This window comes from Siphateles boraxobius, unplaced genomic scaffold (assembly GCF_051911475.1).
Source record: "Siphateles boraxobius isolate OS27281-9 unplaced genomic scaffold, OSU_SipBor_1 55, whole genome shotgun sequence".
NCBI lineage: Eukaryota > Metazoa > Chordata > Actinopteri > Cypriniformes > Leuciscidae > Siphateles > Siphateles boraxobius.
This window is the reverse complement of record NW_027509181.1, coordinates 1,891,351-1,963,439: the sequence shown is the minus strand read 5'-3', so window position 1 is coordinate 1,963,439 and position 72,089 is coordinate 1,891,351. Positions and strand designations below refer to the sequence as shown.

Sequence of the window (72,089 nt, the reverse complement as noted above, 5' to 3'; positions counted from 1 at the left end):
AGATACCGTAGTATTATTAATAATTGTATATTTTATTTATTTTAAAGTAACAATAACATCATAGACATGACTGATGAAACGAAAAAGTTCATTTCAATGTGAGCGGATTTTCTCTATTATCCCAAATGACGTCACACAGACTTAACGGCATTTAACGGTATTTAATTATAGCGACTAACGTTATAGTGGACAGTGGGGGAAAAACCGGAAAACAACTCGGTTACTAACGTAACCTCGGTTCCCTGAGAGGAGGGAACGAGTATTGCGTAAGTAGCTTACGCTATGTGAAAACTCCTTTTCTCGAGAATACTGAAGTCTTTATGTAAAACGCATTGCAGCTGCACAGCTGACAGCAATGAACGAAGGAAGCTCGGTGATTGGCTGTGCTGCGGCAACTTGCTCGAACCAATGACGGGGCGACTCTGAATGCGCGACCAATGAGCGCGCTTCGCGCCCGCGCTCGTCAGAGCCCGTCAAGATGGGCGTGGCCAAGAGCTATTTATTGGGCGCCCCGTCATGAGAGTTCTTTAGGTTAAAACGACTGAAGCGAACTAACCAAGCACAAGCACGGCAGCTTGCGCAATACTCGTTCCCTCCTCTCAGGGAACCGAGGTTACGTTAGTAACCGAGTCGTTCCCTTTCGAGAGGTCTCTCCTATTGCGTAAGTAGCTTACGCTATGGGAACACCATTTAAAACGCAGTGCATGCTGAACTTCGCCTTATGATAGCCAGAGGCAGGTGCCTGAGCTGAAAAGCAAAGTTATCATCCAACTAGCCGGCAGAGGCGAGCTTTATATGTGGGAAAAAATACAGAGCGGCTAGAAGGCGCTCAGTGTGACACAAGCACATACATAATCTAGATACGAACTCGTAGTTCAACTAGCATCATGCTGATAGTACATTGGAATGCAATGTCGGGACCTGTAGGTTGTAGAACCTGATAAATGTGGACGGTGAGGCCCAGCCTGCCGCCGCACAAATATCCTCGATCGGTATCCCGCTCGACCATGCCCAGGAAGAAGCCACACTCCTGGTGGAGTGTGCTTTGACTCCCCAGGGGCATTGAAGTCCCTTAGCTTCATAAGCCAGTGCTATAGCCTCAACTATCCACTGAGAGATTCTCTGCTTTGAAACGGCGGAACCTTTCATACGGCCGCCAAAGCATACAAACAGTTGTTCTGTCTGTCTGAATAGGGCAGAACGCTCCAAATACACTCTGAGTGCCCTAACGGGGCAGAGTAGATTAGCGTCGTGTTCGTCTGCTGGAGACGACAGCGCAGTTAGGGAGATAACCTGTGCTCTGAAGGGAGTGGTGAGCACTTTAGGAATATACCCGTGTTTCGGTCTAAGGACGACCCTGCAGTCGTTAGGTCCGAATTCTAGGCAGGCAGCGCTTGTCGAAAGCGCGTGCAGGTCGCCCACTCTCTTGACCGAGGCGAGTGCCAGCAAGAGCGCAGTCTTAAGCGAGAGCTGTTTAAGGTGCACGGTTCGGAGTGGTTCGAACGGGGGCCCCTTAAGAGCGTCTAGGACAGTAGCTAGGTCCCAGATCGGCACTGAGGGGGGGCGTGAAGGGTTCATCCTCCTAGCGCCCCTTAGGAAACGAATAATTAGGTCGTTTCTTCCCAATGGACGTTACATTACAGGGTCGTGTGACGCTGTGATGGCCGCCACATATAGTTTGAGCGTGGAGGGGGTGCGGCCCGCCTCCAGAAGCCCTTGTAGAAAAGCGAGTACGTTCGTAATCTTGCATGTTTCAGGGTTCAGGCCCTTGGCATTACACCAGTCACTGAACACTTTCCATTTCTGAGCATATAAGCGTCTCGTGGAGGGCGCCCGCGCCTCAGCGATGGTTTTTAGTGCTCCGCTCGTGAGGTTCCTGGGAACCCGTTGAGGGGCCATGCATGAAGGGCCCACAGATCGGGGCGGGGATGAAATATCATCCCGCTGGCCTGACTGAGGAGGTCTGGCCTCAGTGGAATCGGCCGTGGTGAAGATTGCATTTGCATCAGATCTGGAAACCATGTTTGGTTCTTCCAGAGTGGGGCTATCAGAAGCACTGCGTTTTGCTCCTCTCTGACCCGACTGATGACCTGTGGCAGCATCGCGATCGGGGGAAAGGCATATAAGGGGCGGCTCGGTCAGCTCTGGGCGAGTGCGTCCGTGCTTTCCGTGAAGAAAAGAGAGCAGTGCGCGTTCTCCTTGGAGGCGAAGAGGTCGATCTCCGCTTTGCCAAAGGTTTTCCATAACCACTGAATCGTCAGCGGGTTGAGAGCCCATTCTCCTGGGAGAATCTTGTCTCTGGATAGCATGTCTGCCCCCTGGTTCAGGGCGCCTGGCACATGCGCTGCTCTCAGCGAGCGCAAGTTGTGCTGGGACCATAAAATGAATCTCCTTGCCATTGAATGCATGGAGCTCGACCTGAGTCCACCCTGGCGATTTATGTACGACACTACCGTCATATTGTCCGTTCGGACCAGGACGTGTTCGTTTTTTTGATGTGGAAGCAGGGCTCTGAGAGCCAAAGCGACCGCTTTCATCTCCAGACAGTTTATGTGTAGGCGCTTTTCCGGGTTTGACCAAAAGCCGGAGACAGGCCTTCCCTCGTAAAGGGCCCCCCAACCTATTTTGGAGGCATCTGTCGTTATCATCTTTCTCCTTGTGTTCACACCCAGACTCACGCCTGACTGGTACCAGTGCGTCAGGGCTTTTATACAGCCGTGGTTCGCTCTGAATAAAAGGTGGCCCGAACGCCACGCGTGAGTAGGGACGCGGCTCTTGAGCCAGCGTTGGAGAGGGCGCATATGCAACAATCCTAGCTGGAGTACGGCCGATGCTGAGGCCATGAGACCGAGCATCCTCTGAAACCGCTTGAGGGGGGGCGCGCGCGCCCGCCCTGAATGATGTTGCAAGGCGCCGGATGGTGAGCGTGCGCTCTGATGAGAGACGCGCTGTCATTTGCATCGAGTCTAGAACTATTCCCAGGAAAGAAATCCTCTGGCTGGGAGATAGTATGCTTTTTGCAAAATTGATTCTTAGACCCAGGCATTCTAAATGGCTGATAATCCAAGATCTGTGTGTTATTAACTGACTCTCTGATCTAGGACCAGCCAATTATTATTGTGTGTTATTAACTGACTCTCTGTGCTAGGACCAGCCAATCGTCGAGATAATTCAGTATTCGCACTCCCCTTCGTCTCAAGGGGGAAAGTGCTGCATCCATACATTTCGTGAATGTACGGGGAGCCAGGGACAGGCCGAACGGAAGTACTGTGTACTGGTAAGACAGTCCCTCGAAAATCTCAGAAACGGCCTGTGATGAGGCGCTATTGGAATGTGAAAGTGAGCATCTTTCAGATCCACTGAGAGAAACCAATCTCCTGGGCGTACTTGCGCGAGGATATGCTTGGTTGTTAACATTCTGAACGAGCGAATCATTAGTGCTTTGTTCAGGTGTCTGAGATCTAGGATGGGGCGGAGACCGCCATCCTTTTTCGGGACGAGAAAATAGCGGCTGTAAAAACCTTCCTCGCTCATAGAGGGGGGAACAGTTTCCACAGCGCCCTTTTCTATTAGTTTGCGCACCTCGGTGCGTAGAACATGTGAACACTCCTTTCTCACTTTCGTCTCGACCACAGTCGTAAAACGTGGTGGTCTGCGAGCGAACTGGAGCGAGTATCCGTGCTTTACTATATCCAATACCCATTTCGGCATATCTGGAATGTTTTCCCATGCCGCTGCGTGTACAGATATGGGCTGAATACAGGCTAGGGGCGAGCCGCTGTGACGTAGGGACCCGGCCAGCGAATCGCCTGAGCTCGTAGCTCTCAGAGGCGCGGGCGCGCGCTGAGCAGCTGAGTGAATGGGCGCGTGTGTGATTACAACAGCGCGCGCCGTGTCTGTAAAACTCGCAGCCTGAACTGGGGTTGTGTTTGACACTGTAAGGACATTGTTTATAAGTGGGGGTGCAAAAACAGTGGTAGGCACACTCGTCACTTTTATAATGTTTCCCGCTTTTACTGGGGGTGACTTTATAACTGTGTGAACAGTGCTTGTGTGTAGTGATGCGTACATGACCGTAGGCACGTGATCTACATTCATGGGGCGCGCAGCCTGAGCTGGGAATGAATTTGGCACTGTTTTGACAGTATCTGGGAATGCACACTTTGTGGACATGTGAACCCTTAGTGACACAGGCAGAAAAGACTCTTTTTGTGTTTTCTGTGCGTCGCCGTAAAAACGGCGTTTGTTTGCAGGTGAGCGAGCTCTTTGACTGGCCCATTGACGGCTGTATGGACATATCCAGCCGCCTGTAAGGGGACTGGGTAATGTTTGAGCTTTTGCAGAGAGAGTGGTCCGGCTTTTGCGAGACACGCACTCTCTCTTCTCATTCCTGTGGCTAGGACGGCTTTCGAGGCTCAGGGTTCAGCACAATCTTGGGCCGAGGACCCCGTCGCTCAGACGGCGGCTTGCGGTTGTGAGAGCGCGAGCGGCGTCGAGTGTCAGCCTGAGGCGCGGGCTGAGAGGTGGTGGGAGCTGTTCTAGCCCGCTGCGGCTGTAGCGGTCTCTGTCTGCTCTGCGATGAGCGCTTGGGCAGGAAATGGCGCATAGTTTGTGAAGCGTTCTGGGCCTCAGTGAAGCGTTCGGCGAAACCCTTAACCGCCGGTCCAAACAGCCCGCTGGTGGAGATAGGCGCGTCGAGAAATGGCGCCTTATCCGCGTCCTTCATCTCCGTCAGAGTTAACCACAGATGGCGCTCGAGAACAGTCAAATTAGCCATGGCACGGCCAATAGACTGGGCGGTGGCCTTCGTGGCTCGCAGAGCTATATCAGTTGCGCTGCGTAGGTCCCTGAAGGCTTCGGGTTCGGGGCCAGACTCGTCCATAGAGCGGAGAAGTTTGGCTTGGAACACTTGAAGTACCGCCATTGAGTGAAGTGCTGATGCAGCTTGGCCTACGCCGCCGCCGGCGAGAGCAGAAGTAGTGCGGCAGGGCTTCGAGGGGTGGGAAGCTTTGGCTTTCCATCCGGTGGTGGAGGGCGGGCAGAGATGATTGGCCACGGCCTCCTCGAGGGGCGGTGTTCCCTCGTAGCCTCTTTCCTTCGCGCCGTCCACAGAGGAGAGCGAAGAAGAAAAAGAAGGCTTTAAGCGCGCAGAGTGGGGGGCTTTCCACGACTTGGTGAGTTCGTAGTGAACTTCCGGGAAGAAGGGAGAAGGCCTTTGCCGAGGGGCTTGCTGGCGCCCCTGCAGAAACCACTCATCCAATCGGCTCCGGGTTGGTTCTTCGGGAGAAGACCAATCGAGCCCGAGGTCTTCCACGGCCTTAGAGAGGACACGGATAATCTCGGTATCCATGGTGAAGCCCCCGCTCTTGCTAGCTAGCGTCGACGGGGCGGGGTCGAGAGTGGAGCCCGGCCAGTCGTCCGATGCAGCGTCGATGGACAAGCTGTCATCTATTCCCCCATCGTCCTCGGACGCGCCGAAAGTCACAAGGCCCACCGCTCTGCTAGAGGGGTGTAGGTCCGGCTGGGTGAACTGAACCGGCGGTGGGGAAGGCAAGAGCGGCGGTGAAGCACGCGGAGACTGGCTCGGCGTGACGTCACTGAGCTCAGGTTCAGGAAGGCTCTGTGAGCGGCGCTTTTTCTTGCGCGGCTCAAACAGAGGGGTAGCGGCGATGGGCCAAGTTGAAAGGCATGGATAAAACATTTCTGCAACATGTATCAAGTTCATTGATAAGTGTGCTTGCACGTGTTAATCGTTTTGATACTAAAATCATCCCATACTCTACAGCCTTCTCTCCCAGATCAGACTTGCATTTCATAACAGCATCTGGAACACAACAGAAATCATGAATATTATGTAAGTACCATTTATTTATGTGCTCAAAATTCACTTTATCAATATAATACTATCATTTTAAGTTAAGGTATTTCACTTACAAAAGTTATTATCGGACTTAATGATTACAAATGTTTGATTTGTTCAAAAAGCTGATTCATTCAGTAAAGACACCTTTTATATTGAAAGGACTCAAACTTGTGATCACGGAGAAGGAAGACACACTGACATGACTATAGGCAAAACCAATTAATGGTGAAAAGGACAAGATATAGCAGCAAACGGGGAAAAAATGTTTTTTTTATTATGGATAGGAAAACCTGAAGGAAAATGCTATGTCTACTGTAAATGCAGCTACACTCGCTTTCTCGATCTCTCACGATTTTTTCCTACGGAAGGAAGGATTTTAGTGATTTTACTTCATGAAAGTTGCATAGATACATATTTTTCGGCTTTAATATTTGTATTGTGTGGCAACTGTTTTATAAAAGCAATAAGGCACTCGAGGCAAGTGCTGTATCGTGAATTACTTAAATATTAAAGATTTTTCGTGATTTTTACCATACAAACACATTTTTTGTGTCAAAGTCTTTAAGGAAAGACTAAACAAAACGACAATATACAACTACACAACAGGCTTTATTTAAAAGTTTTATTAGAACAAATGGAACAACAGAACAAAGTTTTTTTACAGCATTACAAAAAAGAAATAACTGGGCAAATAGTTTAAAGCAGGACCAATAAAAGGAGGAAAATATCTGCAGAGGCGCTCTGCATTTTGGAGCCAAATAGTTCCAGCTTCATGCACACAAGAGTGAGAAAAAACATTCAACAAAGAAGATTGCTGTAAACTCCGGTCTCAGTGATGGGCAGTCAGGGATAGAACTGGGAACACTTCCATCATATCGTGATGTACTCGTTACATCATAAGAAGAATGGCATCTACGCTAATTTTAGTATCTTTGTTTATCCCGAGGTTTATCCAGCCTGCTGGATCCAGGCCGTTTCCAGATCTGACGAAGGACTTTCGCCTGGACCTGATGACAATGCAGTGCTGAAGTGCCAACTAGCCTCTCCCTATGGAGGATCCCTATACCACTCTACAGATAAAGCGTTGTGGAATTTTTCGGTTCGCGTACCTACCCAAAGTGATAAGATAAAATAAAAAATTCTGCATCAAAATTTATAGACAAGTAGTTTGTTTAGGCATGGTTTGTAAGGAATTACAAACCTGCGCACATATATTCAAACGCACATAACTATAGAATCAATTATTAATGCGCATGTGAACGCCATCAGCATCTATCACAGATTCGCGTTTAAAGTCTGTTTAGAGAGAACGGTGTCGTCTTAGCGGCCCCTAATTTAATAACAAATGATCATTTAGACGGAAGTGAATCATCAAAACTAACTTTAGCTGGAAAAAAACATTTTTCAAGAACCACTATAAAACCAAACCAATCTCTGTTACCTTAAATTATATGTTTATCTCTGTAAAGCTGCTTTGAAACAATCTACATTGTTAAAAGCGCTATATAAATGAGGATGACTTGACTTGACTTGATAGAGTCCATTTAAAATTGAGAGAGCCTTGGTGAGGAGCTTTAACAGTAAAGGGGTATATAAATTAGAAGCATATTGGAAACACTGTAATGTTGATTTCACTTGGCAATTATTTAGATATTAAAAGTAATTAAGGTGAAAAAAAACTAAAACATAATTAACTGATAAATTACAACTTTTTACACTACGGTGGTCTTAAGGGCTTTGTCGATCTTCTCACAGTGTTGTGTTCCATGAAACAGAGTCATACGAATTTCCATTTTGGTTGCACTATTCCTATAAACATTTTTTGTCACTTGTAATAAAGGGTAAATTTTATATTTACTTGTTAAAATTGTTAGGAGTAAGGACGAGGACTTTTAAGAGGCTTAATAGTTTTTTTTAGCAGAGGAGAAAATGACAAAGACGAAGAGGGCGAAGAAATGTTTTGCATACAATGGATGATAGTGATGACAGTGAGTTGATGCTATAAATTAGATCTAAATGTAACTGGAAGCCAGTGTAAAGATCTGAGGACTGGTGTGATATGTTCATATTTTCTGGTTCCTCAATCTGGCAGCTGTGTTCTGAATGAGCAATTGTTTTATGGTCTTTTTGGAAGTGTTGTATTTCTATTCCACTGTAATACCTAGATCCTTCTAAAACATTTTCATAATCCACTGTAATCAAATATTTCCTTACCTTTAGATTAAAGATGCAAGACGTCAATCCAGGGTCATCAGCGGAGCATCTAACCAGTTCAGTTCTAGGTTCGGTTGCTAGGGGCGTTTGCTACTATTACTATTTGATTACTAAAATTCATTTAGTATTAATAGAGAAAAAATACTCATAATATTGTTTAAAAAGGTTTATGAATCATCACAACATGATTTTGTTTTCTTTGGAAATTTTTGTCTTTGTTTTATTCTAAATAGTTTTAAAGGCAAAAAATTCAAACATGTAAAAGTCTTTACCTGAATTGCGGTGCGGCTCTTTTTGCGTTGTCCTTCCGGAGGTGTTCAACTATAAGATCGTCCATTAAAATATAAACTTTGTCTGTGACAAGTAATTTCTTGTACTATTTTCATCTGAGATGAAGCCAAAAAATGACTTTTGTGAAAGTGAAGGCCAAATATTTGGCCTCTGCACTTAGCCCATCCAAGTTAGTTTACACATTAGGAGTAATGAACACACACAGCAAACCTTGGACAGTGGGCAGCGCCAGGGGAAAGATCGGGGGTAAAGAGCAAGGGCACCTCAGTTGTTTCCTGTCTGTATTGAGACCTTTGAGTTACAGCATAGTTATTTTATTTTTACACAGAGATTTGTAGATCTATTAGTAAAATATGTTGACTTTCGTAATTTTTGTTGCATTGTATTACAAGAAATATTAAAGACATCTTAATATCATTTTTAAATTCTGGTTCTTAACAAAATTTTATTTTGGTATCATCATTTTCAAGGCCGTATACTGTTTAATTCTAAGCATGAATTGTTCAATTTTAATTAATGGTCTGAAAAATACATATCATATGCTAAATTTAGTTTTTTCATTACACCCAGGCAGGCTTGCTTTGGAAACTGCTCTGCCATGTCCAATGGGAGGCTCAAGAAGGGAGACATTTGGATGTCCTCAGTCTCCTGAGTCTGGTCACTTCAACACAATGTGTCATTGGTGCGTACAGTGAGGTTGTCCACCTCTGGGTAATTTTCTCGCCCAGAAACCCATGTGCCCTTCTGTGTGCATTTGTATTGATGTATTATTACTCTATAAAGTTTATACCATGATCAGCAATGCAACGATTGGCTGGCATCAAGACGGCAACATAACATCATGTAATTAAAAAAGGAAACGGCCAAGCAGGCAAAATTAAATGACATGTCTAATAGATAAATAAAATGATTGTTACACGATTCCTAATTATTAAAAATGTTCACTAATTTGTTTATTTGAACAGGCTTTACTTTTTTTCAGTTCCAAGAGTATGGCCTATTGTAATGAGCAATTCACATTTCTTTAGGGCCAGGAAAAAAAATAACATTTTTACAGTATTTAATGTGTAAGGCTCCAATAAAATAAGATAATTATTCCCTCACAAATAAATCTCTCAATGAGTAAAATCAGCTCTATTATTATGGACTACTAAGAACAAGTACATTTATACTTTTAATGATTAATTTCCCTGGTTCTGTAGGGTGCCATGATCCTTCTGCATGACACGGTCCTGTGTAGACTTCCTCATTCTGACGTCTGTGATAACAAGCTAAAGGCACATCTCTTCACCTGAAACAAGAAGCTAAATGCTAGATAAATAATATATGATGATGATGATAATGATTATTATAATAATAATTATTATTACCATTATTAATTTTATATCCTATCATTATTTTACAGCTCTTCATCTGTTTAAAGATTTCCTCATTTGGCTGGTTTGGAAGGACTGAGTGTCAGCATTACAGGAAGGCACAGATGGGTGAAAGCTGGTGAATGACACAAGTGTTTCCTCTATATGCATTAATCAGTGGCGTAGTTTAATAGGGCATATACATACTCAGTCCAACACACACACACACACACACACACACACACACACACACACACACACACACACACACACACACACACACACACACACACACACACACACACACACACACACACACACACACACACACACACACACACAAACACACAAACACACACACACACACACACACACACACACAACAGATAAACAGGATATCTGACAAGGAAGAGCAGAAGGGGTTTTAATTAATTTCTTTACCAGAGGCATATGAAATACAACACAAGTACCAGAGTTTAGTTAAACATTAAGTTTTCTGAGTGTCCATGGAAAAGTGCAAAACCAAACTAACTGGCTACTAGTTAATCCTGTTTGACTATGTAGGTCTATGTAGGACACGTGCTGAACAAATTCTTGAAACTGCAAATAATAAGTAAGGGATAATGTAGAGCAAGGCGGTTGAATCAGCCTGAAGGGGTTGAATTCGCTATAACAACTGCCTCGCTCTACACCTACCAAATTAATAAATAATTTGACACAAAATATTGATTTATAAAAAAGAATATTATTGGTTTAAAAACTATTGTAAAGCTTCTGCTAAAGAAAATAGTCTGTTCCGTCTCTACGGTTAGAATCCTGTGTGTCCATGGCAACGGTGTTTAATATGTAAACCATGTAATAAACCTATATAAAATTTACCCTTTATTACAAGTGACAAAAAATGTTTATAGGAATAGTGCAACCAAAATGGAAATTCGTATGACTCTGTTTCATGGAACACAACACTGTGAGAAGATCGACAAAGCCCTTAAGACCACCGTAGTGTAAAAAGTTGTAATTTATCAGTTAATTATGTTTTAGTTTTTTTTCACCTTAATTACTTTTAATATCTAAATAATTGCCAAGTGAAATCAACATTACAGTGTTTCCAATATGCTTCTAATTTATATACCCCTTTACTGTTAAAGCTCCTCACCAAGGCTCTCTCAATTTTAAATGGACTCTATCAAGTCAAGTCAAGTCATCCTCATTTATATAGCGCTTTTAACAATGTAGATTGTTTCAAAGCAGCTTTACAGAGATAAACATATAATTTAAGGTAACAGAGATTGGTTTGGTTTTATAGTGGTTCTTGAAAAATGTTTTTTTCCAGCTAAAGTTAGTTTTGATGATTCACTTCCGTCTAAATGATCATTTGTTATTAAATTAGGGGCCGCTAAGACGACACCGTTCTCTCTAAACAGACTTTAAACGCGAATCTGTGATAGATGCTGATGGCGTTCACATGCGCATTAATAATTGATTCTATAGTTATGTGCGTTTGAATATATGTGCGCAGGTTTGTAATTCCTTACAAACCATGCCTAAACAAACTACTTGTCTATAAATTTTGATGCAGAATTTTTTATTTTATCTTATCACTTTGGGTAGGTACGCGAACCGAAAAATTCCACAACGCTTTATCTGTAGAGTGGTATAGGGATCCTCCATAGGGAGAGGCTAGTTGGCACTTCAGCACTGCATTGTCATCAGGTCCAGGCGAAAGTCCTTCGTCAGATCTGGAAACGGCCTGGATCCAGCAGGCTGGATAAACCTCGGGATAAACAAAGATACTAAAATTAGCGTAGATGCCATTCTTCTTATGATGTAACGAGTACATCACGATATGATGGAAGTGTTCCCAGTTCTATCCCTGACTGCCCATCACTGAGACCGGAGTTTACAGCAATCTTCTTTGTTGAATGTTTTTTCTCACTCTTGTGTGCATGAAGCTGGAACTATTTGGCTCCAAAATGCAGAGCGCCTCTGCAGATATTTTCCTCCTTTTATTGGTCCTGCTTTAAACTATTTGCCCAGTTATTTCTTTTTTGTAATGCTGTAAAAAAACTTTGTTCTGTTGTTACATTTGTTCTAATAAAACTTTTAAATAAAGCCTGTTGTGTAGTTGTATATTGTCGTTTTGTTTAGTCTTTCCTTAAAGACTTTGACACAAAAAATGTGTTTGTATGGTAAAAATCACGAAAAATCTTTAATATTTAAGTAATTCACGATACAGCACTTGCCTCGAGTGCCTTATTGCTTTTATAAAACAGTTGCCACACAATACAAATATTAAAGCCGAAAAATATGTATCTATGCAACTTTCATGAAGTAAAATCACTAAAATCCTTCCTTCCGTAGGAAAAAATCGTGAGAGATCGAGAAAGCGAGTGTAGCTGCATTTACAGTAGACATAGCATTTTCCTTCAGGTTTTCCTATATCCATAATAAAAAAAACATTTTTTCCCCGTTTGCTGCTATATCTTGTCCTTTTCACCATTAATTGGTTTTGCCTATAGTCATGTCAGTGTGTCTTCCTTCTCCGTGATCACAAGTTTGAGTCCTTTCAATATAAAAGGTGTCTTTACTGAATGAATCAGCTTTTTGAACAAATCAAACATTTGTAATCATTAAGTCCGATAATAACTTTTGTAAGTGAAATACCTTAACTTAAAATGATAGTATTATATTGATAAAGTGAATTTTGAGCACATAAATAAATGGTACTTACATAATATTCATGATTTCTGTTGTGTTCCAGATGTTGTTATGAAATGCAAGTCTGATCTGGGAGAGAAGGCTGTAGAGTATGGGATGATTTTAGTATCAAAATGATTAACACGTGCAAGCACACTTATCAATGAACTTGATACATGTTGCAGAAATGTTTTATCCATGCCTTTCAACTTGTGTGTGCAAAATTCAAAATTGAATGAATGTGAAGCAATTTGTACAAATAGAGACATTTTTGTGAATACAAATGTTTTCCTTTGTATTAGTGTATCATTATTTGCACATGCAACACAGAAGATGTGCATGTGTGGATCAGGTGACGCGCGTGCATTCATTGACTCGATTCATTGAGTCGATCCTATTTGATTCATTTGGATTTTGAGACTTTCATTTCGCGGGTTTCGCCTTGCACGATCCACACACAGCTGTCTGAGAAAAGCTGCTACCACTAGATGGCAGTATTCTGCTAAAACAGACAACGGCAGCATAATCAAGCGTTCTTCCGCATTTAAGACGCTTAATGAGAGTGATATTGAAGCACCAAATTTAGTACACAATAATATGCCTACCCTATTAATAAAGCATACTTTATAGAGGCAAACATTACGTCAGATTATGAACAACACCCATAGAAAACCATTATAAAACGCTTAACGTGCAATCGCGCGTTGCATGTTCAGTAAGGTGTATTGGCTACTGAGTTTAAATATCACCGTCTTACTGCATTGACGTTAAGCTTTTTCTTTATAATATGCTCTATGGGAGGAAAACTATATAGCCTACAGACAAGAGACTACATGAACGCAACGCACGGCGTTTCAAGTTAATACAATTTTCCTTCCTGTTAAAAAAAAGGTGAAATTTCGCAGTTGCGTTCATATTATATGCTTATTTTTATCTGACTACACATTGTGTTCATAGTATACAAGCAGGAATTTGAAAATGTCTGTTTTTAAATATTAAAGACGATTTTCGCAGTAGCCTACATTTGTTTTCCCTTGACCCTTAAGCCATAGGCTATAGTCTTACTATAGCACGATGAGTTTTAACAATATGCAACCATTGTATATCGACATGAAATATTAATTGAAAATCAACTGGCGTAGCGGGCCTGTAGCTGCATATTTCTACATGAGAATGCTTTGACGCGCTAACCACAGCTCATGATGCACAAGGGAACGTCTGCCAATTCCACTAACTGCGTTAAAACCACTGATCTATAATGTCATTCTATATAGATCAGTGGTTAAAACGTATAATTTGTTTTAATTCAAATTACTTTTTAAATTTAATAACAGACATTTTCAAATTCCAAAGCTCGTAGAAGGTTTCTGTAAGACTGACTTACAAGTAAAATTTGGACAATACTTCCCTTCATGTAGCCTGTATTCTGCAGAAAAATACTGTAATTCACCAAAAGGGTTTTTTCATGTTCAAAATGGTTGTAGTATGTTCAGTGACTATACTGGCTTACTACAGGTGAAATTGCCCCAATAACTCCCTTCATGTAGCCTATTTAGTAAACAATTATTATTTTATAAAAAAATTACTGTAATTAACCAAACGGGTTTTTGGTGACTTACTACAAGTGAATAATGTAAAATTTCACCTGACTTGTCACTAGGAACGTACTACAACCTTTGGAACATGAATAGAAAAACAATTTACAGTAAATTAAACAATTGTAGGCTACTGTTCAATCGAGATATTGGCTGGACATAGTACAGTAACAGTAGGCTAAGTCAGTCTGCCCACTAGACTTCCAAGGTTATAATATAACCTTGGAAATATGTTCATTTGAATGAATGACTGGACGTTTATATTTTTTTGACTGTGAGTGGAGTTTGCAGATGGTCCCTTTATAAAACGAGGCGAATATCAAACCTAAAACTTACTTCCCTGCACCCTCGGACCGGTTGCTCTCCCATTCACATGCAAAGTTAAACGCAACTGCAGAATTTTTATTTCATGTTAAGCTTTTTCTTTTTAACAGGCTCGGGAAGGAAATGTTATTAACTTGAAACGCCGTACATTGCGTTCATGTAGTCTCTTGTCTGTAGGCTATATAGTTTTCCTCCCATAGAGCATATTATAAAGAAAAAGCTTAACGTCAATGCAGTAAGACGGTGATATTTAAACTCAGTAGCCAATACACCTTATTGAACATGCAACGCGCGATTGCACTTTAAGCGTTTTATAATGGTTTTCTATGGGTGTTGTTCATAATCTGACGTAATGTTTGCCTCTATAAAGTATGCTTTATTAATAGGGTAGACCTATATTATTGTGTACTAAATTTGGTGCTTCAATATCACTCTCATTAAGCGTCTTAAATGCGGAAGAACGCTTGATTATGCTGCCGTTGTCTGTTTTAGCAGAATACTGCCATCTAGTGGTAGCAGCTTTTCTCAGACAGCTGTGTGTGGATCGTGCAAGGCGAAACCCGCGAAATGAAAGTCTCAAAATCCAAATGAATCAAATAGGATCGACTCAGAAACGAGTCAATGAATGCACGCGCGTCACCTGATCCACACATGCACGTCTTCTGTGTTGCATGTGCAAATTATGATACACTAATACAAAGGAAAACATTTGTATTCACAAAAATGTCTCTATTTGTACAAATTGCTTCACATTCATTCAATTTTGAATTTTGCACACGCAAGTTGAAAGGCATGGATAAAACATTTCTACAACATGTATCAAGTTCATTGATAAGTGTGCTTGCACGTGTTAATCATTTTGATACTATAATCATCCCATAGTAGAGTGCTACATTGCAGAGACACTGAAACGTGCCAGCCCAACTGAAAAAACATGTTCAGGTATTGATGTTGAATATAGGAAAATAGGGGGAACAAAGGCAAAATATTACATATTAATCAGACATTGGTTCGATTTGATTGAAACTTAGAGGGCAAAACCTGCAAAAACAATACATATTTAAACACGCAAATAAATATATAAATAAATCCACAAAATATAAATGTGCGAGAAAAAAAGAAGAAAAAAAACGAATGATGGGGGAAAATGTAAAACGGAAAGTTTTCTTGAACACAAATAAATCAACATGCACGTCAAAAGTTACACAAGTTGCATAGTAGTTGCATGAATAGTAAATTTCCATATCAAAGAAATAATCAACTCACTCTGTACTGACGAACAATCTGGATCTCAAAGAGTGCCTATTCAGCCTATTTCTCCCCTAAACCTTGTTTAGCACGGGTCGGGTGATGCAAAACCGCAATTTTTGAAACTATAACTCAGTCTCGCGAGACTTAATCTCATTCATTTTTTATCGACATAACATCTCGTTATAAGGAGAAAAATGTCGCTTTACCTTTCATTTTAAACCCTGATTGCCACAAGATCTTATGTGACAGGAGTTGCATCTTTTTCTCACAAGATGTTATGAAAAGGACTGACTTAAAATGAAATTCTAAATCTTTCATTTTTGCTTTTTCCAATCGATATTATTTATCAGGACTATAAAAACAAATAAAAAATAACAACAATAAAATGTGTATAGTTACCGGTCTGTAAACTTTTTTTCTCCACAAATGTCCGTTAACGTCTGTTTTAAATAGAACTTAAGAGCTTTATTTTAAGCTAACGTTAATTTAAGCCCAAAACACAATTTCCACGTTAGTCAACATTTTCACAGCATTTATCACTGCTTTCGTCACCATGGATAGCTCCCATTAAAGGTTACAATGAAAACGACTAACCTGTTGTTTTGTTGTTGTGCTGTTTCTTTAGGTTCGACTGCCAGTACCTGCATAATTGGAGTAGTTCGCTTGTTCTACATTCCTAGAAGTGTTCCCGTCTTCTTTGTTCAAAAAAATTATAATATGTTATAATTAATTAAATTGTTAATGTGTACTGATGTTTTCTAAATAACTTAGCTGAATTTACCTAATGTTGAGTATGCATTTATCATTCAGCAGATTTAAATAGTCTTTAAATGAGGTTTGGCAAATGAGGACACAAACTGTCCGCCTTGAAAATGACATATTTTAGTACCAGCACAGGACGTTGTCACAACGTGCTTACTAACTGGTAACGTCACAAAGTTACGTTGTCACAACGTCGTGCTTACTAACTGGTAACGTCACAAAGTTACGTTGTCACAACACTAACTGGTAACGTCACAAAGTTACGTTGTAGCAACGTATCTGGGAATTTCACTTTTCCGGTTGCCACGACGTAACTAATTACGTCGCCACGACGAAAGTTTGGTCACCAGATTACGTTGCAGTTACGTAACAGTTACGTATTTGTGTTAGCTGGGGTGGTTGTTATAGCAAATACAACCCCGACAGGCTGATTAGGACCCCGACACTAAGCTCTACATCCCACTTATTACATGGCTCCTAACAAATAAATATAGATTTTGACACAAAATATTGATTTTATTAATTTATTAATTTAAATTCAATTGTATTGTTTCCGCTAAAGAAAATAGTCCGTTCTGTCTCGGTTAGAATCCATGGCAACGCTCCGTTTTTCATGCCAACGGTGTGTTATCCTTGGACGTGTGTTAATTCATATCATCCTTTACATGAGTATTACATTTTCACTACTTTCAGGTGAGTTTAGTCTCTAAAATCACACAAATAATACACACAACTGTTCCTGACAGTTTTATTGACACACATCTGTTGAATATTTACTTTTTAGAAATAGTTTAGTGTCTTTGGAAAAAGTCTGTTAGCAACTCAACCGTTTTCAGAACAGGTAAGTTAACTGTTAGGCTAACCTAAGCTTGTTTATATAAGTTTGGTCTTTTAATCTGATATTTATGTGTAGATGGGATTTTTTGTTAGTTTAAGATTTTGCTGGCTGTTCAATGGGTGATTAGAAGTTGGTTAACTTTTTAACCAACTGATTATTTAACATGCTGTTAGTCGGTGACGTCACTTACACTGAGTGCAAAAAATATCTGAAACAAGTTCAAAAGTTATTTTAGCAGCGACAAAATAACCTCTCTACAGAGGGGAAACTCCAAGATCTCAACATTTCTGAAGAAAGCTGCTGTCAGAGAAGAGAAACAGGTGAACTGAGGAAGCTTATTGAATAACTTCATATCCATTTTCCCCCACAATATTGTTTGACCTATATCACCATACATCTGTTTTCTTCCTTTTTATCATCTCAAATTTACATTTTTATTCATTTAATTTATTTTAAGAAGGCTTTGACATCCAAATGTAAGTGGCGCTATATGAGCAATATTAAATGAAAAAGGAAACCTAAAGCATAAATTCTGTTATCCTAAGAAATTATTTTCTTTATATTCGTGAGAAATGATTTGATGCTCAAAAAACATCTTCCTCTTCTCTTACAGCTCTTCATCATCTCCCTCTCCCTCCTCAACACTGTCTGATAGAGTGTTTCCCACAGCTGGGACACAGCCAGGAATGAGACATCTCAGATTCTCTCTGAGAAAGTCATCAAGCTCATTTTGAAGCTCAAAAAATTATTGATGTATATTTGGGTGGGTGAAATAATGCAGGAGAGAAGCTAGAAATCTATATTGTTTTTTTAGTTTGTTTTTTTACATATCTTTACTTTATGAACACTTTTTTTTATTATTTGTTTGCTTCAGAGAATCTCAAAGACTAGATCTTTGGCAATTGTCACATTCTGTTAATTATTTGACTGTAAATTTACAATAAATTGCAGGTTACCAGTTGCATGACTTTCACAGTAAGTTACTGTATCATTTTTACAGTAAATTGTGAAATGACAGTTGTATACAGTGACTTCACAGTAATTATGCCGTCGCATTACTGTGATTTAGCAGTAAGCTGCTGTAGAATTAATGTATTTAACTGTGAAATTACAGTTGGTGTCTATCTATTACTGTAATTTAGCAGTAAGCAGCTGTAGATTACTGTACATAACTGTGAAAGTCTATCTATTACTGTGATTTAGCATAAATGATGGAGCAAACAAAACTGATAAAAACAGTGATTTAACTTTTATTTTTTTAGAAGTAAAATACAATTTAATTACAGGAATAAAACACTGGGTAACAGGAATTCACACTGGGTAACAGGAATGTGTGTCAAACGAGAAAGAAGGAGACAGAGAAGAGAGTGGGGGAGAGACAGGGAAGAAAAACCAAAAAAGGTGGGAATAGAGAGGGTTGCAGGTGTCTCGCTCCTTCCCTTGCAGCTGGCACCTGCATAGTGTGGGCTCCATCCGCTATATACAAAAGATAAGAAAGACAAAAAGTTTAAGTTACTCTGTGGTGGACTGGTTCCCTGTAAGTATGGTCCTCGCATTGTAACACTAATCCTCAAATGTCTCCAATTTAAGTAATTTCAACTATTAAAAAAAATCATGTGAATAGTACTATATCAATCAATATTAAATCAACAAACCAGAGGACTCTAATCACTCATGTTACTTTTACCCAGTCCTATTATTTTTCACATGAGTAACAGGACTGAAAGTAACATGATTGAGGTTAAGCAAAAATTGTTGGCGTTATTTTGTCACTAATTGGGAGCAGTATGCTAGCTGGAGCCATCTACTTCCAGTCTTTGTGCTAAGCTACGCTAGCAGTGGGTGCGTCAGCAGAGTTAAGGCACGCACGGAGATGAAAAGGGTATGTATGGGCTTATCTAACTCTGGGGGATACGGTGAATAAGATAAAGTCACAAAAAGTCAGCGTGTTCCTTTCACACAGATACAGTGTTTCGTTCGTCGAAGTTGTAACACAGCTTACATTAGATTGACATCCATTCGAAGTCAATGAGCTTCCTAATCAGAGTGCAGACTTGCTGGTTCATGTGACCTCTCTGCCTCTTAGATTTTGTGCCCGTCTCTGGGTTTATGCCCAAGAAGCACCTATAAACAAAAAGACAGAAGAAAGCTGTTAGTTTAATTCAAGTGGGATGCAAAAAGGTGTCAGTTCCTAGTCACCACCTTCAGTGGGTCACTGCTGTTGCAGTACAGAGTCAAACTAAAGTTAGCTCAGTTTTAACAAGGTGACATTACTGTAATTCAGTAAAAAAAAAAAAATTCATGGAACTGAACTGAAAAACATTTCCGTCACAAACACAGTCAAGAATAGACCTTCAACAAAGTAGAGGTGTGTGATTTACCCAGGCAAAGCATTAACACACCGTTTGGCTGCTGTGGTCCTGAGCGGATTGCAAAACACAATACATGCAAACATTCCTTGTTTAACCCACCAAATAAAAAGCAAGCCTTCAAGTACAATATTAATGTAGATATTACCTTTGGATAATTTCCAGAGTACAAGCAGCATCTTCAGCATACTTCAATTTAAAATTGTAGTAGCTGGAAAAAATAGCAGCCAGACCAGTTGTAAAGTCAAGGTGAGGTCCCATGACCATGTGACCCTCCAACGACAGCATCCATGCCCTTGGTTTCATTATGTCACCTGAAACAAAACCAGATACACTCATCATGGACAACTGTTCGGTAAAGGAAACATTTTTCTTTTTTTAATTAGAGTAAAAAGAGTTGTGGCATATTCTAACTACTGTGTGTTACATTTCTTTAAAAGAAAATGTCAATACATTACAAATGTTGAACAGTAAATAAGTAAATAAAGTTGCAGGTGTGCAGTAGGGCTTTGACTTTTGCCCAAAAATCATATTCGAAGTTCGTTTGTTTATTAATATTCAAATATATTTGAATATTAATTATTAATATTTTGACCATTAAATGCCGCGACGCTAGGGCTGGGCTAAGGGGGCTTAAGCCCCGAATGTTTTAAGTAAAGCCCCGAATATTTTGTTACCTTGTCTTTCTCATAGAGCAAAACAATTAATCAGAAAAATAAATGTGAATAAGATTACAGTTGCCGCGATCAACTTACCTAGTCATGAAAAGTGCATAGGCTATTACAGTTTTATTTATATTTTTACCTCTGCATTAAAGGTACTTGCAACGTGCTTTTGCAGCGTTGAGCATTGTAGCCAATCACAGACATGTCTGTTGAACGCATCGGCCAATCAGATGCGTTTTAATGAGTTCCTGTGCTGAAGAGGTGTTTTGCACGAGCTCACCAGGTCCGTCACCGAGTTCTACACTTTTCGCAAACCTGTCATTATTATTGCCAATAAACTTCAGATGCAAAGAGAGATTCTCGGCAATGTATTTGATATTCTTGATGCTGCTCTGATCCACTCCATTACGCACCGCTGTTTGTTTTCATGAAGACTAAATGTTCAGCGGTCTAACGTTAGCTCATCGATGTCAAAACAATTAAAGAAGCCGGGGCTTACCGTTCACAGAACGATGTTAACAGTGAACGAATACCTGGTAAAATGTAAGTAGCGCCACACGTTGCTTTTCAAAGTGTCAGGAGTGTAGATTTCGAACTCCTCGTCAGGAGTTGTTGTTGTAGGCGTTGGCGCGACCATTGTTTTGATATACAAAATAGGCGCTGCGCTAACCAGGACACTAACGTCACCTACAGGAGCCCAGGGGTGTATTCCAGAAAGCAGGTTATGTGACTTAAAAGGTAAGTTTAGGAGTAAGTAAGCGGATAACCTCTGCTTTCGGTTCCAAAAACGGAGGTAACTTTCGGGTTATGTAAGTAACCATTGCAACTGACTCTCTGAGGATAACCTGCTCCGGGGCAGGTTATGTTGCAGGGTTAGTTTGTTTCAGAGAGGTTTCCGAGCATGGCGTGCCCTTTTGATGAGGATCCTGTGGACGTAGAGGCACAGATTATACGAGGGTTTTTCCGCCGTGAGAGGGTGATAAGACCACGTATCGATGTATTTTCTTATCCTAACGAATATTTGCAGGAGCGCTATCGTTTTTCTAGGGAGTCGTTAATTTATTTAACAAACCTACTAAAACCACACATCTCAAACGTGACAATCCGCGGGTCAGCGCCTAGCGCCGAACAAATTCTTTGTATTGCTCTGCGCTTTTTCGCTACGGGGGGGGGGGGGGGGGGGGTTTCTCTACAATGTGGGCGATGCAGAGCATGTGGGAAAGGCAACCGTGTGTAGAGCCGTTCATACAGTATGCTTGGCACTGAAACGGTTTCTACACACTTTTGTACAGTTCCCTGGCCATAAACCTGTGCGCTTTATTAAAGAAGAATTCTACAGGGTTGCAGGTTTGCTTTCAGAAATTCTGTCATCAACTTCAATTAAATTACATTTCTTAATAGGTTTATTTTGACTGCACACACATAAAGGCTAAACAGACTTCTTAAATTTGTAATTAATCTTAATTTCAGGGTTCCCAAACGTGATTGGGTGCATTGATGGCACCCACATTCCTATTAAAGCTCCATCTATCAATGAGGGAGACTATGTTAATAGGAAGTCTGTGCATAGCATCAACGTACAGGTAGCTATATTTGGGCTCCTTAATATTGGTGTTACAAATAGCCCTAATAAACTTATTGTTCTCCACAGGTAATATGTGATGCAACTCACCTCATCACTAATGTTGAGGCAAAATGGCCTGGAATATTTAGAGAGTCATCTCTGTGCAACAAATTTCAACAGGGTACGTTTTGTTAGACAAATGCTTGCGGTCTTTATTACATTTACAAAACACCTCTAACATTACAGGACAGTTCTATGGTTACTTGCTGGGGGACAGAGGATACCCTTGCCTCCCCTATATGACGACACCCTACCCGGATCCTGAGCCCGGACCACAGACACGCTTCAACCGGTCTCACAGCAGAACACGGGCCAAGGTGGAGATGACCATAGGCATTCTGAAGGCGAGGTTTCAGTGTCTGCGTGGGCTCAGGGTCAATCCAAATAGGGCATGTGACATCACAGTTGCTTGTGTGGTACTTCACAACATTGCCACAATAAGAGGAGAGAGGCATCCCCCCTGTCCTGATGAAGATGACCTAGAACAACACCCAATGAATCTGGCAGACCACACGGATGGCAGAAGGCTTAGAGACATGATTTGTCAAAATCACTTTATTTAATGTGTTCTATTTCTTTATATCCTGAAATAAAAGAGACATGACAGATTTGTATTTATTGCTTTATACACACACAAAAAGAAATAACATATTCATGTTCACATATGATTCTCACCTTAAGGCGATGCTCCAGTAGTTCTATTTCAAGTTTGTCCTTTTTAATGGCCAGCCTTTTCTCCTCTATCTGAAGCTGTATAAGGTCCATGTCCATGTCAGTTTTTTTAATTTGCCTTAATAGATGGACCTTATACAGCTCCTTTGCAAACAACTAGGAAGGCAAAGTAAATAAGATGGTTAAAGAAGAAAATCTGCCACATAGTAACATTATGTAAATAAGGACAACCAGGGACAAGTTCTTACACTGCTAAGATTATGTGTAGAGGTAGATGGACCATCATCTGCATATACATCCCCAGCTAGATTCTGTCACAGGACAAATTACACATGTTTCACTCCATCTAAAAAGCTATGCATTGTCCAGTATATGCATCATACCTCTGTGGGTCTCCCAGCACTTTCTAATTCTGTCACAGCAGATGTGGTCTCTTCATCATCATCATCCTAGAGTGGAAATATGCAAGGTTACTTTGTCTGGCAGAGAAAGTGAAAGATCTAAAAGCAACTGTTTCTTAAAATGCATCACTAACAATTGTGACAGACAAGTGTGGTTTCGGGAGGATCCAATAATACAATGCGTCCATCAGCAACTGCAAGAAAAAATAAAGATACTCAATGTATAAATTACTAAAGTATGACAGACACTGAATAAAGGCATTAGGAACATGCAAGAATAAAAAAAACAGATTACTGTATACAGCATATGCTGTAAAATAGAACATGTATGCATAATGCACAAGTGAAACAATGACTGCATTTGGGAAGCATTTAGCCTTCTTCCTAATGACAAGAGTTAATGATCGTTTTGTCCAAACGTATGACTAAATAATCATAAGTACTAATATGGTATACCTACATTGTACCAAGTCACTTGAGTTGTTGTGGGACGTAGCTAAGTCTGACGAAGTGCCCTCTGGAATACCATCGACCACAGGGCGACCTTTATTAAGGGAAAGAGCCAACTCCTCAGATGGGGTGAGAGGAGGTGGAGGTGGACCCCCGCCAGTTAGACGGGCCTCAGCCTTCTTTCTATTAGCTATATAGGAAGAATACTGTAAAAGTAACTTAAGACATTGATCTTACAACAGTTAAAATAAAATATTACCTGTTTGGAGAATGTTTTTGTGTTTCATTTTGACTTGGGAAAGAGTTCTTTTGGCTCCAGAAGGATTACACCTTATAAAACAAGAGGCCTAAATATTTCTTGTCAATATACATTGCACTGTATTCTTAAGAAACTGATGTAGAGAAAAGTAAATGCTTGTCGAGTCATGCCACATGCTCAAAAAGACAATTGTTCAACTTTGCAAATTAACAAAAGAAAGGCAAGCATATTTAAAATGTAATAAAAAAAAACTTACGCATTTACTCTGTCAGTTATTTTTTGCCAAGCCAATTGTCTTTCCCTCGCATATGCAGCTGTATTGCTTTTTTTCATTATAATGGGCTTGAACTCCTCATAAGCCAACATTAAAACTTCTAACTCTACTTCGGAGAAGTAGGCGGCACGCAACTTTTCAGCCTTAGTTTCCATGGTGACTCCTGAATTCGGCGTTCCATTGAAAATGCCTTTATATGTTCGCCGTGCGCGCGCATTAACTCGAGGTTATTAGCAGTAGGTTGATTAAACTAACTCGACACAGGTGTTTTGGAACCGACATACCCCGAGTAAGCAGGTTATGGGTTAATCAACCCAGAGTTCAGGGTTAATCTGATGGTAAATTAACCCAGCTTTCTGGAATACACCCCAGATGACCAATAATTGCCTTGCTAATGAGCTTGTGATTCACAACTTCACCAGGCGTGAAAAAGCCCCGGAAACTGAATTGAAAACAATGTTTACAAGCAAACACATTTACAAAACATAATGCCCATAACAGGTTTGAATATTAAAGTCTGCCTAATATTCGTTCGAATATCATTTTTTTAAATATTCGAATTCTATTCGAATAACGAAGTTCGGAGTCAAAGCCCTAGTGTACAGTATAAATTACAACACCACCTTATCATTTAAAAGTTTCTTTTGGATATTAAAAATCTGTCCTTTTCATAATAGATTTTTATTTTATTCTTTTAAACCCAAGTGAATTGCAATTTAAACTTTTTTAAGACCATGTCGTTCAATTGAGGAGTGATAGCAGATCGTTTATGTTGACTTCAGGGAGAGAGACAACTTTCTGTTTACATTTATATCCTTTAAATGAAATTAATACATGAGCATCATACTCAAAAATATAACCTGAGAGTGAGTAGTGTTCTAACAGATTTTTTTTGTATATAAAGGGACTATATGGAACTTTGTTTGTGGTGCTCAAAGTGCAAAAAAACACATTTGAAAAACTCAACAGCAATGCCTCTTTCCAGAAATCATGACCTGGTTTACTTAAGATAATCCAGACCTTATTGTGAGCAGTTTCATGTAGGAACTATCAGTTGAAGGAAAATAGTTACTACATGAAACTGCTCACAACAAATCTGTGGATGACTTGACAGAATACATTCAAAATGAGGAAGACATCAACATTACCTTGAACAATCAAGCGAGGGGTGCTTGGTAGCATCACGGTCCCTTCTACATCAGTGGCTGTGGCACAAGGCTGCAAAAATAAGAGTAGAATAAGATTCAACTGTTAATAATCTTTACCTATAGTAGCTATAGTCAATTTCGAACAAATCTTCCGTTCCCTTGATGACAGTTGACTTCTTGGCAGAACTTCAGAATGGTGTTGAATTTGTTCTCCAGGGCCTCTCGAAACTTCACGAGGATGGAGACATCGGTCAGAAGAGTAAAGTGTGAACATATACCTGAAGATAATGGAGTAGAAGTGCTGCTGAATCTTTGTTGTAATTATATACAGGTGCTCTTTGGATGCTTCAGGTACATTGTGTGTGTTGCATGGGTAGAATATAACCTCAAAAACGAGCGAGTGGATTTTTGCCAGTATAGGCTCATTGTTCTCACTTTGCTGTTCAAACAACTTATAACAGTGAATTTTACATAATATGACCCCTTTAACTCATTATTGTAACAAAACAAAAGAAAGATATTGTGGACAATGACCCTGAAGAAAGACCTGTGTTTGTCGCAACCCGTTAGTCTGTTACATACATACTGCCATGTAAAATAAGGGAATTTTATAGCTTTGGATTGTTTTTGAAAAAGATGTGCATTTTACATTTCAGATGATTGAGACTATACTCCACCCATGCAATGAGCCATGTGGAATAGGGAAAAAATACCTCTTGGTGAAAAGAGAAAAGGCCATTCCTCCTTAACAACTGCAATGGCTGGCGCAGGTACACTATTAAGATAGCGTCGCTGGATGATATAGGTCTTCTCCATCAGAGGTTCAGCTCTCTCAGCACCACTCATGCCTTCCTCTGAGTAGATGTTTTGGAGATGACTTTTGATACCATCTAATGATTCCTCAGTTTCGCCAAATGGAACTTCCACAGGACACCACCTTACACAGCCGTACTGATCTACAGGGCCTCTTGTCATGCCTCTGCCTTCATCTGGTACCTGACTGTGCGTCCTCTCCCTGCGTCGTCTCGCTAGAGTATTGTTCCTGGTTTTATGTTCCACCCTAGTTTTTATTTGCTGCAGAAAAGAATGACAACCATCTCCAAGGGTGTCTCCATTTTTTGCAACGTCCGCAAAACATTTTGGATGGCTCCTTACAATGCTTCGAGCAATGTTGTGACACATTGTTCTGTTTGGGTTAGGGTCATGATCCAACATCTGATCAACCACTGCCCTAACCATCTCTTTTCTATCGCTTGGTGATGGTCTGGTTTTATTTGTTAGTGCCTTTCAAATAGCTGCTGGCATCCTATCCCAGTTGACCTCGAAGGCTACATGCCATGGTCTGCCAAGCGGCAAGGATGGAGACGAAATGGTGTCTTGAGTGCATGGGAAGTTGGAAGGAGTGTTTAAGGAGCTGGGGACAACGGTTGGAGTGACAGGAACCAGTTCCAGTTGAACTATTGCGAGTCCTACAAATAAGAGAACAGATTATTACATGAAGGGAGAGAGAAAGTACTTCATCTGTGTTTGATTATCGCTCTGAACCCGATCTGGATGTAGTCTTCGACAATTTTTTTTTTTTTTAAACTTAGCAGTGAAATCCTCAGTTCCCTAAAACTCCACTAATATTTCCTTTGTCCACTAATACTCCACTAATATTTCCTTTGTCCACTAATAATTTTTGACACAGAGGGTCTTTTATAAAGATATATTATTCATAAAGATTAAATATGACAATTAACTTTAGTATTTATTGTTATCTGTTGTATAATCGCTAATAAAAAATAAAAAAAACTTTGGGCAAGAAATTGTTTACTTTGGGCAAGTAGATTTCTAACCCACTTGACCGACCGAGTAGATGCTATATTCATGCTATATTTACACTTATGTAATGCTGCCTTTCTTCAAAAATGTTTTTTTTTTTACTTAATTTTATGCATTATATGCATTATATTTTTAACTTTATTTTTATTCTATTCTATTTTATTCAACTTTAGATTATTCAACTTTTCAATGGGAAAGTATCAAAAATATAGTTACCTTTAAAGCCATTCAGTAACTTTCGACACTGAATAGGTCGAAGGTATTTCTCTATATCTTTTTCTTGAACAAAGCAAGGTCTTCCTAGTTTTCCACACCAAGCTCTTGCAACCCATACAGCAGTGAAGTCAGAGTTTCTTCAGAGAGACCAGATATGAATGACAGCACCACTTCTTTCATCATTACTTCATCCATTTTCTGAAAAGAGGGTTGAGCAGACATACAAACAATTCCATTTGTCAAATTACTATAGTTATATACACAATGTTTGAGCTTTATTACTGCAACAGACTGTACCTAAAAGAGTGTAACTATATATAACTCACTCATTATATATAACTCAATCATTCCTGACCAAACTAAAAGTTTCCAAGTTTACTGCACTTTTCAGTCACACTGTTCATTTTCCATGTTGATTACAAACAAATTATGTTTACTCACACTTTAATGTTACATGTACAAGTTGTCCAACATTTCCACAACAGATGTCAAAGAACACTATCCCTTTCCACTATATACTAATTGGGGGGAATACAATCAAACTATTTACACCTATATAGAAAAACAAATTTAGTAGGCAAAAAATTGTCACAAGTAATTGACAAAAGGAATGTATGAATTATTGAATCTGGATGTAATGAACTAGGATATTTAAGAAACAAATAACAGTTTAGACAAAATATACTATTGAAATAATTGGATTCAATACAGACAGGGATGGTATCATTTTCTTTTTTCCCTTTAGCATTTTTTTTTACTACACTTAAAAACCACCAGCTCTGGGCATATAAACTTTAAATGTGTGATGAATTATAAAATAATGACTTTAAGCTTAAACAAGCGACAGTATGAACAGTTTTACAATAATTAAAAAAAAAAAAACAATTTTTAATCACTGTGATGAGAACATGTACTACAGAACATTTTGTAGTAAAGCAGAATCTGTGCCATAGCTTAAAAAAATGTTATTAAAAAGGAACACCAAATAAGTTTACATCTTGTGTGTGCATTTCTACCTGCTTGCTCCACTCGTCAAATCAATTCCGGCTACCTCTGTCAAGTGCCAGTTCAAACTGCCTCTGGAAAAGAATGGTGGAGAGCAATTAGTGATATATCAAACACTTTGTATGATGGAAGAGGATAATAGTCAAGCAAATCCTTTTGCTCGATGCAAACATAATCCTCTTGGGCTGTTCCTAATTCACAATAGACACCCATGTCGCTCACCTTCACAAAAGTATGTTTCTGAGTCACAAACTGCACAGACTCATTAAGAGCAATGATAAGATTAATCTTTCCCACAGAAAGTTCTCTATCAGTACTCTCAAGCAAAACACACATCCCCTTTTGGTATACTGTGCCTTTCACTGTGACTTCATTGCAAGCTACTGCAGACTGTGACTCAAAAATTTTGACCAGCTACTGATGCCCTGATCCTGTCGTTGTAATCACTCACATAAAACTCTGTACCCTTATCAACATGCACATTTGAAGGAAAGAGTCTGCCTGCACTCAGGTAGGCTTGCAATAGTTGGTGTCTTTCTGCAAGAGTTTTGCAAAGATTCTTAAAGTTGTGCAATTTCCTAGCACACTGCTTGAAGGTGTGTTTGCTCTCGAACCGTAACGTCCACAGGCGTATAAGTGGGCCAAAGTGAAGAATCAGCTCTGGGTAATGGCACAAATAGTGATGCTTGGGTTTTAACGGACTGGCAGGGAAAAGCCTTTGATGACTGAAGATATATTCTTCAATAAGGACTTTAAGATATGCCACTTGGCCTGCTGTAATGGCTGGTGCACAAATAAGCTCCACAATCTCTCTCAGCTGCAGAATGAGTTGCCATACTTCATTTTCAGAATGATCTTTAATTCTGTCACCCACAAAAAGAGGTAGCAACCGAAGAAAGCACCAATTTTGAACTGCATGTCCACTTAATCGTTCACTACCAGGAGACATGTCTGCTGGTTTGCTGCTGGCATCATTTCCTTGATATTTGAATTGATTTTTACATCTGTTCAATTGTAAGTAGGTAAAGTGCTTCTCCTGAACCAAGTGACCAGCAAACAAGGCAAGGTCATAAGACACAATACCCTCAAACAAGTCATGCCCCAGACATGGCGGGAGCCCTGGCTGGCAAACATGAAAATAATTAAGATGGTTAAAAGGAGAGTCCATCTTGATGCCGCATACTGTGGCAGTAGCACTGGTGTCTAAACCCTGCAAATGACTTTGATAGGATTGTGCAGTTCTTGAAGTCCCACACGTGTATGGTTCCTTCATGAATGCATTTCTGTCGATCTCACAGTAGCGGCAGAAATGGGTTGCCCGACTAAAGTTTTCGACAAATCCCCCAATGCAATGTGATCCCAGGTTGTCTCCTGAAATGGCAACTAAAGTTCCTTTTACAACTCTGCCATCATTTGTCAAAATACCTCCTTCCTCTAGAAGTTTGAGGTAGGGTTGTAACGGTATGAGATTTTCACGGTATGATAATAGTCTCAGAAAATATCACGGTTTCACGGTTTACGGTATTAAACAATGATTATTATTATCAGCTGCAATGAACCTTAAATTAATGAAAACTGATAGGGTTTTTTGGTTGAACATATGGTTTATTAAAACAAACTTTTTTAATCTACCTTTTGAAAAAATAAGAAAGAAAAAATAAAGCTGCAGATCTCCCATTTGAACAAACATGTTTGATCAATTGAATTAAAAAAATTCTTAATTTATTAATTATTATTTAAGATAATTTTTATTTTGACAGGTTGTACTAAAATCCTATGAGTTTCAGTCAGAGTGTATTTGACAATGATTATTTTCAACAAAATTATGAAATGCTCATTTAGTTCTCTCAGAGCAGCTCTGGATATGTTCATGTGTTCACGTCCTTATATAGTGAGTGAGACAGCAGACGCTTTAAACACCATGAGCGTCACATATACTTGAGTATATACTAGGTGAAACGGTGCTGCTCATTCACACAGACACGCTGAACAAGCAGAATATAGATTTACAGTTTTTTGCGCTGTTTAATAGACACACTCATATAGCGATTTTATTTATTGCACAGCTATATTTTAGATTTATTCATCCATCTATCAAATCGCGCATTTTACGTGACATCTGCGTTATATTGTAAATTCCCTCAGCAACACGTAAATAATATGGACTTAAGTTATAAATGGAACTTTATCTGCAGGGAGGGAAGGTGTTCGCGAATATGGGAGAACATATTTGACATATTTCCTCATTTTGCAGCCACTCTTCGTCCATATTTCTGGACACAACTGGATATCAATCTTCAAGGAAAAACCCACGTTCGTTTTTCGGATACCCAAAGTATTCCCACACTGCAGCTTTTAACTTTTTTTTTCGAAGAATTCGCAGCCTCAGTCTCAGACATTTTCTCCAGTGCACATGTATAGGTGGAGTAGTCAAGTGGAAATAAGTTGCATATGCGCATTTGAGATCTGCTTTAATTTTTTTTCCAAAACCGTGGATAAGCAAATGTTCACGATATGATAATCGTACAAGTCAATATCGCGATAAACCGCCATACCGGTATACCGTTACAACCCTAGTTTGAGGTCACTGATCAATGGTTCACAAACTTTGTTCATGCCAAAGTATTTAAAATCTTTCTCCCTACATAGGATGACAAGTTGCATTTGATCTATTGTGGATCTATTGTGAGGCAAAATGTCAGTCAGAGTCATGTAAACAGCTAAAACCTTGTGTTTTTTTTTCCCTGAACCAAGTGGATTCACAACCTCAAAAGCATCTTGATATAGGATCACACCAACAGAGGAAGGCTCTGTTTTCAACAGCTGATTGCCCTTAAATCCCTCTCCATCTCTCAAATCCTGAATTATATTTTCAGTAGCTGGTTGCAAATGTGTGGCGACATATTGTTCTTTTACAGACTCACTTTTGAACAGTGTAGCTAACGTCTCATGGATGGGAATATACTGGGAAAAGCACTCGTTACCATTTTCATCACTGCCCAAAAGAAAAGGCACAGGCTCAACATAGTTGAAACTGGTTTTAAAAAAACTCTTCCTTTTTTGGTCTGTACTCAAAATGTCCCTGTTACACATCTTAAGAAGATCTTCCCTGTTCATTTCATCAATGATGTTGCTTATAGTGTCCTCTTGGATTCCAATTTCGTTCAGTTTCTTAGTTAAGATCATAAGGGAATGTGATAAGCCAATTTCATGGGCATTTTGAAAGTCCTCAATGATTGTCTGTATGGTACTGGCTGGTAGCAATAACTTTCCTTGTAATTTAAGATACAGAAGGGCAAGGTTTTGCAAATAGAGAGTTTCATCTACAGCAAATTGCCCCTCTGGCTCATTATCATCCACAACAGAAGTATCAGAACATGGCTGACTATGCAGACTACTAGGCTCAGCAGGATCGGACATCTAACAAGGTGTGATCTAGATTTTTATGTTTCCTTGAAAAATGTAAGGCTAAAGTGGATGCAACTGTAAAGCTGCAACCACAACCTCTGACTGGGCATTTGATTTCTAATCCCTCATGTATGTGTGACTTCAAATGCTTGATGAGGGAGCTTAAGGTGTCACATGTAACTGTACAAAACGGAGCAACACATTTTAAGGGAGTCTCAAATTGCTTGCAAGGTCGCACAGATGATCCAAGCCCTTTATGCTCTCTATACATATGAGTTTTCAAAATATTTGCTTTGCGATACATCCTAGAGCATTCAGGCACACCGCAATTGTACTTAAAGTTAGGAGCATTGCTATGCAGCTTTGAGTGCTGAATAAACTCAATAACAGTCTTAGACACATGCTCACACAAACTGAATTTACAGTTGAACATTGTGTTCTTCAATTGAGAAAAACTAAATACAGGGCTTTTTTAAACTAGCAATTTTGGATGTAGGTAGCAGATTGCCCTTATAACACCAACATACTGTATTTGGATCACTCACATCTAAATTCCTAAACACTACTGAACGACATAAAAAGTAATGAACAATATATACAGATTAGTTAAAGATAAATGTGGAAATATAGAATCTATTAATGACTACTCAGGTTATTAACCTGTTAACCTTCAAGGCCACTTTTGAAAAATCCCCAGAAATGGCATACCCAAACTTAAACAGATACAGTTCATGAACCCTTTGCACTAAAAGCACAAGTATGATCTCATTTGAAAGCTGACACCTAGTAGTTTATTGTAAATGTAGAAATAATTATTGTCATAATGAAAAAAAATGTTTAAATAGCTTCAAAGTTTTGTAAAGTTATTAGAAATTTACTTTCATGAAACATCTTCATAAAAATAAAATTGAAGTTGGCCCTGGAGCAATCTAGAAATGCACTGCAGCTAAAGCCATATGTGTGACCATTTTATATTTAAAATCTGAAAATGATAAGTCTAAAACTCTGTATTTAGTTAAATGTTTTTCAAGATCATGTCAAATTACTTTATTTTGATTAGACTCTAAAATGCAAACTGATGTTTAGTCATCTTCTGAGTCATCTAATCAGTCTATTGTCTCTATTATTTTGTGGTGCAAACGAGCCCCATTCAGAGTCAGTCTCTCCTTGCACACATTTACACCTCTCCAGACTGGTTATGGCTCTAAATATGCATTTCTTTTGTCTGCATTATAGCTACTAACGACTGGCTATTCACAGGCTATTCATAGGGTTTCAAACCCTAATTTCTTTTATCAAAGTTCTCACTAAATATTTGAAACTGGTATCAAATGCACTGAAACATTTCAGTAAGCATTCCTATTTAGAAAAAAATCATAAAACAATAACTGCTGGTGGCAGGTGCACCTGGGCTAGCTAGCATGTTAGCTTAGCACACCATCAATACACGACCATTTATGAGATTGAAACCATGTTTGTGCTCCAAACTTACTTTATAACGCAAGTCGAGTGTTTTAAATAATCTTCTGTGATCTAATTTGGCTTCAGATAAAAAAAAATCCGACAGAAAATGTATTATTTATAGTGTTCTGCACGATGATGAAATCTATATCGATTAGCATTGCATTATAAATATAATCTATTATTATGAAATACCTGGCATGGCTTGAAGAACACAGGTAACTCAAATATCATTGCAATCATGTTTATTGTCTTCAAAACATCTTTATCTGCATGTTACAGCGATCTCTGTCAGCTACTTTCTGTATCAGTGACGTCCTGGAATGTCACATGACTATGGGTCTTCTTCGTGATCCATATATGGACTGTTATTGTGCATATAGCGCCCTCAGGCTATTGGTATGAATTGAAAACACAGCACATCTCAGTAAGAAGCGATCATAATGATTACATCGACGCATTTGGGTATAAATTCAACAAATATTATTCCTGTCTATAGAAATATGATGTGAATCTATGAGAATATATCAATATTTCTCCAAGTCTGCACATTTTTGAGCTAAAGCCCTGAGGGACGATGTTTTGCGAATCGCTGTCATGACGACAGCTTGGAGTGTTTTTTATGAATGGACCAGCTGACGCTCATAATTCATATTAAAGGTATCGACTCATTTTTCCATTTCATAACTCCTGACACAAATTAAGACATAACTGTCACTATAAGTTTCTCAGAATACAATAGTGGTCAAATACTGAATCTTGAGTATTATATCTTTTTAATGATGTATAGTTTGTCAAGGGATAACATTAAATCTGATAGTAAATTTGAACTAAATAAAAAAAAAACCGCTTCAGTGCGCCGACGCTCTGGAAACGGTTAACAGGTTAACTTTAAAATGAACAGTGTGTAGTGTAGCAAGAAAACTACTTCACCACCCTGTAGTGACAGTCACTACTGTTGTAAGGTATAGGCTAACGTTACTAGAAACTAAACGGCTTGTATTTAAATTGTATATACAAACACCATTACCAGATGACGATTAAAAGACAATAATTACAAACGTATATCCTACAGATACAAATCACTGCAATTACTTCGGACTGTCTAGTTATAATCAACGTTAATTTTCTTGCAAAACACAGATGAGGGCACCTTGGTCTAACAGCGGGAAAACTGCCGCGCAGAACATTTATTTTGGTAGTGGAAAATTCCAGAGACAAGGTAATGTAAAAAATATATATATATTGACATGCGCACTTCATTTTTCTGTTGACGAGACAGACAACGGTTGCTCCGTTTCACACACACAGCAGGGAAGAAAATTATAAAGTTACTAATTTGAGATGAATTTAATCCACCTTTGCCCAAATCCACATGCGCACTTCATTTTTCTGTTGACGAGACAGACAACGGTTGCTCCGTTTCACACACACAGCAGGGAAGAAAATTATAAAGTTACTAATTTGAGATGAATTTAATCCACCTTTGCCCAAATCCACAACACCATAATTTATCTAGTTGACAATAACTGTCATAATACCCACTATTAAGGCCACATCTTACCTTCTAACTTTATTTCTCGTAGGTCAACGTAGAAAAATGCTGTGGAAAAAGAGAGAACGCTGTTAGAGTAACTAAGATAAGCTTTAAGCAAAGCTAACGTTAAATGTTCGACGGTGTATCTAAGTCTCACAGTGTTACTAATTTAATACGGTATAATTAACTCTAACTTACAACCAACGTCTGTTCATTCAAATTTGCGCGCTTAAACCTAGACGCGAGTCTCCATCTTACAAAAAGTTACAAAAACATGACAACAGAACCTACAACTAACGCTAATTTGGTTCATACTTTTAAATAACATGCACTATCATATAAAAACAATCAAATTGATAAAGTTTGACATTTAAACACTTACCGCTGAATCCACCGAATGAGACCACGTAGATCAGAGAGCTCTGATGACGCTGACGCAGTTGCCAGACGAAAAAGACGAAATTCACAGTAGTTTCTTGTAAAAGCCCCGGGCATGCATTATTTTCACAGTGAAAGTCTAAATACGGTATTATATTGTGAATTATCACAGTTAAAGCCTGTGAAGTGGTTATAATCTAATTAACTGTGAAATATTACAGTTATATCTTGTGAAATCCTGGAAAAATTTTACAGTGAGGTTTTGCTACTGGTAGTGAATCAATGAAGCACATCACCACCAGACATTTATAGCAGGAGCCTCACAGGATACTCAGGAAACAATTGAACCTATTTCTGCAAATAAAATGAATAATAAAGAAACATCTGAATCTATTTATTTCTTTTTTTATGTCTTTATTGCTTTTACGCTAAATTAGAGAGTAGTGTCAATAAGAGTATTGATAGGTTTCAGTGATAAAATCATTATTTAAATACACCCATCCCTAATGATAAGACACTTTTTTCAATAAAAAGAATAATAGTTGGTTGCATTATTCATTGATTATGTTTTTTTGATTAATTAATTGACATGTTCAATTTCTGTACTCATAACTTGTTAAACTTTACATGGTTGAAATATCGTTAATGTTCAAAATGTATTGGCTTAGTAATTGTACAAAGTAACACTGAATTAAGGCTGATTAATAAATGAATGCAGTGTGGTTTTGGGCCATTTTCTATTTGCTAGGGGTTTGTATTGGTTTCCATTACATATATTAATCCCTAAATGTATTCACTGAAAAGAATACACAATTCCCTTTAATAATTTATAAGGTTTTACAAGAGAGAATGAAATGTTTGAGTTTATCAGTTCTATGCTGATATTAGGGTTTTGGTTCAAGCACATCTTCATTCCCAGGACTAAAGGTGAGAATTATATTAAAAATAAATGCGGATGACGTACCTACCACGCTCCAGCAACGTACCACAATAACGTTGCCACGATGAATACAGGAATCACAAAGTTACGTTGCTGGAACGTTATTTGGCGCGTCGCTACGACTAATATGGTCCTTTGATGTTACGTCCTTGCAACATGCCAGTTTGGTCATTAAGACGTACTCATCACGTTCTTGTGATGTACCACTATAACGTCGCCACGACGATTATGGGAATCACAAAGTTATGGTACTGGAACGTTATGTGGTACGTCGCTACGACGAATATGGGCCGGTCCTGTTACGTCTTCACAACATAACTGTGTTAGCTGGGATTATGGTTGATATTGAAATTTCGATGCAAAATTAATGTTGAATCACCATTACCCTGTCGATGAAAACCTGATGTTATTAATGTTGATGGCAACGATATTGGAACAACATTGATTTATAGTTATCTTTATGATTGATTAAGCATTGATATTTGGTTTACCGGGCGATCGCTGAATGTGTTGAAAAGTCATTGATTTATAGTTGACCGAGAAACGACGCTGTTGTTGAAAAGTCAGACACATAGTTGACTGAGAAATATGATTGAAAATGCATCGATATATAGTTGACCGGGAAATATGATTGAAAATCAATAGATTTTTGGTTGACCGGGAGATCCACGGGTGTTATACCAACGTACTGCACCGGACACAGCTCATTTCTGGACCCTTGGCACAAGCCTAAAGGGAAGCTTGCTTAATGTTTGATATGAATGAATTGTACCAAATCAAATACTGTTAGGCTGATCGTTAACATGATGGTTAGTGTAGTAACCGACGCAGTGCTGCAGGAAATAGATTTTTGTTTTACCACTGTGTCAAAATCTGCCAAAAGTAGCCTAGGCCTACTTTGTAGTTCTCTTCTAGGTTATAAAGTTAGCAAAACCTCCGAGTCCAGTCTATTTTTGTGATATTTAGCTCAAAATACATGTCTGTAGCCTACCCATTGCTTGTGTCGTGAAATCTATTAACACAGCACCGCTATTTCTTCTGACCGCCGGAGAACACCGGCGGAACCAACGCTAGCAATGCTCCACCTAGCGCAACCCACAGAAGTGACCACGGCGGGCCAGAATTACACAGAAGACATGACTTACTTTACTTTATTCAATGCAGAACTGTCTTGAGTTGTAACTGAATGCTGATTAGACAATCTTGTCGTAATACAAATCCAAAATATGAATGTACTAGTGCTTATGCGATATCACGATTTTTGCGCGCACTGTTATAGCCATAACCAGGCCTGGCGTCAAGGGGGGCCTTGGGAGGGCTTAGCCCCACGTTACATACTTCATCTTGCGGCACGAATGTACCAATACAAATAAATATAATCTCCTGTTTAACTTAAATGCTAATTTTTTGCATTGTGATTTTATTTTCTGTTTTAGGTGCTCTTACTCAGCAGATGGGGACAGCCGCCGTCACCCAATTCACATATGCCAGACCGGGCAGGAGGGACTGGACGACAAAATATTCAGGTGTCAGAGAACATTGAAGAGTGTAAATAAAGAGTAGCCTACAATTAATTAAATAAAAAGGCTAATAAAAATGAATTTGTTTGTGATGTGTGTTCAGTGTTTTATACAAGATTTCAAATGTCCCATTACTTTTTAACATCCTTGCTGTAGATAAAGCAGGCTATTTAATATTATATACTATTTATAGCATTACATTTAAAAACGATTGAAATTCCATTGAAATCACATTGATCCTTAGTTCAGTTGAAATTTCAACATTGTTTCAATATTCCTGATAATTAAAATACCATTGAAATTCCGATCTACGGACAGGATTTCAATGTTGTTTCAATCATTACTGTGCCACCACTGATCTATATGACGCAGACGTCATAAACAGTGAAGCCACCGCGCCGCCATATTGGTATTCCCTAGTGAGCTCACGCGTTCTATTGAATCAATAGGACATTGTATGATTTGACTGAGAAAACATTGCCTAAGGAGACACCGTTTTAAAATCTAAAGTCTCACTGTCCATTCTTACCACTCAAACACCTTAAGCATTTAAATGGATATTTGTTTAAAGTCAAAAAAATGTCCTGCTTATTAAAAATTGCATTACATTAAGATGTAGCTAAATCTACTGTACAACAGTAGGCAAATATAATTATTTCAGTCAATTTCTTAAAGCTAAACAGAACTTTTATTTTGACGGGTTGCCGTGAAGACCTTTGAGTTTCTGTGTGTGTTATGATATGACGATAGTTTTTCTCAAATGAAGCGGTAAAATGCTCATGAAGTGACACTCAGATCGGCTCTGGAGAGGAAGTTCATCATGTCCTCATATCGTGAGGCAGCAGAGACTGGAACCTCACGCGTGCTTCTGTGTGTGTGTGTGTGTGTGTGTGTGTGTGTGTGTGTGTGTGTGTGGTAAATTAAACCGTGCGTCTGCGCCATTCATTCCCACAGAGAGAAGCAGAACATGAAGGGTTGACAGCCATGTTTTTGCGGTTCAATATTCACAGACACTAGTATAATACATCGTGGTATAACTTAGGCTACATTGGCTAAAGTGCTCCTAGTAAAAAAGTTAGTCTGGAGCCTTGATCGCGTTTAGATAAAAACTGAAGCGATTGAAAGCAGCTATTAGTGGGTACCGAGAATATAAGTTACCCGGTACTGCAGAAATGCTGGTATCGTCCCATTTTCAAAATTTCCGTGCCGACTTGGTAACTTGCCGAAGTAACATTACCGGTTCTTTTGACAACACTAGTAGAAGAATTAAGTTACTCTTGCCTTGGAGAAAACAACACAGGAATAGCGACAATTGTACATATAAATTACTACTTATAGGGCTTGAATTACAACCCGTGGGCAGTTTTTCTACATCCTTTTGTGAACGTCGTTTTACACTTGTATGCTGCACAGCGGGTCATCTTAAAAGTACCGTCAAAGCTACCAAAATCTGTATAACGGCCGTTGGAGCCCTCTGCTGGTAGGGAATCGTAAGATGGCTGCTCGAACACTTCCGTTGGCTTCGATGCCTGATGGTAGTTTAGAATGTCATGAGCTATCCAGTCATTCTATATAGATCAGTGATGGTAGAGGATGCTCTGGATGTGGCACATCGTCTTGGCAGACCTAAAACCTTGGATGATGGCAGAAGAGTTCAACCAAGACCGGTGATCATGAGATTCATTTCCCGCACAGCCAGAGATTTCATCTGGAAAATTTCAAAAAACAACAAGTATCTGACCACCAAGGGGCTGCGGTTTAAGGAGGACTTGACTGCTTTTGACATTGAAGCACAGAACCGTCTTTGGCCTGCTGTGGAGAGGGCGAGGAAGGAGGGCAAAAGCGCATACTTCAGCGGAGCGAGGGCTTTCGTTGATGGTAAAGAGATTCATCCTGAAGAGGGCAACGGAACTTTATAGACTGGTGGTCGCTTGGTAGGAATCTGCATTTGTCGGCAACGACGTCACACACATCAACAACAACATATGAAGCACGGAGACAGGCGGCTCAAGATGGCGCCGTGAGCGATTGTGGTTTTGCAAGCTGAGAAGCAATATCGGGTATTTCCCCACAAATGAAGATACCGTTTTCGTAAAGTTGCTAACTAATATTTATAGGTTGTTACTGTTAGATGCATTTGATTAAATTTTGATTTTGCAGCGGTGCGAACAGTAGGCCATTAAATTACCAAAACATCAGCTACACAGTTTGAAAAAATGGCTGAGGATGCTATTCTTGGCGCAGAGATGGAGACTGAGATTGTAAAAGAGAAGAGAAACTTCAGCAATACCCACTCGTATGCCTGTAAAGTAAAAAACAGAGGAAGTTGTGATTCGTGTCCAAACACACCAAGCAAAAATCAACCTTCCAAAAGGCAAAAAAATGTTGCGGCCTCCTCTGCTAAAGAAAGTTAAATTCTCTTTAAGTGAAGTGCAGGAGAATATCATCCGAATTCCCTCTGAGAAGATTAAAAAGAGATCCGACCAGATTGAAAGAATGGTGAAGGAGAATTCTTCCAACATTGAAGCTTTGGGCAAATCTCTTACCTCAGTTCATGATGATGTAACGTTAATGGAGCTGCAGAAAGAAAATAAAATCCTAAAAAATGCAAATGCTCTCCTAGGAAAAAAAGTCAAGGTAATGAACACGAAAATGTATGACCAGGAACGTTACAGCCATAGATGGTGTTTGCGTTTATACGGACTGTCCGAGCAATCCAATGAAAACGAGAGTCATTGAAATATGCAAAGAAGTGTCTTCTTTGAAGGGGCTGCGGTTTAAGGAGGACTTGACTGCTTTTGACATTGAAGCACGGAACCTTCTTTGGCCTGCTGTGGAGAGGGCGAGGAAGGAGGGCAAAAGCGCATACTTCAGCGGAGCGAGGGCTTTCGTGGATGGTAAAGAGATTCATCCTGAAGAGGGCAACGGAACTTTATAGACTTGTGGTCGCTTGGAAGGAATCTGCATTTGTCGGTAGGCTATCTCGAAAGTCAAGGTTAATCTTCTCTATTAGAGACAAGAAGTGGTTGCTTCTAAGTTCTTAATCGGATGGTTAAATAATGGATGCACTTTGGTTTATTTAGATGTTTGCAACTGTTATAATTTTTTTAATCTGTTTGTGGTAATCCCATTTGGTTAAAGTTTAGGCTATTTACTTAAGGCCTCATTATGCTTCTGCGTCAACTCCACGGCGTAGCTACGCCGTCACTCCTACGGCGTCGTGGCCGTTTTATGGTTCTGCGTCAGGTCGAGTTGCATCGCAGTGCATCTGACCAATCACAGCCCTTGTGGTCTGCGTCGCCTCGACGCATAGTTACAATTTTTTGGAAGTGCACGTCGAGCTACGGCGGAGGGGTTCGTGGCGACGCAGAGGGGTCTGCGGGGGTACGCCGTCGATTCGACGCAGAAGCATAAAACAGGCTTTACTCTTGTGGTTTATTTTTCAGTAATTGGATACTTTTGACACTTATGTCTCTTTCTTTATTTTCTACAATGCCAGAGGTATTCGTGATATCATAAAGAGAAAAGCTTTATTTTTGTATTGCAAAGGGAAAGGTGTAGATTTATGTTTAATTCAGGAAACGCATGCATGTTCTTCAGATGCCACCCAGATAGCACACGGACGTCATGCAGACATCTGTGTGACGACGTCGTTTTCATCTGGAAGACGTTTATATTAGGCCGTGTGCTCATATGCTTTACGTCGCTGAGACGTCCTTGCCAGCTGTTAGAACGACGTCTAGGCTATGTAAATAAGACGTGAATAATTTAGAACGTCGGCAATCCGCTCTTTTAAAGATGTTCATCAGATCTTCATACCAGTGACGTGCGGTCTGGGGAGGCAAACTAGGCACTGCCTACCCTGCCAAAATTCAAAAATAAAAATGTTTATTAAATAATAAACTTGTATTTGTATTTTTACTGTGTATTCTTGTGATTTATATATGCAATATGGGTGTTATTCAAATTGTCTAGACGTTACAATGACAAATGTAGCAGTTACGCATAATCAAATAACAAAATGGTAGAATAAGCAGTGCTTTTACGGTCCATTCATTGCAGACAAGCGAAAAACCCATGTTGCGCATGCGCACTTCGATCCTGTATTCTTTAACATGTACGGCAAAAAGCACAACTCTGCTGTGCCTTTGGACGTAAATATGCTATGCCCGTACCCATCTACGTTACATATAAGACATGAACCAATTAAAATCGAGATATTACTGGACATATTTACGTAGCTAACGTCATTACACCACAGCTAGCCTATGCCTAATCAAATTCAAAGTCAAAATGACAGCACCGGCCGTGATCACAGAGTTAAGAAATTTTTTCAAGCTCGATTTTAATTCAAAATCTGAGTTAATAGCAACAGGGAGGTCTACGCCAGCCTTAGATAGACTAGTGCAGCAACTGAAGGCCGTAAAGACGAGTTTTACAAAGTTGCGATCGACGTCTTTACGAGGAAAGAGCGGCGGATGGATTTTATGTAAGCTACAAATAATCTACCGCTTGGTGAGTCAAAAACTATTTTGGGCTTAATATTGAATTGATAAATGTGGTTGAATTAATGCAAGCCATTTGCCTTCATATTCAATTGAGCAGTGTGTGATTTTACTTTTGCTGACAGACATAATTGGCCGCTGTGCAAAAATGAAGGATTAAGGCCGTGTGTCCACCAAAGCGTTTTTAGCCGGCTGAAAACGCTGGACGCTCTGCTGAAAACGCCTAGCTGTGGGCGCTTGAGAGCGTTTTGGCAGCGCTGCGTTTTTCAGCTGAGACGATTTGTTGCTATGATACAGAATATCCGCAGCACTGTTTACTTGTAACTGATTTCGCAGATAATTTTGTTTCATACTGAAAATTTATTTTTCATCCATTTTGTTCGGTTATCTCTGCTGAAACCGTCGTTGTACAGAAAGAATGTTGTGACAGTTGGTCGTGTGGGGGGGCCGCGCAAGATGGCGACCGTGGTGGATGTAAATAACGTTATATGAGGTCGGAAAGTTTCTTCTCCAAATTCCATGCATTTGTGGTAATTATATTAAATTGATCGAGTAGTAGTTCAATAATCTTGTTTACTCCGCTTCTGAGCTATATTTGGTGCTAAACATATCATCAGCAAGTTTATATTGCTATTAACGTGCAAGCCGATTGACATCGCAAGTTATGGCTGGAAAACGCAAAGAGAGACAAAGTTCCAAGAAAGAAGCTCAAGAAATGTGGGTGGATGCTGAACAGGAAGTCGTGGAGGTGCATGATTATGCACAAATCCAACAGCAACGTGAACATTTGCTTTCTAAAGGTTTGACCGAACTTGATTCGGCTCCGCATACTCCTGATTCAAAGAAATCAAAGAACGAGCCTTCCCTTCTCGACCTGCAAAATAACATTGTCAGAATGCTGACAGAAAAAATCAACGAAAGAACTGACGGTTTAGAGAAAATTATTAAAAATAACTCTGATGGGATTGAGGCTCTCCAGAAATCCACTGAATTCTTGTCTCGCGAGATTAACGACATCAAAGCAGATCTGACTGGGCTGAAAACATCGAGTGGTACCCACGACAAGAAAATACTGGATCTGGAAGCTAAAGTAAATGAAATGGAGAGATATAGAAGGCGCTGGAACCTGAGGCTTTATGGTCTCGACGAACGTGAAGGCGAAGACATTAAACAGAAGGTCGTGGACATCTGCGCTGTAGTGCTTCCAGAGGAAAAGGGAAAGTTCGCTTCTGAGATTGACGTGGTTCATCGCGTAGGAAGGAGGCTCGATGTGATCCAGAAACCACGAGCTGTGATTCTCCTGTTCAGAACAAAGGCATGTTAGAGACTTACTGTGGAAAAGTGCAAAGAAAAGCAGCTTTTTGAAGGAAAAGAAGCTGAGGTTTGCTGAAGATCTAATGGCAGTTGATAAAGAAATTAGGAGTCAGCTGTGGCCAAGTGTTGAAGCTGACGAAAAGAAGGCAAGAGGGCTTATTTCGTTGGGACCAGAGCGTTTGTGGACGGGAAAGAGGTCTTTGTGAAGTAGGCATTGACATAACATTTCTTTTTGACTCGTGTCTACAAGTGCCTACAGTATGCTGCCAGATGTGCAGGGGGGTTTGGAGATGTAAACTTTTGTTCTGAAGTTCTGTGAGTATGGGTTCACTCGCTGTTTTTTCTCTTAATGTTAGAGGTATGAGAAACTTAGTTAAAAGAAAAGCAATCTTTTTGTTTTGTGGAAAATATTTTTGTGATTTTTATTTCATCCAAGAGACACATGCACCTGAATCAGATTTTCAGTTTTGGAAGAGCCAGTGGGGAAACGATATGTGGATGTCTTATGGTAGCAATCATTCTGCAGGTGTTGCAATTTTGAAGGGTAAATTTAGAGGAACAATTGTTAAAAGTTATTCACATTCCTTGGGAAGATGGGTAATTTTGATTGTCGAATTCAACCAGCAATATTTTGTGTTAGGAAATATATATGCAACAAACAGTGTTGTAAGGAATAAAAGTTTACTACAAGACTTTGAAGAAAAACTCAGAAACATCTTGGATAGTTTTCCTGATGCTAAACTAATTACTGGAGGAGATTATAATTCTATTTGGGATAATAACCTGGATTGTATTCCTCCTCGAGGAAATAATTTAAATAATTTAAGTAAATTACAGAATTTGTGTGTTTGGGATTGGATTTAATGGATATTTGGAGGATCCGAAACCCAACCAAACAAGAATTTACATGGTGTTCTGGTGACAGGAGTAAACAGTCTAGGATAGATTTTTGGCTCATATCCAGTGTACTAGAAAATCAAGTAAGCCATGCTACTATAGAAACTTCTGTCCTTACTGACCATAAAGTCATTTATCTAGTTAATGACTTATCTGGAAATATGTATAATAATGCAAGAATACGAACACACTGGAAATTGAATAAGGCAATATTGGAAGATGTCTTGTTTAAAAAGGAAGTTAAAAATATAATTTTGAGTTGCTGGAACAATGCACAAAGTTCAAATAAATATGGTAGCAATTGGGAGTACATGAAGTATCTTATAAGAAAACAAGCAATTGGGAGTACATGAAGTATCTTATAAGAAAACAAGCCATTGTTAGAGGAAAAATAATAGCACAGGCTAAAAGGATTAGAGAGGAACAAGTAATAAAAGAGATAGTTAATTTGACAAGTATCAATGTAATAAATCAGCAGGACAAATTAAGGTTGTTTGAATTACAGTTACAGTTAGACGAGATGTATGAATATAAAGCCAAAGAAGATGGCAATACAAGACAATTTCTAGATAGCATTAAAGCAAATGGCAGATGTATAGATCAAGATTGTATGATGTTGTGTGATAAAGATATTTCTATAGAAGTTAGATTTGGGATCTAAAGGCACCGGGGTGGCGGTACCGCCGGCTTTGGCCCTTCATCGCTGCTCGCAGCTATATTTATATATATATATATATATATATATATATATATAAAGCCGGTGGCACCGCCACCCTGGTGCCTTTAGGGTTATTGTGCACGACGTGACACAAAATATCTGCTGGCTATCTGCCGAACGGCTCTGGTAGTTCCGCTTCAGCACTGATGATGTTGTAGAAATAGTGCACTCTGGTTGGTCTGGATTATTCGGGATTTTTTATTTTATACAGAAATAAGTTATTTATAATTCAGATGAGAATAAAGTTAGTGTTGATTAAAATGAAGGAAAACAAATATATTGATCTGAAATATAGCACATTAATTTTAAATTTATTTAGGTTCAATTACCAAACATACAATCTTAATTTAATTTAAAGAAAACAATACATTTAAAAGATATGGGTTGTATGCACTTTTTTTTAATAAAAAAATATATACATCCAAAAAACAAGGCCTTAAAGGGTTAAACTCTTGTCACTGTAACAGACACAATCTCTCTCTCTCACACACACACACACGTCAAGTCACTTCCATTTTAGATGCAATATTGAATAAGCAGAAAATTCGGATTTTCTGCTCTGAAAATATAAATAAGCATAAAAATTGAATAAGCACTTTTAATATTCTAAACAGAATAAGCACTAGTCGCTAATGAGTAAGTACTAGTACTTAATGGAATAGATACTAGTATCTAAAAAATAAGTACTAGTAGCATGAAAATAGAGACTAGTAGGTTAAAATGATAAAATGTTAAAACGGCTTGCCATATTGGCTCAGAGAGAGAGAGAGAAAATGACCTTTTAGATACTAGTACCTATTAATAGATACTAGTATTTATTCAATAAATACTAGTACTAAGTCATTAGATACTAGTACCTATTAAATAGATACCAGTACTTATTCATTAGCTACTAATACGTATTCAAAAGAATATCTAAAGAATAAGCACTAGTATCTAAAGAATAGGCACTAGTACTAAAGAATAAGCACTAGTCGCTAATGAATAAGTACTAGTACTTAATGGAATAGATACTAGTATCTAAAAAATAAGTACTAGAAGCATGAAAATAGAGACTAGTAGGTTAAAATGATTAAATGTTAAAACGGGCTGCCATATTGGCTCAGAGAGAGAGAGAGAGAAAATGACCATATTCAAACCAAAATATCTGACTTCCTCTTGGTCTGAGCTAATGACAGTTAATTAGAAAGTTGTCCGGCTTGATCTGAACAATATGCGTACCGAGTTTTATGATTGTAGGTAAAACTATAAAACTAACACCCCCACTTTTGTCAAAAGGTGGCGCTACTGAGTCCCTGCACCACGCCCGTTTCTGAAATTTTGCACATGTCTACTGGCTAATAAATGTGATCTGTCTGACGAGTTTCATGCAATTTTAAGCAATTTCAGGCATGCTAAGAGTCTCAAAAGCATCCAAAAAGAATATTAAAGTTTGATGCGTTGCCATGGCAACAGTATCTAAGATATCAATAATCCTTTCACAGGTCTACATCTGGCGTGTGTCTACATTAGCATTTTGAAAGTGACACACTTCCTGCTGCCAGTTGGTGGCGCTATAACTTTGACTCACAATAGTCACATCCATGTGATCGGCCTCTTACAACGAACACACTGCTGAAGTTTCATTAAGATCAGCTAATGTATGCTGAAGTTATAACACACTTCCTGTTTCATGTTTCTCGCCATAAATTCGTTTCCTCGCCACGGCCAAACCGTTTGAGATATCAAAAATCCCCTGGCAATTTTTCATCCTCAATGTCTTGACTTCATGCTGACCGAGTTTCGTGGCATTTCTTTGAATTCTCTAGGAGAAGTACTTTAAATTCCATTACATGCGTTTTACAAACAACCCTAAATAGCCGACTTCCTGTTGGGCTGGGGTAAAAAGTAAGAGCATGAAGTATATATGAACCGATGAGATCTATATGTGTACCGAGTTTCATATTATTACATGCAAGCGTGTTTGATTTATGGACCAAGTTTTCGGACCCCGTTCCAGGGGGCGCTGTCGAGCCCCCCTGCCACTCTCGGGTACCACCTTCAGCCCGGCCCTGATGGCCGCGGGTTCTGACCTGTGTGCAAAGTTTCAAGAGTTTTCGTGCACGTTAAGAGCCCCAAAAGTGCCCGTATAGTCGTTAGAATAATAATAATAATAAATATATATAAATATAGCTGCGAGCAGCGATTACGGGCCCAAGCCGGTGGCACCGCAACCCCGGTGCCTTTAGTTACCTAAAGGCACCAGGGTGGCGGTACCGCTGGCTTTGGCCCTTCATCGATGCTCGCAGCTATATTTATATATATATATATATATATATATATATATATAAAAAGCCGGTGGCACCGCCACCCTGGTGCCTTTAGGGTTATTGTGCACGACGTGACACAAAATATCTGCTGGCTATCTGCCGAACGGCTCTGGTAGTTCCGCTTCAGCACTGATGATGTTGTAGAAATAGTGCGCTCTGGTTGGTCTGGATTATTCGGGATTTTTTATTTTATACAGAAATAAGTTATTTATAATTCAGATGAGAATAAAGTTAGTGTTGATTAAAATGAAGGAAAACAAATATATTGATCTGAAATATAGCACATTAATTTTAAATTTATTTAGGTTCAATTACCAAACATACAATCTTAATTTAATTTAAAGCAAACAATACATTTAAAAGATATGGGTTGTATGCACTTTTTTTTTAATAAAAAAGATATATATCCAAAAAACAAGGCCTTAAAGGGTTAAACTCTTGTCACTGTAACAGACACAATCTCTCTCTCTCTCTCACACACACGTCAAGTCACTTCCATTTTAGATGCAATATTGAAATATAGCTGCGAGCAGCGATTACGGACCCAAGCCGGTGGCACCGCAACCCCGGTGCCTTTAGTTACCTAAAGGCACCGGGGTGGCGGTGCCGCCGGCTTTGGCCCTTCATCGCTGCTCGCAGCTATATTTATATATATATATATATATATATATATATATATATATATATATAAAGCCGGTGGCACCGCCACCCTGGTGCCTTTAGGGTTATTGTGCACGACGTGACACAAAATATCTGCTCGCTATCTGCCGAACGGCTCTGGTAGTTCTGCTTCAACACTGATGATGTTGTAGAAATAGTGCGCTCTGGTTGGTCTGGATTATTCGGGATTTTGTATTTTATACAGAAATAAGTTATTTATAATTCAGATGAGAATAAAGTTAGTGTTGATTAAAATGAAGGAAAACAAATATATTTATCTGAAATATAGCACATTAGTTTTAAATTTATTTAGGTTCAATTACCAAACATACAATCTTAATTTAATTTAAAGCAAACAATACATTTAAAATATATGGCTTGTATGCACTTTTTTTTTATAAAAAAAAAGATATATATCCAAAAAGACAAGGCCTTAAAGGGTTAAACTCTTGTCACTGTAACAGACACAATCTCTCTCTCTCTCACACACACACACACACACACACACAAACACACACGTCAAGTCACTTCCATTTTAGATGCAATATTGAATAAGCAGAAAATTCGGATTTTCTGCTCTGAAAATATAAATAAGCTTAAAAATTGAATAAGCACTTTGAATATTCTAAACAGAATAAGCACTAGTCGCTAATGTATAAGTACTAGTACTTAATGGAATAGATACTAGTATCTAAAAAATAAGTACTAGTAGCATGAAAATAGAGACTAGTAGGTTAAAATGATTAAATGTTAAAACGGCTTGCCATATTGGCTCAGAGATAGAGAGAGAGAGAGAGAGAGAAAATTACCTTTTAGATACTAGTACCTATTAATTGATACTAGTATTTAGGCTCTAGATCCACTCCGAAAGTCACTTCGTGATCATTTAACCGCTTCATTTGAGAAAAACTATCATTATGACATAAACAAACAAACTCAAAAGGTCTTCACGGCAACCCGTCAAAATAAAAGTTCGGTTTAACTTGACAGAAATATATTACCGTTGTACAGTAGAATTTAGATATGTCCCAATGTAATAATACTAACACTAATCCAAATAAATTATCATCAAAACTGAATTTAAGGAATAATCCATGTTTTAATTTTAAAGTCCCCGTGAACCGGAAGTTGCAAACGACTTTTCTCCAGTGTTGTGACGTATTTCCGAGAGAAACGGAATACTAAATGAGGCAAAATGGTGGGCGTGGCTTTTTCCCCAACTAGCACCTGATTGGATCTAGAAAAGTAGGTGTTTTCATTCAGCCTGTCTACTGTCAGTTGGAGGGGCGTGATTACGGATGTTAAGAAGACGCCCAAACCGTGAAACCTACGTCATCAGGCAAGGTCCTCCAACGCAGAGGGGAGGGGAAATTTCAGATTTTGATTAAAGATTACGAAGCCAAACAATTTTTTTGTGTGGATTGACTTGCATGGATGAATTGTTCACCACAAAACGATCAATTTAAGCAAACAAAGTAAGTATGGTCAATTTTGAATTCATGGGGACTTTAACAGTAAAGCTCATTGTGCAGCACGTTATTTGACAAAAAGTTTATTTAATTTCATATGATTAAAATTGATGATAAATGATCAAATTTGTGTTTTATGTCTTCATTTTATTACCAGAAAAAACACAACACAGAATTAGTGTGACATTTTTTTTCATATTTTTTTTTAAATGTTGTATACGTTTAATGATTCATAATACACTATTTCAATTAATTAGACATGCTTTTTGATTGCTAAAAAATTTACACCACGTATTCGTAATACACCCGCTCCGCAACACTAGCAGTTCCCCCAATCCCCCCCCCCCCTGAAAAAAAATCCTAGGGGAAACACTGGGCATTCATAACGGTGCGCGTCCATGGCGACGAGCGAGCAGAGCTGAGCGAACGTTTAGTTAATTTATTCATTCGAGCGCTCTGCAAGAGCCACCATTATCAATGTGGACGTCCGTATTTAAAAGCTCTCGATCCTCAGTCACATACCAAATATGTATATAATTTTGAACACAAGAAGGCAGTATGGCCCTATGTATGAGTTGGTGTTTAAACTAAACTATCACTCAAAGAGCCCCCCCCCCTCCCCTCCTCCCCTCCCCCCTCCCCTCCTCCCCTCCCCCCCTCCCCACACAGACACACACACACACAAACAGAATGGCAGGGGGACAAGAAATCCATTCAAACTACAATATCTGACTTTCTGTTGCTCTGAGCTAATGACTTTAAATTAGAAAGTCGATTGGCTTGATGAGAACAATATGCGTGGCAAGTTTTGTAACTGTAGGTAAAACGAGCAAAGTTATAACACACTTTATGTGTCCTTTTTTAGTCGTAAAATTAATTTCCTCGCCACGGCCAAACCGTTCGAGATATCAAAAATCCCTCCGGAATTTAGCATCATCAATGTCTTGACGTCATGCTGACCGAGTTTGCTTGAAATCCGATTAATTCCCAAGGAGAATTAAATAGAATTTCAGGGGTATGCGTTTCCAAACAAACCATGATAGCCGGCTTCCTGTTGGGATGTCGTAAAACTTAGAGCACGAAAGTTGTTCAACCCAATGAGATCTATAAGTGTACCGAGTTTCAAATTATTACATGCAAGTGTCTTTGATTTATGGACAAGTGTTCGAATCCCAGTCCAGGGGGCGCTGTCGGTCCGCCCTGCCACGCCCGGGTACCAGCTTCAGTCCGGCCCTGATGGCCACGGGTTCTGACCCGTGTGCAAAGTTTCAAGAGTTTTAGAGGATGTTAAGGGCCCCAAAAGCCCCCAAAACCTTGATCAACAATAATTAAAAGCTTTGTCACTCAAACAGACACATCCCCCTCCCCCCACAGACACAGAGGTATGCAGAGAGAGGGAGAGAGGGACAGAGATTACTCCAAAACATCCCATTCAAACCAAAATATCTGACTTCCTGTTGTTCGGAACCAAAATCTGTAAATTAGAAAGTTGTCCGGCTTGATCTGAACAATATGCCTACCGAGTTTTAAGATTGCAGGTAAAACTATGAAACTAACCCTCTCACTTTTGTCAAAAGGTGGCGCTACTGAGTCCCTGCACCACGCCCGTTCCTGAAACTTTGCACATGTCTACTGGCTAATATATGTGACATGTCTGTCGAGTTTCATGCAATTTCAAGCATGCTAAGAGTCTCAAAAGCATCAAAAAAGAATTTTAAAGTTTGATGTGTTGCCACGGCAACAGTATCAAAGATATCAAGAATCCATTCACAGGTCTACATATGCCGTATGTTTACATTATACAGATGAAGTTTGAAGCAAATTGGGTTAAAATAAGAGGGTGATTTCGAAGCATTTTGAAAGTGACACACTTCCTGCTGCCAGTTGGTGGCGCTATAACTTTGACTCACAAAAGTCACATCCATGTGATCGGCCTCTTACAACGAACACACTGCTGAAGTTTCATCAAGATCAGTTAATGTATGCAGAAGTTATAACACACTTCCTGTTTCACGTTTCTCGCCATAATTTCGTTTCCTCGCCACGGCCACACCGTTCGAGATATCAAAAATCCTCTCGCAATTTTTCATCCTCAATGTCTTGACTTCATGCTGACCGAGTTTCGTGGCATTTCTTTGAATTCTCTAGGAGAAGTAGTTTAAATTCCATTGCATGCGTTTTACAAACAACCCTAAATAGCCGACTTCCTGTTGGGCTGGGGTAAAAAGTAAGAGCATGAAGTATATATGAACCGATGAGATCTATATGTGTACCGAGTTTCATATTCTTACATACAAGCGTGTTTGATTTATGGACCAAGTTTTCGGACCCCGTTCCAGGGGGCGCTGTCGAGCCCCCCTGCCACGCCCGGGTACCATCTTCACCCCGACCCTGATGGCCGCGGGTTCTGACCCGCGTGCAAAGTTTCAAGAGTTTTCGTGCACGTTAAGAGCCCCAAAAGTGCCCGAATAGTCGTAAGAAAAATAAAAGAGGAGAAAAAAAAAAATAATAATCCTAAGGAAAACAATAGGGCCTTCGCCTTTTCAAGGCTTGGGCCCTAATAAGCAGAAAATTCGGATTTTCTGCTCTGAAAATATAAATAAGCATAAAAATTGAATAAGCACTTTTAATATTCTAAACAGAATAAGCACTAGTCGCTAATGAATAAGTACTAATACTTAATGGAATAGATACTAGTATCTAAAAAATAAGTACTAGTAGCATGAAAATAGAGACTAGTAGGTTAAAATGATAAAATGTTAAAACGGCTTGCCATATTGGCTCAGAGAGAGAGAGAGAGAAAATGACCTTTTAGATACTAGTACCTATTAATAGATACTAGTATTTATTCAATAAATACTAGTACTAAGTCATTAGATACTAGTACCTATTAAATAGATACCAGTACTTATTCATTAGCTACTAATACGTATTCAAAATAATATCTAAAGAATAAGCACTAGTATCTAAAGAATAGGCACTAGTACTAAAGAATAAGCACTAGTCGCTAATGAATAAGTACTAGTACTTAATGGAATAGATACTAGTATCTAAAAAATAAGTACTAGAAGCATGAAAATAGAGACTAGTAGGTTAAAATGATTAAATGTTAAAACGGCTTGCCATATTGGCTCAAAGAGAGAGAGAGAGAGAAAATGACCATATTCAAACCAAAATATATGACTTCCTCTTGGTCTGAGCTAATGACAGTTAATTAGAAAGTTGTCCGGCTTGATCTGAACAATATGCGTACCGAGTTTTATGATTGTAGGTAAAACTATAAAACTAACCCCCCCACTTTTGTCAAAAGGTGGCGCTACTGAGTCCCTGCACCACGCCCGTTTCTGAAACTTTGCACATGTCTACAGGCTAATAAATGTGATCTGTCTGTCGAGTTTCATGCAATTTTAAGCAATTTCAGGCATGCTAAGAGTCTCAAAAGCATCCAAAAAGAATTTTAAAGTTTGATGCGTTGCCACGGCAACAGTATCAAAGATATCAATAATCCGTTCACAGGTCTACATCTGCCGTGTATTTACATTATACAGATGAAGTTTGAAGCAAATCGGGTTAAAATAAGAGGGTGATTTCAAAGCATTTTGAAAGTGACACACTTCCTGCTGCCAGTTGGTGGCGCTATAACTTTGACTCACAATAGTCACATCCATGTGATCGGCCTCTTACAACGAACACACTGCTGAAGTTTCATTAAGATCAGCTAATGTATGCTGAAGTTATAACACACTTCCTGTTTCACGTTTCTCGCCATAAATTCGTTTCCTCGCCACGGCCAAACCGTTCGAGATATCAAAAATCCCCTCGCAATTTTTCATCCTCAATGTCTTGACTTCATGCTGACCGAGTTTCGTGGCATTTCTTTGAATTCTCTAGGAGAAGTACTTTAAATTCCATTGCATGCGTTTTACAAACAACCCTAAATAGCCGACTTCCTGTTGGGCTGGGGTAAAAAGTAAGAGCATGAAGTATATATGAACCGATGAGATCTATATGTGTACCGAGTTTCATATTCTTACATACAAGCGTGTTTGATTTATGGACCAAGTTTTCGGACCCCGTTCCAGGGGGCGCTGTCGAGCCCCCCTGCCACGCCCGGGTACCATCTTCACCCCGACCCTGATGGCCGCGGGTTCTGACCCGCGTGCAAAGTTTCAAGAGTTTTCGTGCACGTTAAGAGCCCCAAAAGTGTCCGAATAGTCGTAAGAAAAATAAAAGAGGAGAAAAAAATAAAATAAAATAATCCTTAGGAAAACAATAGGGCCTTCGCCTTTTCAAGGCTTGGGCCCTAATAAATATAGCTGCGAGCAGCGATTACGGGCCCAAGCCGGTGGCACCGCAACCCCGGTGCCTTTAGTTACCTAAATCTGTCCACAATTTAGCATCCTCAATGTCTTGACTTCATGCACACCGAGTTTGGCAATGATTGAATGAATTGCCTAGGAGTAGTACTTCAAATTCCACAGCAAGCGTTTTCCAAACAACCCATAATAGCCGATTTCCTGTTGGGCTGGCGTAAAACTTGACCGGGGGAAAGATGTTCGGCCCGATGAGATCTATAAGTGTACTGAGTTTCATATTAATTTATGCAAGCGTGTTGGATATATGGACCAAATTGTAGGACCCCGTTCAAGGGGGCGCTGTTGAGCCCCCCTGCCACGCCCGGGTACCAGCTTCAGCCCGGCCCTGATGGCCGTATGTTCTGACCTGTGTGCAAAGTTTCAAGAGTTTTTGAGCACGTTAAGAGCCCCAAAAGCCCCTGAAACCTTGAACTCCATTAAAAGCAATAGACAAATCCCTCACACACAGAGACGAAGAGAGAGGGAGAGAAAATTCTCAGAAACATCCACATTCAAACTAAAATATCTGACTTCCTCTTGGTCTGAGCTAATGACAGTTAATTAGAAAGTTGTCCGGCTTGATCTGAACAATATGCGTACCGAGTTTTATGATTGTAGGTAAAACTATAAAACTAACACCCCCACTTTTGTCAAAAGGTGGCGCTACTGAGTCCCTGCACCACGCCCGTTTCTGAAATTTTGCACATGTCTACTGGCTAATAAATGTGATCTGTCTGACGAGTTTCATGCAATTTTAAGCAATTTCAGGCATGTTAAGAGTCTCAAAAGCATCCAAAAAGAATATTAAAGTTTGATGCGTTGCCATGGCAACAGTATCTAAGATATCAATAATCCTTTCACAGGTCTACATCTGGCGTGTGTCTACATTATACACAAAGTTTGAAGCAAATCGGGTAAAAATAAGAGGGTGATTTAAAAGCATTTTGAAAGTGACACTTCCTGCTGCCAGTTGGTGGCGCTATAACTTTGACTCACAATAGTCACATCCATGTGATCGGCCTCTTACAGCGAACACACTGCTAAAGTTTCATCAAGATCAGTTACTGTATGCTGAAGTTATAACACACTTCCTGTTTCCATTATTCGCCAAAAATTCGTTTCCTCGCCACGGCCAAACCGTTCGAGATATCAAAAATCCCCTGGCAATTTTTCATCCTCAATGTCTTGAATTCATGCTGACCGAGTTTCGTGGCATTTCTTTGAATTCATGCTGACCGAGTTTCGTGGCATTTCTTTGAATTCTCTATGAGAAGTACTTTAAATTCCATTGCATGCGTTTTACAAACAACCCTAAATAGCCGACTTCCTGTTGGGCTGGGGTAAAAAGTAAGAGCATGAAGTATATATGAACCGATGAGATCTATATGTGTACCGAGTTTCATATTATTACATGCAAGCGTGTTTGATTTATGGACCAAGTTTTCGGACCCCGTTCCAGGGGGCGCTGTCGAGCCCCCCTGCCACGCCCGGGTACCATCTTCAGCCCGGCCCTGATGGCCGCGGGTTCTGACCTGTGTGCAAAGTTTCAAGAGTTTTCGTGCACGTTAAGAGCCCCAAAAGTGCCCGAATAGTCGTTAGAATAATAATAATAATCCTTAGGAAAACAATAGGGCCTTCGCCTTTTCAAGGCTTGGGCCCTAATAATAATCCTTAGGAAAACAATAGGGCATTCGCCTTTTCAAGGCTTGGGCCCTAATAATAAATATAGCTGCGAGCAGCGATTACGGGCCCAAGCCGGTGGCCCCGCAACCCCGGTGCCTTTAGTTACCTAAAGGCACCGGAGTGGCGGTGCCGCCGGCTTTGGCCCTTCATCGCTGCTCGCAGCTATATTTATATATATATATATATATATATATATATATATATATATATATATATATATATAAACAAGCCGGTGGCACCGCCACCCCGGTGCCTTTGGGGTTACTGTGCATGACGGGCAATAACGTAACCCCGCTTTGACCTTTGAGAAGATGTGTGCTGTAGAGCTTGCATTGGTGTGGGCTCTGCAAAAGTGTGCATTGAGGGCACATATCAACCACAAAGTATGCGTGAGCAACCTTCTGAAACCTAAAATGAAAAATGAGACACCCTACGGTCTCATGGACTTAATGGACACATGAAATAAGTACACAAGTTTGAAAGTTATATGAAGTGTGCCAAGACAGAATATTTGCCTGATCTGATTAGAAAAATAGTTTGTGTGTGTGAGGCGTGATTGAACAATGTAGACATAAAAACATACTCCGTCCTTTTGTTCATACAGGACATTATTCAAACTGCAAAGTGTTTACTTATATTTGTGTACAATCGCAATAAAACACCACATTGTGATTTTGTCAAACTGTACTGCTAAACTACAACTGTCACCCAACCAAAATCTCTTACACACACACACACACACACACACACACACACACACACACACACACACACACACACACACAGTTTAAAAGCAAAAAAATCTTTTGGACATTCATCATATTGCATTGGTTTTCATTTCTTGTCCTCGAACAGAGCCCTAATCTGTTTATTTTTTCAGTTACACATTCTACATTGATTAAAAAAGAAAAATCAAATGTGTTTTTATTTTATACATAAATAAATAATCTATCATTCAGATGAGAATAAAGTTAGTGTTAGTTCAAATTTTAAGGAAAACAAATATATGATCTGAAATATAGCACATTCATTTAAAATTCATTCAGGTTCAATTACCAAACATACAAATCTCAATGTAATTTAAAGCAAACAATACATTTAAAATATATGGGTTGTATGCTATTTTTTTATATAAAAAGATATATATCCAAAAAGACAAGGCCTAAACTTTAACAAGGGTTAAACAATCACTGTAACAGACACAATCACACACACACACACACACACACACACACACACACACACACACACACACACACACACACACACACACACACACACACACACACACACACACACACACACACACACGTCAAATCACTTACATTTTAGATGCAATATTGACTTTTTTTCTGTTTCAGCAGCGAAAATAGTTAAACAAAGATCACAGCAGAACCATCGAGGATCTCACAGCAATGCGTTCTCATTACTGAATGATTCAGCATTTTGAACGAATCGTTTGAACGAATGAATAAATGACTCGCTCATTAAGACGGTCGCCTGGCGACACCTAATGACGGTTTAGTGATATGTTTAAAAGTATCATTCTTTCCAACGATTGTTAATTAACTCATATTTGAAACATAAGCTATATATATATATATATATATATATATATATATATATATATATATATATATATATATATATACACACACATGTATACACAAAAATAAAAAAAAACACATTTGAAGCGTGTTTGCTTACTAAATTGTGAGCTGAACGAAAGTTGCAGCAAAGATCAGCAACAGGAGTCAAAATTCATTAATCACGAGAGTGAAAAGCTGACTGAAAAAAATGATGACGGAATATTGTGTAAAAGCGCCTATTTAAAAGCGAATCTGTCATTTACTCATTTGTTGTTGTGTGAAACCGGAAACAATCGGCCCCCGATATGGTGCTAATTTTAAAGTGACACTAAAAAGTATGCGGCTGCACTGGCATTCATAACGGTGCGCGTCCATGGCGACGAGCGAGCAGAACAGAGCGAACGTTTTTTCATTTCTACTTCCATAGAAATTCATTCCAGCGCACTGCGAGCGCCACCACTATAAATGTCCGTGCGGACGTCCTTATACTTTACTTTCACTTTTATATTAGCGATTTAAAAGGCCTCGCTGGTGTCTAACGTCAATTAACCGGTGGGAAAAGATCCTCACAGCCACATACCTAATATATTTATATTTAATTACAATAGCCATACCTGATAAAAAAGTTTTATGTACTGAGTTGATATCATTTTGGACACAAGAGGGCAGTATAGCCCTTTGTATTACTTGATGTATTTATTTTTTAACTGAATAGCACATTCTGGCTGTTTTTAAACTTGTACATTATTCTTAAATTGAAAACAAGAATAAAATGGGTTTAGTTCTGATATTTGTGTAATTTTATCTAGAAATAAATGGTGTATAATTAATTTTTTAGAAGATATGAGGCTTTTAGTGTTTACTTTTTTGACATGACTTTAATCCCTCGCCATAGCAAAACAATTTGAGATATTCAATAGCCATTCACAATTTAGCTTCTTTAATGTATTTTCATCATGTTGAAAAAGTTTGGTGGGAATTGAATAAACCACTTAAGAGGAGTGGGTAAAAAAATCAGAGGCTGATTTTGCCAAAAATCCACATTAAGACCAAAATAGCCCACTTCCTGTTGGGCTGGCTTAAAGTTGTTTGGCCCGATGAGATCTATATGTGTACCGAGTTTCATAATATTACATGCAAGCGTGTTTAATTTATGGACCAAATTTTCTGACCAAGTTTATGGACCAAGTTAATTTAATTAATAAACTAATTATATAAAACTATTTTCAATGCACTACAATTCAACTGGTTATATGCCTTTACTTATTAATACAACTCATTTAAAAAATACAAGGCGTAAGACATTTATTTTCTTTTTTAATGCAGGCCAGACCAAACAGCAGTGAAATGGTTAATCTAGCCCCCCTCCCCCTCCCCACACTCACAGACACACACACACACAGAGACGTAGGCTCAGAGAGAGAGAGACATAAAATGACAATTTTCAAACCAAAATATCTGACTTCCTGTTGGTTGGAGCTATTGAGTATAAATTAGAAAGTTGTCTGGCTGGAGGAGAACAATACACATACCGATTTTTATTACTGTAGATAAAATTAATCCCTCCACTTTTGACAAAAGGTGGCGCTACTGAGCCCCTCACCACGCCCGTTTCTGAAACTTTGCACATGTCTACTGGCTAATAAATGTGATGTGTCTGTCGAGTTTCATGCAATTTCAAGTATGGTAAGAGTCTCAAAAGCATAAAAAAAGAATATTAAAGTTTGATGCGTTGCCACGACAACAGTATCTAAGATATCAAGAATCCATTCACAGGTCTACATCTACCGTGTGTTTACATTATAGTAGTGAAATTTGAAGCAAATCGGGTTAAAATAAGAGGGTGATTTCAAAGCATTTTGAAAGTGACACACTTCCTTCTGCCAGTTGGTGGCGCTATAACTTTGACTCACATCCATGTGATCGGCCTCTTACAACGAACACACTACTGAAGTTTCATCAAGATCAGTTAATGTATGAAGAAGTTATAACACACTTCCTGTTTCCATTATTCGCCATAATTTCGTTTCCTCGCCACGGCCAAACCGTTCGAGATATCAAAAATCCGCTGGCAATTTTTCATCCTCAATTGCTTGACTTCATGCACACCGAGTTTCGTGGTGATTGGACGAATTTCCTAGGAGAAGTGTTTCGAATTCCATTGCATGTGTTTCCAAACAAACCATAATAGCCGACTTCCTGTTGGGCTGGGGTAAAAAGTAAAAGTACAAAGGATATATAAACCGATGAGATCTATATGTGTACCGAGTTTCATATTATTACATGCAAGCGTGTTTGATTTATGGACCAAGTTTTCGGACCCCGTTCCAGGGGGCGCTGTCGAGCCCCCCTGCCACGCCCGGGTATCATCTTCAGCCCAGCCCTGATGGCCGCGGGTTCTGACCTGTGTGCAAAGTTTCAAGAGTTTTTGTGCAAGTTAAGAGCCCCAAAAGTGCCCGAATAGTCGTTAGAATAATAATAATAATAATAATAATAATCCTTAGGAAAACAATAGGGCCTTCGCCTTTTCAAGGCTTGGGCCCTAATAATAATAATCCTTAGGAAAACAATAGGGCCTTCGCCTTTTCAAGGCTTGGGCCCTAATAATAATAAAAAATATAGCTGCGAGCAGCGATTACGGGCCCAAGCCGGTGGCACCGCAACCCCGGTGCCTTTAGGGTTATTGTGCACGACGTGACACAATATCTGCTGGCTATCTGCCGAACGGCTCTGGTAGTTCCGCTTCAGCACTGATGATGTTGTAGAAATAGTTCGCTCTGGATTATTCGGGATTTTTTATTTTATACAGAAATAAGTTATTTATAATTCAGATGAGAATAAAGTTAGTGTTGATTAAAATGAAGGAAAACAAATATATTGATCTGAAATATAGCACATTCATTTTAAATTTATTTAGGTTCAATTACCAAACATACAATCTTAATTTAATTTAAAGCAAACAATACATTTAAAAGATATGGGTTGTATGCACTTTTTTTTTTAATAAAAAAAGATATATATCCAAAAAACAAGGCCTTAAAGGGTTAAACTCTTGTCACTGTCACACACACACACACACACACACACACACACACACACACTTTAGATGCAATATTGAATAAGCACTAGTCGCTAATGAATAAGTACTAGTACTTAATGGAATAGATACTAGTATCTAAAAAATAAGTACTAGTAGCATGAAAATAGAGACTAGTAGGTTAAAATGATTAAATGTTAAAACGGCTTGCCATATTGGCTCAGAGAGAGAGAGAGAGAGAGAAAATGACCATATTCAAACCAAAATATCTGACTTCCTCTTGGTCTGAGCTAATGACAGTTAATTAGAAAGTTGTCCGGCTTGATCTGAACAATATGCGTACAGAGTTTTATGATTGTAGGTAAAACTATAAAACTAACCCCCCCACTTTTGTCAAAAGGTGGCGCTACTGAGTCCCTGCACCCTGCCCGTTTCTGAAACTTTGCACATGTCTACTGGCTAATAAATGTGATCTGTCTGTCGAGTTTCATGCAATTTCAAGCAATTTCAGGCATGCTAAGAGTCTCAAAAGCATCCAAAAAGAATTTTAAAGTTTGATGCGTTGCCACGGCAACAGTATCAAAGATATCAATAATCCTTTCACAGGTCTACATCTGCCGTGTATTTACATTATACAGATGAAGTTTGAAGCAAATCGGGTTAAAATAAGAGGGTGATTTCAAAGCATTTTGAAAGTGACACACTTCCTGCTGCCAGTTGGTGGCGCTATAACTTTGACTCACAATAGTCACATCCATGTGATCGGCCTCTTACAGCGAACACACTGCTGAAGTTTCATTAAGATCAGCTAATGTATGCTGAAGTTATAACACACTTCCTGTTTCCATTATTCGCCATGAATTCGTTTCCTCGTCACGGCCAAACCGTTCGAGATATCAGAAATCCCCTGGCAATTTTTCATCCTCAATGTCTTGACATCATGCTGACCGAGTTTCGTTGCGATTGGTTGAATTCTCTAGGAGGAGTATATCGAATTCCAGGGGCATACGCTTCCAAACAAACCATAATAGCCGACTTCCTGTTGGGCTGGGGTAAAAAGTAAAAGCACAAAGGATATATAAACCGATGAGATCTATATGTGTACCGAGTTTCATATTACATGCAAGCGTGTTTGATTTATGGACCAAGTTTTCGGACCCCGTTCCAGGGGGCGCTGTCGAGCCCCCCTGCCACGCCCGGGTGCCACCTTCAGCCTGACCCTGATGGCCGCGGGTTCTGACCTGTGTGCAAAGTTTCAAGAGTTTTCGTGCACGTTAAGAGCCCCAAAAGTGCCCGAATAGTCGTTAAAATAATAATAATAATAATAATAAATATAGCTGCGAGTAGCGATTACGGGCCCAAGCCGGTGGCACCGCAACCCCGGTGCCTTTAGTTACCTAAAGGCACCGGGGTGGCGGTACCGCCGGCTTTGGCCCTTCATCGCTGCTCGCAGCTATATTTATATATATATATATATATATATATATATATATATATATATAAAAAGCCGGTGGCACCGCCACCCTGGTGCCTTTAGGGTTATTGTGCACGACGTGACACAAAATATCTGCTGGCTATCTGCCGAACGGTTCTGGTAGTTCCGCTTCAGCACTGATGATGTTGTAGAAATAGTGCGCTCTGGTTGGTCTGGATTATTCGGGATTTTTTATTTTATACAGAAATAAGTTATTTATAATTCAGATGAGAATAAAGTTAGTGTTGATTAAAATGAAGGAAAACAAATATATTGATCTGAAATATAGCACATTAATTTTAAATTTATTTAGGTTCAATTACCAAACATAAAATCTTAATTTAACTTAAAGCAAACAATACATTTAAAAGATATGGGTTGTATGCACTTTTTTTTAATAAAAAAAGATATATATCCAAAAAACAAGGCCTTAAAGGGTTAAACTCTTGTCACTGTAACAGACACAATCTCACACACACACACACACACACACACACACACACACACACACACACACACACACACACACACACACACGTCAAGTCACTTCCATTTTAGATGCAATATTGAATAAGCAGAAAATTCGGATTTTCTCCTCTGAAAATATAAATAAGCATAAAAATTGAATAAGCACTTTTAATATTCTAAACAGAATAAGCACTAGTCGCTAATGAATAAGTACTAGTACTTAATGGAATAGATACTAGTATCTAAAAAATAAGTACTAGTAGCATGAAAATAGAGACTAGTAGGTTAAAATGATAAAATGTTAAAACGGCTTGCCATATTGGCTCAGAGAGAGAGAGAGAGAAAATGACCTTTTAGATACTAGTACCTATTAATAGATACTAGTATTTATTCAATAAATACTAGTACTAAGTCATTAGATACTAGTACCTATTAAATAGATACCAGTACTTATTCATTAGCTACTAATACGTATTCAAAAGAATATCTAAAGAATAAGCACTAGTATCTAAAGAATAGGCACTAGTACTAAAGAATAAGCACTAGTCGCTAATGAATAAGTACTAGTACTTAATGGAATAGATACTAGTATCTAAAAAATAAGTACTAGAAGCATGAAAATAGAGACTAGTAGGTTAAAATGATTAAATGTTAAAATGGCTTGCCATATTGGCTCAGAGAGAGAGAGAGAGAGAAAATGACCATATTCAAACCAAAATATCTGACTTCCTCTTGGTCTGAGCTAATGACAGTTAATTAGAAAGTTGTCCGGCTTGATCTGAACAATATGCGTACCGAGTTTTATGATTGTAGGTAAAACTATAAAACTAACCCCCCCACTTTTGTCAAAAGGTGGCGCTACTGAGTCCCTGCACCACGCCCGTTTCTGAAACTTTGCACATGTCTACTGGCTAATAAATGTGATCTGTCTGTCGAGTTTCATGCAATTTCAAGCAATTTCAGGCATGCTAAGAGTCTCAAAAGCATCCAAAAAGAATTTTAAAGTTTGATGCGTTGCCACGGCAACAGTATCAAAGATATCAATAATCCTTTCACAGGTCTACATCTGCCGTGTATTTGCATTATACAGATGAAGTTTGAAGCAAATCGGGTTAAAATAAGAGGGTGATTTCAAAGCATTTTGAAAGTGACACACTTCCTGCTGCCAGTTGGTGGCGCTATAACTTTGACTCACAATAGTCACATCCATGTGATCGGCCTCTTACAACGAACACACTGCTGAAGTTTCATTAAGATCAGCTAATGTATGCTGAAGTTATAACACACTTCCTGTTTCACGTTTCTCGCCATAAATTCGTTTCCTCGCCACGGCCAAACCGTTCGAGATATCAAAAATCCCCTGGCAATTTTTCATCCTCAATGTCTTGACTTCATGCTGACCGAGTTTCGTGGCATTTCTTTGAATTCTCTAGGAGAAGTACTTTAAATTCCATTGCATGCGTTTTACAAACAAACCTAAATAGCCGACTTCCTGTTGGGCTGGGGTAAAAAGTAAGAGAATGAAGTATATATGAACCGATGAGATCTATATGTGTACCGAGTTTCATATTATTACATGCAAGCGTGTTTGATTTATGGACCAAGTTTTCAGACCCCGTTCCAGGGGGCTCTGTCGAGCCCCCCTGCCACGCCGGGTACCATCTTCAGCCCGGCCCTGATGGCCGCGGGTTCTGACCCGTGTGCAAAGTTTCAAGAGTTTGAGCACGTTAAGAGCCCCAAAAGTGCCCGAATAGTCGTTAGAATAATAATAATAATAATAATAATAATCCTTAGGAAAACAATAGGGCCTTCGCCTTTTCAAGGCTTGGGCCCTAATAATAATCCTTAGGAAAACAATAGGGCCTTCGCCTTTTCAAGGCTTGGGCCCTAATAATAATCCTTAGGAAAACAATAGGGCCTTCGCCTTTTCAAGGCTTGGGCCCTAATTATCTCAGTTTTTATTATGTGTGTTTAATGAAGCTATAGAACGTGGTGAGTTACCTCCATCATTATGTCAGGGATTGATTAGCTTGATACCAAAAGCCAATAAGGACTCTACTCTAATCGATAATTGGAGACCAATTACATTACTTAATAATGATGTTAAGGTGTTTGCTATTATTTTTGCAGAAAGATTAAAAAAATGCTTAGAACAAATTATAGATGATTGCCAAACAGGATTCATGAAGGGCAGACATATAAGTAATAATATTCGTTTGGTCCTAGATCTAATTGATTATAATGAGTATATTGAGAATGAAAGTTTTATATTTTTTGTAGATTTCTATAAAGCATTTGACACCGTCAACCACAATTTTATGTTTGAGACTTTAGATTTTTTTGGCTTTGGTAACTTTTTTAAAAGGGCCATTGGTACTTTATATAATGGGTGTAATAGCTCAGTGAAACTTGCTAATGGCACTACCCCCAGATTTCTTTTAGAAAGAGGCATAAGGCAGGGATGCCCAATATCACCTTTTTTGTTTTTACTTGTAACTCAGACATTGACTCTTTACATTAAAAACTATAACTTTCACGGCATCAGGATTTTAGAAAGAGAAATAAAGTGCTGCCAATTAGCAGATGATACAACTATATTTATTCGAGATTCATTAGAAATTAAAAGAGTGATTGATTGTTTGAATAGCTTTTCATTGGTCTCAGGGCTAAAATTAAATTTAAACAAATGCGAGTTGTTCCCCCTGAAAAATAGTGAATTTCTTGATATTAATGGCATCCCTGTAAAAAAGGTTATTACTTATTTAGGAATCAAAATATGTAAAGACGAGAAGGAAAGGGGCCAGCTTAATTTTCAATCTGTTGTTAAAAGAGTTAAAAATAGATTTAATTTATGGTTAATGAGAGCTTTGTCATTAAATGGTAGAATTCTTTTATCCAAAACTGAATGTTTATCTCGTCTACTCTATCCTGCTATTTCACTAGAAGTCCCAAATAGCATCATTAAAGAAGTTGATAAAAACCTTTTCAATTTCATTTAGAGAAATAGATCTCATTACATAAAAAAAGATACCTTAACTAATTCGTTTGGTGATGGAGGTCTAAATGTGCTTGACTTCAGCACCTCAAATTCAATTTTAAAAAATAGATGGAACAAGCATTACTTTCAATACAAAAATAAAATCTGGTATTTAATTCCTAATCTAATTTTTGAAAAGATGGGTGGGTTAGCTTTTCTGTTGCAATGCGACTTTGAAATCAGTAAGATTCCCATTAAATTAAGTAACTTTCACAGGCAGGTGCTTCTCTCATGGATGCTTATCTATAAACACAATTTTTCTCAAAACAAATGTATAATTTGGAATAACAGGTATATAACGTTTAAGCATAAAACTTTGTTTTTTCAAAAATGGGTTGATAATGGCATCATTTTTGTCAAAGAGTTATTTAATGAAAATGGGCACCTGTATACCTATGTAGAATTTCTTCAAAGGTATAATATTGCACTAACCCCAAAAGAATATTGTATAGTGTTCGATGCTATACCATCAGGTTTAAAGTGTCTGTTTAAAGGAAATGTGAATAAGGAGACTGTGAGTCTTAGACCTGATGTTGTAATTAATGGAGTTACTATTACTGATAGAAAATGGAATAATTACTTTATTAGGAAGTTACTTACTGAATACAGCCCAATATCTTCTAAAACATACTGGCATATGGGGTGGTGATGGCGCAGTGGATAAGACACATGCCTTTGGTGTGGGAGACCCGGGTTCAAATCCACTGTGAGACACCAATGTGTCCCTGAGCAAGACACTTTACCTCTAGTTGCTCCAGAGGCGTGCGACCTCTGACATATATAGCAATTGTAAGTCGCTTTGGATAAAAGCGTCAGCTAAATGAATAAATGTAAATGGTATTCTAAAGTTGATTGCATTGACTGGAAATATGCATGGTTGCTGCCAAAAAAATATTGCATAACAAATAAGGTGAGAGAAGTACATTTTAAAATACTTCATCTGGTGTACCCAGTAAAAACTCTTTTTCTAAGATTTCGTACTGATGTAGATGTTATATGTGATTTCTGTGGGACAGAGAAAGAAAATGTTGTCCACTTATTTTTTAATTGCATTTATAGCAAAATGTTTTGGGTGGATATGGAATGTTTTCTTTGTAAATGGTTAGGAATGAAAGTTTTATTTTCTGAAAAAGATGTCTTTTTTATTTTAATAGACAAAGTTTACCACCAAATGTGGCCTTTGTTGTTAATCTCTGTTTGATTATGGGGAAATATCATATACACAAACAAAAATGGGCTAAAGGAAAACCCAATTTTTTTTTATTTCAGATAGAAATGAAAAGTTATTGTGAGTTACTACTTGGGTTCAAAAACAGTAAAGCCATACGTACTAGGTCTTTATGTGAAGCTTTTATGTTATTTATTTCATGATCTCATACCTGTCTTTTTTTTAATTTATTTTTTTCATTATTTGTATTATTATTTTTAAATTACTTTATATTTTCTTTCTATTTGCTGTAATGTATCCACAGTATTCCTGCGCCCCATGACGCTTTGCGCGAATTATGGGTGTAACTTCCGTTAAGCTGTAACAGATTCTCTATGGGGTTCAGGTCAGGAGAGTTGGCAGGCCAATTGAACACAGTAATACCATGGTCAGTAAACCATTTACCAGTGGTTTTACTAGCTCTGGACGCAATAATATATTTTTAAACCGTGTACGATGACATTACATTATTCTACTTACCCTTCAACCATTGAAAATTAAAATGACATTTTCAAAGTGTAAAAGCGTAAACAAGGTATTTTCAACAGACCATGAATAATCTATGAAAAAGTATCTTTCCACAGCAAAATCGGCGGTAATCTGTATTATGTAACATACGTTGCCTTAATAATAAAAAAAATGTTTTACTTCAGCATTGCGTGATACTATTTTAAAGTGATTTCATTCATTTTGACAGATAATAAATTGTAAATTTACCTGTGAAACCAAACCTGGAAAGAGACGTGCAGGATTTGGGGAGTATTCCAGTATATGTTGACCTTTATCATACTATTACAGCGAAATTCAAAAGTAAAAAAGAAAATAATCATGAGGAAAAGAATGCAGAGCTCTTACTATAGATATTCTTGTTATAACATGTCACGTTAAAATACCAAGTGTTACGTTATTCTGATGTTATTCTTAGATAAAACATGAAAGAAAACTGATAGCTCATTAAGTCAAACTGACGGATCAGCTTTATTTGTAGGGCAACCTTATGATTTGAAATGATTCGTTTCAGTCTTTTTGAATGGCAGTTCCCCAAACCGGAAGTGCCACCCATAATTCAAAACGCAGTAAGCTCGTCAGGAATAAGGTGGATAAATATTCAATAAAAAATAAATAAAAAAAGTTGGTCGTGTGGTAATTGTCCCGCCCCTCCTCCACTGTGATTGGACGGCTGTGTAAAAAGTGACAGTGATGAGCCCAGTTCTTTTACCCAAAGTTGAACATTTTTCAACTCTCGGCGACCAGTAAAAAACGCCGGGCGCTCAGCGCTTGAGCGTTAAATACACGCTCAGCGCCTCGTTACGCTCATGGCGTTTAAAAAACGCGGCGCTCCCATTGAAAACAATTGGAATTTTACGCCAGCTGCGTGAAAATACGCTTTGGTGGACACGTGGCCTAAGAATGGTTGTATTGATGCTGGAGTGGACATTAACTACCGGTGTGTGCCTGTGCCGCGCTTGCGTGTGTGTGTGTGTGAGAGAGAGAGAGAGAGAGAGAGAGAGAGAGAGAGAGAGAGAGAGAGAGAGAGAGAGAGAGAGAGAGAGAGAGAGAGAGAGAGAGAGAGAGAGAGAGAGAGAGAGAGAGAGAGAGAGAGAGAGAGAGAGAGAGAGAGAGAGAGAGAGAGAGAGAGAGAGAGAGAGAGAGAGAGAGAGAGAGAGAGAGAGAACACGGTATACATTCTGATTTGTACATTTCTTGTTATGCTGCGTTTGTGCGTAACGTTTACTGTTATTACGTATTATTAGCCTAAACAATAAATCAGGTAATCTGGCTTTCATAACTCAGTGCCTAGCCTCTTTAAGACATCACCGCACGTCACTGCTTCATACATCTCCAAGACATCTGATTTATGTAGCCCAGACATCGTTTAAACATATAATTCCTTCCATTAACAAAATTAATTCCCATAAAACGCAGCCGCTACAAATTTTCACGCTGTACGAGAACAAACGCAACTTCAGCAGGCGTGTACCACGTTAAACACTGCAAACAAAACAATGTTTCCTAGCAACGGCAAACCGGGCTAAAATCTAATGAGAAAACATAACACTTACAATCTGCTGTCCTCTTCTGTTACTCGACTGCTTTTTCTAAAAAGTACTTGCAAACACGGTAAATGTGTACTTTTACCTGGCTTTGGACAATACTCTTCCTGCGTGAGTCGCAGTAAACCATGTGCTGGGTGGAGAAGACGTGGAAAAATTAGCTTGAGGTATGTATAAAACAATCTGCTCACCTTCTACAGGTACATTTTAAGTAATATTTTAGCACGGGTGTCCAAACTCGGTCCTGGAGGGCCACTGTCCTGCAGAGTTTAGCTCCAACCCCAATTAAACACACCTGAAACAGCTAATCAAGGTCTTGATTAGCTGTTGAAGGTCATTAGGCATGCTAAAAACTTACAAGCAGGTGTGTTGAGGCAAGTTGGAACTAAACTCTGCAGGACAGTGGCCCTCCAGGACCGAGTTTGGACACCCCTGATATAGAGGGACCTCTTCTGTACTTTTATTTGTATCCGTCAAAAGTTTGGAATAATTCTTATTTTGTAATGTTTTTGAAAGTCTGTTCATTGACTTGATTCAAAAACATAGTAAAACAGTAATATCCTGATATTATTTATAAGAACTGTTTTCTATTTTGAAAAGCAATTCCTGCTTTGCAAAGCTGAATTTTCAGCAGCACTTGATCCTTCAGAAATTATTATAATATGCTGATTTGCTGCTCAATAAACCTTTCTGATTATTATCAATGTTGAAAACAGTTGTGCTGCTTCATAGTTTTGTGGAAACTGTGATAAACTACCATTCAAAAGTTTAGGGTAACCATTTTAATCAGCAATGTTAAAAAATGACAAACACATTTCATTACGTTTATTTCAAATACATTTTGTTCATTTGAACTTTCATTTGAACTTTCTGTTCATTAAATAATGAACTGTTCATCAAATAATCCTAAAAACAGGATAAATGTTTCCTCAAAAATATGAAGCAGCAAAAACTATTTTAACATTGATAATAATAAGAACCATTATCAATAATTGAGCACCAAAAATAATGGCTATTAACCAATGAGAAAAACAGAATATTACACTGCTGGAAATTTTGTTTTGATCAGAAAAAAAATACATTTGACAATATATTAAAATGGAAAGGTTTAATCATATTTAACTGTTACTGTTTTCACTGTATTTCTGATCAAATAAATTGCAGCCTTGCTGAGCAGAAGAAACTTCTTTAATTTTTTTTAAAAACTTTTTTATTTATTTTTTACAAAATCTTGATAATTTCAGACTTTTGACAAGCGTGTAAACATGCACAGTACATTTCATTAGTAGTTGTAGGTTGAAAATTAAGTTGATTCTTACCATTCTCTGCATAAACCCCCTGTCAACTAAACTTTGTTCCAGCCGGTCTAGGTCTTCAATAGATGCGAGTGGAAAGACGTCACCCTCTTCGTCATTCTGCATCTGCGGTAGAATGCGCCTGTTTCCCACTAGAGATTGGACAAGTGAAGTCAGGTGGTTGATCTTCATGTCCATTTTTTCTAGTGTTTCCAGAATTGCCCTAGCTGCAATACAGAAGATCATTTAAATCATTAAATGACTTACGTGGTACAATACTCAAGACTGGATTTTGGTAAAAACTTAAATGCTGCTGCTGATTTTCATAACAGCATAAAACAATATATGTAAAAATATAATTTGTAGGAAACATACTCTCCTCTCTTCCTTGGTGGTTCCCTGAAGGTCTCAGTACAGAAAAGGTTTGCACTATTGTTTGAACAGAAAATGTAATTATATGTATGTATGTTTGTATGTATGTATGTATATATATATTAGATTGTCTTTAAATGTTGTGAATGTGTTTGATTTCCTCATGTCTAATGAATGCCCTTGTACCTTGTGTGTTTGGTGGATCAACACCCCAGCCGGCTCCATGATGCTCTGCCTGAGAGACGCCCACTGGAGCTGAGGAAGGTGGAGTAGGTAAGATTCACTTGTTACCAACACAAGTTAACACACACTAAAATATAAAACCGAAAAGCATAAAACTGATTTTTGTTCACTTCTTATAAGAACAGTATGGTTAATTTATTCATTATTACACTGGCATTACCAACAATCTCCAATCAGTACATCAGTGCTCTTTTGAGTACAGTTCTAATATGTCCAAATTTGAGTGTGACTATTTCTGGCACCCCCTGCAGCCTGAGTCTGCTGCAGAAGTCACTTGATTCTGTCAAATCCGTTTGAAACTAGTATAATGTTTATACTTTTGCCTGGCTCCTCACTGCTGACTGCGCAAGCACCTCCCAAAATGGATGAGGCTTTTCTACTTGACATGCTCTCTATTGTACAAATCATTGAAATGACAGGGGGTGACTAGGAGTAGTTGCTCTCCAAAATAGGGATACATTGATATGAAAATTTTGTCCGAAACCGATAACCATTAATTCTTTATATCTGAAAGCCTAGAACGATATATTGAACGATAAATCTAAATCCAATTTTTGATATACTTAGAGAGCCTAATTACAAAAAAATGCTCTTCATTAAAAGCTTTGTCCCAAACACAACATAAATCAAACATATACAGTACAGAAGCTTAGTTTGAACCAGTGTAAGATTCCTTCAAGATAATTTTACACTCATATGGCCAACAAAAAATTGACAACACTTTAGAAATCCAATCGGTTATCCAGATACAGTGGCCACTTAATGTGAACAAATGTAAATGTGCCATGTCCTGATTGGCTAATGATCCAATCTGCTTGATCGGATCACTGTGAAAGCATGTTAATGCCAAGTGTAAATGCATCCTGTGTCTGACACTGGTAGGTTTTTTTTTTTTTTTTTTTTCATTATTTCTTATCTTACTCTGTGATCTTCCTTGGTGGTCACAATCACCCAAGGGTCTCAGGACAGAGAATGTGTGCTCTATGGAGTGGAAAAGATCATGAACAGTTTTAGATTTTGTGCTGTGCTGTGAATAAGATTTTTTTCTCCCTTTTCTATTGTAATTTATGCTCTTTTACCTAGTGTGTTCGGTGGATCAACACTCCAGCTGTCTCTGTAATGCTCTGCCTCAGACACACACACTGGAGCTGAGAAAGGTGGAGTGGGTAGGTTGCACTTGTAACGTGTAATTGCGACAGGGCATTACCCCATAGCTTACAAACTTAAAAAAGCATTTTCATTTGAGCATACCCAACAGCCAGATACAACTAATAATGTACCTTGAAAGCTGGGGAGACTCTCACACCAGGTCTGCTGTTGCTCTTCCGTTTCCCTTTGTTGCTGATTGACAAATACTGTTGACAGTTTATTTGGTCATTAGCAATGTTCCTAATTAAACACCTTAACAACCTAAGCAAGCTTTTATTAGGTGTGCTGAGGCAAGTTGGAGCTAAACTCTAAGGGAGTTTTGACGTCCCGGTCTAAACCAATCAGAACAGTTTTTTTCCCCTGCTCCGTGTTGTCGTTACTCACAGCTGTTTTGTGAGGAAAGGAAAAAAACGCACCCTAATATTTTCCGGTATTTGTTTTTAGTGTTTGTATTTGTGGTTTATTGTGTCTGTGTGTTATATTAATGTATAATACTTCTTTATAATAAACTTCAACATATCAAAAGGCTGCTTAATTCATGCTTACCAACAATTTGACGAACTGACGACGAACTGACAACAAACTACAAACAAACTTAAAGCCGGCTAATAATGAATAAATAAAACAACAGAAGTAAAAACACGTATAATGAATGAACAGATACAAAATATATACAGTTAATTGCTAATTACAGGTTATTAATGTGGGAAAATTGATCAAAATGTTGAGGGTACAGTACAGCTGAGTAAATAATAACGGTCATCTGATGCAAATTACAATGGTCATCGTATATAGCCTAAGATCACATGACATTCATTCAGTTTATTTTATTTATCTATTTACTTATTCTGAGTTACACACATAAAATCCAGTGTGCTCATGATTAGAGTTTTTATTAATTTTGCTACATTTT

At 38.7% G+C, this 72,089-nt stretch overlaps 1 long non-coding RNA gene and 1 pseudogene across 2 annotated transcripts; both read right to left on the bottom strand.

Moving 5' to 3' along the window:
• Positions 1 to 18,439: 18,439 nt before the first annotated feature.
• Positions 18,440 to 27,287, bottom strand: LOC143714517 (uncharacterized; annotated as a pseudogene). The gene is made up of 7 exons (XR_013195523.1): positions 27,093 to 27,287; positions 25,766 to 26,521; positions 25,227 to 25,330; positions 25,053 to 25,122; positions 19,708 to 19,873; positions 19,193 to 19,314; positions 18,440 to 18,666 (listed from the first exon to the last, which is right to left on the bottom strand). The product of XR_013195523.1 is annotated as an uncharacterized LOC143714517 (transcript).
• Positions 27,288 to 69,787: 42,500 nt separating this feature from the next.
• Positions 69,788 to 71,101, bottom strand: LOC143714554 (uncharacterized). Its single transcript, XR_013195534.1, has 3 exons — positions 70,949 to 71,101; positions 69,971 to 70,039; positions 69,788 to 69,841 (listed from the first exon to the last, which is right to left on the bottom strand). It is a non-coding gene; the product is annotated as an uncharacterized LOC143714554 (long non-coding RNA).
• Positions 71,102 to 72,089: the final 988 nt, after the last annotated feature.